The sequence below is a fragment of the Cucumis melo genome, chromosome 8, assembly GCF_025177605.1.
Source record: "Cucumis melo cultivar AY chromosome 8, USDA_Cmelo_AY_1.0, whole genome shotgun sequence".
Lineage (NCBI taxonomy): Eukaryota > Viridiplantae > Streptophyta > Magnoliopsida > Cucurbitales > Cucurbitaceae > Cucumis > Cucumis melo.
The window spans coordinates 11,562,189-11,634,277 of record NC_066864.1 but is presented as its reverse complement, the minus strand read 5'-3'; the positions used below and the strand labels follow the sequence as shown (position 1 = coordinate 11,634,277).

General features: G+C 36.5%; 1 protein-coding gene and 1 long non-coding RNA gene across 4 annotated transcripts; one reads left to right on the top strand and one right to left on the bottom strand.

Moving 5' to 3' along the window:
- Nucleotides 1–51,101: 51,101 nt before the first annotated feature.
- LOC103495822 (uncharacterized) lies at nt 51,102–56,316 on the top strand. Its single transcript, XM_008457495.3, has 8 exons — nt 51,102–52,304; nt 52,617–52,749; nt 53,057–53,272; nt 53,477–53,632; nt 53,849–54,101; nt 54,641–55,041; nt 55,687–55,803; nt 55,908–56,316. The coding sequence occupies exons 1-8, from the start codon at nt 51,274–51,276 to the stop codon at nt 56,241–56,243; spliced, it is 2,643 nt and encodes an 880-aa protein (XP_008455717.1). The 5' UTR covers nt 51,102–51,273; the 3' UTR covers nt 56,244–56,316.
- On the bottom strand, nt 52,486–57,227 carry LOC103495823 (uncharacterized). Of its 3 annotated transcripts, none has more exons than XR_007823327.1 (4): nt 57,119–57,227; nt 55,522–56,219; nt 53,103–55,114; nt 52,486–52,791 (listed from the first exon to the last, which is right to left on the bottom strand). It is a non-coding gene; the product is annotated as an uncharacterized LOC103495823 (long non-coding RNA). The 3 variants fall into 3 exon arrangements; XR_001763451.2 differs by having other exon boundaries at nt 55,644–56,219; XR_007823326.1 differs by having other exon boundaries at nt 53,103–56,219.
- Nucleotides 57,228–72,089: the final 14,862 nt, after the last annotated feature.

The following is a 72,089-nucleotide window of genomic DNA, read 5'->3' as shown; positions in this document are numbered from 1 at the left end:
TTTTTCTTCTTCTTCTTCTTCTTCTTTATTTTCTTCACCTAATAGCTGACCACGCCACGCTTCTCTAACCTCCATTTCTCTTCATTTCGACACACAGTCACCTCTGTCTTCGTCTCTGTGGTAGTCTTTCCGTCTCTGTCGTCGTCCGCCTTGCAATGCCAATGTACAGCTGTTCACAGCCGCCCCATTTCTGATCCTCCTCTCTTTCTCACTCGACCAGTCGACTGCCGACCGTCTCTACCTTCAATCGCGCGTTCTTCTTCGGTCCAATCGCCACCTTTGCCAAGTTCCTTCTCCTCCGTACGCCACCTGACGCAGCCCAGAAGAACCGATTTGAAATGCTCGCTTTCGCCGCCGTACGTCCCTCTTTCGGTCGTCGTCGAGTGAAGCAGAGAAAATAGTCATCGCGTGCACGTCGGCTACAAATGATCGAGTCGAGTTGAGTAAAACAAGCCGAGCCGATCGAGCCGAGCCAAGCCATGGCTAAACCAAGCTGAGCCGTGAGTCGAGCCGAGCCGCGAGCTGAACCAAGCCGAGTCGCGAGCCGAGTCGAGCTGAGCCAAGTCGAGCCAAGCCGAGCCGAGCCGCCTTCCAAGCCAAGTCGATTTTCCAAGCCAATCTCTTGATCCATCGAGCCACTTAAGTCGTGTCCATTCGTGCCGAGTCTTGGTGAGTTTTGGTAAGGACAATGTAACGAATATCTCACAATCCATGAACCGAGACTGATTGGTTGCAAACTTGAACAAGAATTTAGCTACAGTTCAGGTAAGGGATTTCTTACTACTGGACCTCGGACCGAGACTGGAAACGAGTAACTCACATGGGAATTATACGATAGTAACTGTGTTGAATTGATTGACGCATGTTTGACTAGTACATATCACTTATATGCTCTTGACTGATTAAAGGTAATGTGATAATTGGTTGTATCCTACGTGCTTATATACGTTTATGAGTTGTTTCTGCGAATAGACACCGATGCCCAAATGTTCTGTGTATTATAGTTATGTTGATGGGCTATGTTGTGAACTGGAATAGTATGTCGATGGACTATGAAATCTTAATGTTATGTAAAGTTGAAGTCTGTTGTCGGAACACTGGTTATGGAGTTATGTCGTGGAGGGACTAAAAGTTCGGAAACCTCTTATGTAAGTTGTGTATACGCCGTTGATCTGTGTTGTGGCTTGGAATGCGACTGTTATGCATATTATGGATGTTAGGCATAACATAGATTACCTGTAGACGCGCTAGGGTTTGAACTGGGACGAAGTATTATCAGGTGATTTTACAAAGTGATGATTTGACTAGTTGGCTGGATTTAAAGAAATGTCACGATGATGTCTGAATTAGATATTCATATAGCAACTGAGGAGATTGTTTTTTAAACCTAAACTGTCTGACTGGCTAAGCTTATGACTGAACCGCTAACTTGAACGTTATTGTGATGTGATTGTCGTAGATGGTTTAGTATAGACTGTGGGGTAACGGTTAACTTTATCTATGGGGTAGTGTACCTTACAGGCACGATGTCCTTTGGGATTCCTCAACTGATATGTGTATCCTTCGGGATCACGAGGCTGATATGTGCATCCTTCGAGATCACTAGACTGATATGTGCATCCATCGGGATCACTAGACTGATATGTGCATCCTTCGAGATCATTAGACTGATATGTGCATCCTTTGGGATCACGAGACTGATGTGTGCGTTCTACAAAATCACTAGACTGTTTATGTAGGGTACCCCTTAATAGGAAGCTAACTGTTATTACCCTAGCGGGCCTAGTAATGGGTCCCTTACTGGGTATATTTTATACTCACCCTTTTTCTCTTTAACTTTTCAGGTAAGGGTATGGCGAGGGGAAGACCGGCGAGGGGTAAGAAGGATGCGTGAAGGCCATATGGACGCGTCTAGTTTTCTTTATGCTTTCGCTGATGTATTTTGTTACTTTTTATATTTCATTTGTCAGATGGAGTCATGGTTAAAACAGCGGTTTTACCATTTTATTTTGATGACTTTGTGAACCATATTTTGGAACTTTTGAGAAAGTGATTTAAAATCGGGCCCAAAACTGTTTGTGTTATTCTGAATGTTTTTAATGAATCGTAATAGGTCTTTTATGAGTTTGTGTGTTATACTGTCGTATCTTAGCAGTATGTAGTGACTTCAGCTTAGTCCGGAAAGTTGGATCGTTACAGTATTTTCGTAGCATCCATAAATCACTCTTCTTATAATGAGATGCCTTTACATATCATTTGCAACCTTCTTGCAGACATCTAAATTCAAGAGACCTCAAATTTGATACTGTAGTCCTAAATTGAAATTTGTTCTTCACTGCTATTATGTAAAAACACTCTGGAAGCACTTCTTTACTTTCAAATAAACTTTTTTCCTTCAAATCAGACTAATAAGATATGTCTCTTATAACTTCATCATTTGAAACAGAAGAAGAAAAACCTATATTCCGTGACATATCAACATTCTCTCATACATGACTAGATCGAGAAGACGTTTCCAAACAATTAACACTTACATGGACAACTAATAGATGTCTACTAGTTGCATCTTTAGCAAAACCTAAATACCAAGAAACATCATCATCCTTATTTATCGACACCACAATTTGAACATTACTTCTACCAAAATTAAGTAAAATAGATAATTCTACTGATTCATCCAATTCAAGTTGTTCACATGTCAAAGCAACCAAAGAATTAAAGCTGACTCGCATATCTACCAAAATTTCGGACACTGAGTAATTCTTATAAACATTGCAGCCATTCCATTGACCTCCATAAAAAACAACAATAGGAATAGACATTCTAATCTGGAAAAGAAGAAAATATAATTAAGTATTTAGATGTAATAAGAGAATACTAAACGATCGTTCAAAAAAGTTAATAAATACTAAACGATCTTTAACACCAATAGACGATCGTATATAATAAATTAAATTATCGTATAGAATAAGCTATAGATGATCGTTTAAATACACTGATCGTTTAAACCATCGTATTCAATTTGATACACTATCGTTTAAAGATACTGATCGTTTAGACCATCGTATTGAATTTGATACACGATCGTTTAAAGACATTGATCGTTTAAACAATCGGATTGAATTTGATACACGATCGTTTAAAGACGCTGATTGTTTAAACAATCGTATTAAATTTGATGCACGATCGCTTAAAGACGCTGATCATACAAAATATTAAAAATTTTTATGTTCATAAAGATGAACGATCTTGTTCATATAGAAAAACATTTATCTGTATATTGTTAAATGATCATGTTGATAGAGGTAAACGATCAAGTAATTCAATGAAAATTATCCTAAAAAACTTCAAACTATCGATCTTCATAATGAAATAAACAATTCTTACAATGATTCTTAAAAGTTCAAAACGAAAAAATAACCTTAAATTCTTACAAACAACAAAAAGCTCCAAACTACATTCATACTGAAATATAAATTCTTAAATCAACGTAAACAATAATAACAATCTTCAACGATCTTCATAACCAAATATAGGATGTCTTACAGTAATACCTACATATTCTAAACATTCTATCTTCACGCCGAAATATATAATTCTGAACGAAATTTTATAATCAACTAAATAGTTCAAAGAAAAAACAATATTTAGAATACTCACTGAAACGAAAATAACTGAGACGATATTAACAGAGCAATATACACGATCTTGATTGTCCAAGATGACAAGAAGAGAAACAATTTTATCGAAGATGATGGATATGAGAGCGAATGTTGTCAAAAATTACGAAAAGGACAAAGAATGATCAAACTGAAAGATATATAAAAGACGAGATGAATAACTCGAAAATGACGATCATGAAAAAAACGAGAAGAAGAAGAAAATTAGATTTGAAAGATCGTTATAAAAGATTGAGGGCAAATAAGAAATTCTGAAAAAATAATTTGCCTTAATGGGCTTGTTATACGGACCGTAAATAGTTTACAGTTTTGTTACATTTATGTAAGTTTTCCTTTTTTTTAATTAATATTCTAAATGAATACACAAATTGCGTATATTTAACAATTAATTTAAACCAATGACTGACAACATAATTTCATTTAAACGAAATGATATACGAAGAACAAAATAATTTCTAGGAAGGAAGTTATAAACTAAAGTCAATTACATGAAATACAATGCAGGAGCAAAAATTATTAATATTTTTTGAAATTCATATTCTGACTCAAATACACAAATTTCGTATATTTAATTTACCAAATCGTCCTAGTTTTTGTAAAACAATTTGTAGTAATTTCTTTAAATACATCCATTTTCAACCTTTTTTACGTAATTGTTACGTGCGATTAAATTATTAATTTTTTTAAAATTCATATTCTAAATCAAATACAAAAGTTTTGAATATTTAATTTATCAGATCATCCTACTTTTCGTAATGCAGAAGAAAAAAAAAGGGTCAAATGGTGTAATTACAATAAATTACATAATTTAAGAGTAAAAGAAAAAAAAGAAAAATTTAAATTCATGTAATTATACCAAATTCATAACTTTAAAACAAGCTATGTTTTTTAAATAAAAAGATTAAAATTAACAAAACTTATAAGTATAGAAATTATAAATGAGAAAAAAATTGATTAAATAGTATTTAAACTTAAATGGATTAATTATAAATAAGGAAGGGTTGAGAAAGAATTGAGGAAGGATTGGGGAAGGATTGAAGAAGGATTGAAAAAGAATTGAGGGGATTGAGGAAGGTTTTGATAACCTTTCTCCCAAACAAGGAAAGGATAACCATTTATTTCATAATCATTCCCCTCCCCCAAACACATAGGATTTTTGTTTTCAAATATAGCAAATCAACCAAAATATTACAATCCTATCTATGATGGACCGCAAAAAGGGAGTAGCATAGCTCCAATCGTTCTTGCTAGCATTTACTACAATTTGCGCGATGTTGCACCAGAAAAAGAGGGTCCAGGCCAGTGCAATATGGAATGCTAGAACCAAAATAGACTACTATCTGTGTCTATATGTATCATGATAGGCACAAATAGTAGTCTATCATGTCTATCACAAATACATTGCGATATTTTGCTATATTTATAAATATTTTGAGAAGTTTTGTCATTTAAATCAATTGCTTATATTTTAGTATTGCAAACCAAAACTAACAATAACATAAATTAAAATCTAAAACTTGTTTAAGCGAATCATTTTAAACTCTCTATTAGGATTTTATTTCAAAATGATTAATGCACAATTTTAACAGGTGTATAAACTTTTAAGTGTAAAAAATTAACTTGTATGAAAGAAATCCTCCAAAGACATCCTAGGTTTTCGTATTTTTTATGCTCTTTTTTAGCATAAGCATATACAAATTGGAGATCACAACTTAATATTACCTTGTTGGGAATTCAAACCATCTTTTGCAATCCTTTGATAGGGGTGGAAGCCTTTGATCAATCAAATAAATTTATAATACTAATCAATAGAATCTCTACCATTAAGTAGTATTTGTAGTAAGATAGATTGATTTGCAAGAGAGTGCAGAGGTAAGTTCGCACAAGTTAAATTTCTAGCTAAAGCAGTAAATGGAGGTTTTTGGTGTGCTTTAAGAATTAAGCACGTAGAAATAAAATGTGAAGCGGTAAAGTACAAGAAAAGTAAAAGTGATTTAGTCTTTGTTTAGATATCTGCAATTGCTTACTTCATTAGTGAACTCATACAGTTTAATTTCTATTTTAATTTATGCTTAATCAACTGGAATATCCCGAATTTGAGGTAATTTCATGTGAGGTATAGATTCAGAAAAGGGGACCCTGTTAAGAAGGAGCTGATGAAAGGAATGATTATTCTAAATAATACAATTTCAATTATGAAGAAGGTTGCATTTTGAGGAAAGGTGACGCAGGGAGAAGTGTTTGCGTCTAAGAGTTGTTGCGGTGAAGTAGGTGTTTTAGAGTTGAGCGTTCTGCGTAGTAACGCGAGAAAAAGTCAAGCGAAAAAGAGTTGAGCATCCCAAGAAGATAAGTTTAGCATGGTCTGATGAATGGTAAGTTTAAGTTGGTTGCATGGTTTGATGAGTGGTAAGTTAACTCGTGTAAAGTGTAAGCAGGATGTGGCAAGCTAAAAGAGGCTTAAGTTATGACTAATTAGATTTAAGGATTAGTATAAATAAGATTGAAAGGAACAAAGAAGAATTGATATTCTATTAAGCTGCTGAAGAAGAGCTAAGTGTTGAGCTGCTTACTAAGGGAAGAACCAGATAAGAAGAGGAAGTGAACTAGGCGTTATGAGAAGAAGGGAATCAAGTGTATTTGTGAGTGACATTTCATAAGTAAAATAAATATTTGTGAGTGACTTTCACAAAGAAAATATGTATTTGAAAGTGTTCTTTCTAAGTGTATAGTTATGCATAAAGTGTTCTATATATCTATATATTGTTGTTATTGATATTGATGTTGTTATTTGAAAGGAGAAAACTATTTTTTTCTATGCGATGATGGTGATGCTTGTGTGTGAGTAAACCATTAGTTTTATTCCTATCAAGTGAGCTAGCCATCATGTGGATTGAGGCAGGACAATGCATAAAAGGAGTGCATTGTGCCTTGTGACCTATGCAATGGTTGGTGTAATTATATCGCATGGGCTTACGCGATTGATGTGCGTAAATTAGATTAATTATCTTTAATGATCCTATCGCAAACCTCTCTTAGCAGAATCAATTAGTTCGTAGGTGTGTCATTAGGGTTCTAAATCTGCGACTACGCTAAGTAGTGAGTATAGTCATTGCATGCGAGATGCTCACTATATCTCTAGGTCAGGATTCTACAGTAAAAGGCACACACTTCTTTTCGTGTGTACTACTATATCTATGTTGAGTACAAGTTTTCCTATCACTTACCTAAGTGTAAGGAAAGTGATATTTCTTGGGTAAGCAAGGGTCGAACATAGAAAAATTCGATCAAATATTAGTTATATAGTCCACTTCTCATCTAGGTGGTATACAAAATCTATGCAGTATAAAGCAAATATGTATTTGTGTATTAAATCTACTATCTACACTAAAGATTTTGTAAAAGGTAACAAGAAGTAGTGAGAATATGGAGAGTGAACTAACTTGTGTTAAGAAAGTGCGAATGAATGTTTCAGTGTTGTTAGGCAATTAAGTCATGCGATAGTCTTTGATGCGATAGAGGTCAGTTAATCATTTTCTAATTAAGGCAAACACTTTCCAATGCATAAATGCCACAATTACTCGTCTTTCGGGAAGCAAATGATAAAGGTTAATTAAGTGACAACTATCTAGATTTCATTACTTATAAGAGTCACATTACCTATCTTTTAAGGATGACAACCTCTCAGCGCCAAATTACCACACTTGTTCTCCATTCTAGACACAACTTATGGAGATTTAATCACAGGATGGAGTTTGTTTCCAAACTCCTTCCTATGCGTGTTTAGTATTGTCCTTGCTACTTACCCTCTCGAGTGCGATAAACACTGGCCAAGCGATGGAAAGAAGCTCAGCTAAACGCGATGAGCCTTATAAATTAGATCTTTTATAAAGAACTTATCACAAACCTAACTACTTATAACATTTTAACAGGTGAACAATAAAAAAATGATAGATTGACAAGGGATAAAGTTGCAATATTTTAATAAATGTAGGACTTACGACTATGTACAATATGAATGTCAACATTACAATGAAAGTACAAAATGAAAAGTAAAGAGGGGAGTTGAGTCACAGAATGCATAAAAAACATTCCTTGGCTCTTTTACAAGTTAAGGGGAAGAGAATGATGGTTTCTCTCCCTAATTTTTCTCTAAGCTCTCACTTATAAGATCGATCGGAGAAGAGGTGGAAGAAGTTTTATAGAAGGCGAAAAGGCTAGTCCTTTCCACCGGCTTACATGGAGCTCCCTAGGTTTTGGTCCATTCATACCAGACAATATTACCTGGTAGAGAATGAAGCTTTATATAGACTACTTTAGGCAAAAAGCATCTATTCTTGTGCACATGCCAGCTCTGATTGCAATCTTGTCAAGTTACATCAACTCCAACTACCATTCTTGTCTTCTAGTGAATCTTCATCATGTAATGATGTGGTTCCTTGCCTAAGAATGTTAATCCCTAGACAATCTTCCTATCATAGAGCTTTTGCATTCACTCCTCTTGCAATTCACTATGTTTCTTCTTTTTTTTTTAATCCTACGATAAAACATTAAAAAGCATGGTAAAACAGGCATAGGGACTTATGCAAGTTATATTCTCTTATGATGATGAATTTGTGATATAAGCTACAAGTTTTGACACATTATCTTACGTTTTGGCTCCATTATTCTACCAAAAAGACTATAATAACTTGTATTTCTGCAAGTTATCATACAATGAGAAACGAACCAGGAAAATTCCCAGATACACAAGATTCCGATGAGAGTGAATCCCAGGTCTTGGCATAGGGAATGGTTCATGTTCTTGGTGGAAAGAAATAAGAGGAAGCTAATGTGTGATTTATATGATTTATAAAATGAGGCATTATGAGCCTGTGTTTATGAAATGAAAAGTGATTTATGTAATTGTATTGTATTTCCCAAAAGGTATTTCTAAAATCTCACTCACTAAATCTTTGACTTATGTTTTAAGTTTCTCTTCCCTAGATTATCAAGCGTTAAGATCAAGTAAAGAAGGATAAGACGAGTTGCTACGCGTTGAGGCGAGCAAGCTTGAGTTAAGGAAGTTGTGCTAAGCGCTGAAGTCCTAAAGTTTATGTTTCAAGTCTTGTTGTAAAGAAAGCATGAATTCTATTTGTATTTGTTGCAAAGTGCTAAGTTAATAAAGAGAATAAATTGTGCTTATTTCGCTGTATTGTTTGGTGCTTATCGCTTAATAACTAAAGTGTTGGGTTTTATATCCTAAAACTCGTAAATAGTAAATATAATCCACTGACCGTTATTAATAAAGTGTTTTATTATTATTTCAATAAATGTTATTGATTATATTATTAGTTTTGTCTTAATAACCTAAATCCAATAAACTAACATCCTAAGATGTTTAATGAGTCTTGAACAGTATGTAGAGACATACGAGGATCAATGTTTAAGATCAGCTTAAAGGGTCTATAGTATAGGGTTAAGGTTGGGTACCTTATCCTGTTAACACTATGGATACGGCTTATTTTGTATTTGATACAAACACATTGATTCAATGCGTTTATGTATACAACATGGGAGTGGGGGTATCCTATGCAATGAGTTTGCATAAGACCGGACCACGAAATATTAATCACTAGATGTAACTCCGTTAACTAGTTGGGTTTCTATTTCATTAGGATGACCTAGGTAACTTAGTCTTAATCCTGAGTGTATTATGAACTTCTGTTTGCGAGGGATTATCCTTTGATTTGTATGAGTGAGACTGGCCAGATTGCTGACTCAATATCCTTATCATTTTCTGGAGACAAGACCGAGTGGGGAGCTGAGAACATAATCACACAAGATGGAATTCACTCCTTCCCACCTTTAGGGTAAGTAGATAAGTGTTTCCTTAAATAGTGTCTCTAGGACTTGAACAAAGGGTCCTACCTTCTCTACGGCACAAAAGGGGTTTCTATTTAGTGGTTGGACCATAAACAGGTTGTTCATTAGAGGAGCACTGGTATTTAAGGACTAGAAGTAACCCATGGATAAAACGGTAATTTGACCCAACTAGTGTTACGAACACTTGTGAAGGACTAACTTACTGGTATTGGTCTATATCCGTGGACACAAAAATATATCTACAGTGAGAAGAATTCAGCTGTGAGTCTTTAGTGGAGTGTACACACAGTTAACGAATATTGATAAATGTAGTTAATGAGTTTAGTCAATTAATCTCATATCGTTGTAGCTTCTGATCTGTAGGTCCATTAGGTCCCCTTCCTAGCTCCTAAAGAGTAATGAGATTTATTTATATTAGTTATAATTTGAAATGTTTAAATTTACTTTGGGAATTAATATAATGTATGTTGATACATTACAATATAAAGTTTATATTTTAATTAGACTTTAATATATAAATTTAATTTTGGATATGATTCAAAATTAATTTATGAGAGAATAAAATATTTGAATAAGTTTAAATATTAATTTAAAGTGAATTAGATTCATACTAAAACTGTAGGTCAAAATTTAATGTGTATATGATACATATTAAAACTATAGATTGTGAGAGAAATTCATATTTAAATATGATTCAAATTTGGACTAAATTAAATATAAGATATTTAATTTAGAAATTAATTAATTGAAGAATTAATTAATAGTTTAATTTATTTAAATTAAATTAAATTAAATTAAATTAAATTAAATTAAATTAATTAAATTAAAACCGTAGGTTATGTGAGAGATATTAATTTAATATTTACTTATTAAGTTAATAGGAAACGTGGGTGGTTTTACCACGTTCCCACTCTTCTCTCAACTTCCAGAAGAGGAAGTTACTGGTACAATACACAGAAGCGAGTTCTGTGAATTTGTTCGTACATCGCATTCTCTCTAGAAAAGTTCTCTCTGGAAAAATTTCCTCAATCCAATTTGGTTTCCATAAACCTCTCAATTAGATAATAGGAAGGTTTCCAAGTAGAGGTACTCTAAATTGGTGTTTGGTAGATTCAGAGTCGTCAACGAGTGTAAGTACTTCTTCTCTGTATTTTCTTAAAAGCATGCTTAGCCATAGAAATTAGTTTTGTAATTTCTTTTGCCAATGTATTGATATTTTTTATGTTCCAATTAAATTGAGTTATGGTATCTATTAATTCTTCCGCTGTGTAAAGGACTTTTATCCCTTCATAAAGAACTTAAGTGAAGCTAAACCGAAGAGAGTTAAGTTGATGGTTTAAGCCATTTGCTCTGCTTTGTGTTGTGAAAACCTTTGAGTTCAAAGTTAAGCGTTGAGTTGAGATGGATCTAAGAATTTATTTCGCTTACCAGGTATTCGACGCTTATCATGTGGTGTGGTACATGTTGAGTGTCTAGATGGCACGTCCCCATTAGGTCACATAAGGTGACATTTGAGACGAGATGTGACATTTCATCTTAGTTATCTTGAATTAATTAAGTGTCATTTTTGTTTTATTATAATTAATTTGATTGTGAATGTTAATTATTTTAATTTGGATTTAAAGGGGAAAATGTGGTTTATTAGATTTTGGATTAAGATATTAAATATATATTTAATTGAGAAAAATGGTCAATTGATGAGGAAAGAGAAATAATTAAATATATGTTGGTATATATATATTTATTTGGGAAAATATGGATATTAAATGAAAGGAGAGAAATAATAAAGACATTTGGTTATATGTTAATTTGGAAAGAAGTTTTTAAATTATATATATATATATATTTGAAATTTGAAAAAAGATTTAAGGGTTTAAAAGTTATTAAATAGCCTTCCTAGTGCATGCCAAATAAAAATAATAAAAAAAGGAAATTTATATTTCTCATCTGCTTCCTTAAGCGTCATCCACGACCCCCTTGAGTTTTTCCTTCCCAGCAGCTTTACACTCACCATTGTTGGTCGTTGATCACCACTCTATTGGTTTTTATGTCTTAAAACTTATAAATAGTAAATGTAATCCATTAATCGTTATTAATATTGTAATTAAGTGTTATTGATTATTTTATTAGTTTTGTCTTATTAACCTAAATCCATAAACTAACATTCTAGACTACTTTATGAGTCTTGAATTGCATGTGGAGATATACAGGGAACAATGTTTGAGATACATCTTAAAGATTCTATAATATAGGGATAAGACTCGGTACCTTATCTTGGTAACACTGTGGATACAACTCACTTTGTATTTGATACAGACACAATGATCAAATGTGTTCAAGTAGGTGGGATGCAAGTGAAGGTATCCTATGCAATGGGTTTACATAAGATTGGACAACCAAATAATAACCACTTGATGTAACTCCGTTTACGAATTAGGTTTCTATTTCAATAGGATAACCTAGACAATTTAGTCTTAATCCAAAGTGTATTATGAACTCCATTTGGCAAAAGATTGTCCTTTGATTTGTACGGGTGAGAATAACCAAATTGTCTACTCAATAAGTCTACCATTTTGGGGACAAGTTTAAGCGGGGAGTTGGGAACATAATCACACAATATGAAATTCATTTCTTTTCTACTTTACGGTAAGTAGATGGGTGTTCCCTTAAATGGTGTAACACTCCAAAATTAAGGTAATTTTCAATTTAATTATCTTAATTTTACTTTATGTTTGAGATTCTATTGGGTGTTATTTTATTTGAAATCGAAAATAATTGATTTGGTGGAATTGAAATTAATTTAGCACACGCACGTATGCACACGCATGCGTGCACACACAATGTATATTTAATTATATATAACGTATATTTAATTAAGAATGTAGATTTTGGTGGAAATATTATTGGTTATATATATGCATATATATATAATTTTTGGTGAAAAGAAAAGATAATAATTGTTGGAAAATAACTAATGAGGAGAGAGAGGGTTGATTTAATTGATGAGGAAAGTTGATGGATTCAATAAGGAAAGAGAAGGAAATGGAGAGATGTATATGTATTTATGTTTTGTAAAAGGAAAATGAAAAAAAAAATTATTTCTTCTTATTCTTAATGAAGTTGCACCTCTCTCCTTTTCATTGTGCATGCCGACAGCCGTACGTGCCTACGTCTACTACATTTCTGCCTAATCACCACTCGAATGCTAGCCGACAAGTAGCAATAAAAGCTGAGCCGAATCTCTGCCTGAGTTGTCTTCTGCACAAGTTGTCATCAACGCGAGCCGAGCCAACTCCGTTTCTGTGTCGCTTCTCCCAGCCACGCCACCACGAGATTGGGTCATTTACCATCGTCCTGTTCTCCCTCTGCTGCTACCGCTCATCGGCTTGTGGTTAGTTTGATTGGGTTTTGATGTGGGATTTAGAAATACTCATTAAAGGTTGACTAAGGTTCTAAATAAAGGTTTATTTTGGGAACTAGTTTGCTGTCTTTCTTTGAAGAACCAATTAGAGATATTAGTTTTTCTCAAGATTTGAATTGATTTCAATCCTCCTTTGGATAAGTTTATAGGAATTTGGTTTGGGCATAATTGATAACTTTATTAATGAAATTATTAATTATTTTCCTTGTGTTTAGGTTAGTTTGTGGTTTAATTTGCATCAAGAAATTTTACAAATGAATTTAATTTTTTTTTTTAGTTATGAGATTTCTACTACTAGACCTTCGATTTAAAATTAAAGTTGTACTGCATGGATTGGCTGATGGTTATGCATAGAATTAAAATGCATTAATAGGCTTATGTGAGGATTTGACTGAAATTGTGTTGATTTATTTATTTGACTGAATATGTAATTATGAAGTTTATTGGATGATGTTTTCATGTTATGTTTATGTCTATTATTGGACTAAGTTTGATTGCATTATGCTTATTTAAACTGATGGTAGTTGTTAGCTTTAGCTATTAGGCTAGTGTACCCTGCATGTATGGTGTCCCTTGGGATGATCACCACCTTTAGACTCATATTGATGACTGATTGATTGCTAAGTATATGCTTAGGTTCACTTTATGACTGATGTGTGTTCTTACGGGATTACAAGACAGATATGACTCAGGGTATCTCATAATAGGAAGTTAATAATTCACCTAGCAAGACCAATAGTGGGTTTCTTACTAGGTATTTTTATACTTACCCTTTTTTATGTTTAACTTTTCAGGAAAAGATAAAGGAAAAAGCAACCAGGTGAGCGACAAGAAGAACCTGTGATCTACCATATAGGGGACCTTATGTTCATGCTTATGTTATTTTCGTGATTGCCATGAATTGACTGTTGGATCTTTTTTTTTTCTAAAGAACCTTGTAAATACTTTACTTACTATTTTCTTTAAAACTAGATAGGGTCAAATTAAGTTTGTTTTCTTAGTAGTTTTTATTTGGTTTGACAAACTCTTGTTTTTATATTTGGTATAAACCTTAGCTTAGCTTTGAAAAGTTGGGTCTTTACAAATGGTGTCTCTAAGACTTGAACAAATGGCTTTACCCTTTCTATGGCACGTAAGGAATTTATTTTTATTGATTTGACCATAAATAGGTTGTTTATTAGAGGACTGGTGTGAGACCCTAAACACGTTTTGCTCTATGCAGTGGGATTTAGGCGAAAGGAATGAGTAATGCAATGAGAAGAGTAGTAAAGAAATAACTCGAATGTTGCAAAGGGGTTACACGATGAAGAAAGGATGTCGGGAAAAGGCAACGTGACAAATGATTGACGCGAGCCTACTCCACCTAGTAGTGATAGTGCAAATGTCATTTCCCTCCCCTAAAGTCGCTTCTCGCAACCTAGTAGAGCCGTGTCGCCTAGGCCCTCGACGTGTACCACACCTCGTGATAAAACATCGAACGCCTAATAGATGAAACAACTTCAATTTTACAACCTTACGCATAACTTTAAACACCAAGCTTTCTTAACATAATAGTGGATTACATCAACTTAAATTTCATTAACTTAGCCTTATCGCTTCCCCTTTAAATACTTAGCTTAACAATACATTTCAATGACTTATGCGACAGGCACAAGATAATGTAGTGAATTGAGTACAAAACTTTTCTTTATTAACGTAACACTTTTACAATATTCAATAGAACTTAGACTTTTCCTTACAACAAGACTTAAAAATAATTTTTAGGCCTCTTTTCGCCTAGCACAACTTTTCCAACTTGATATCTAGTTTACTCGTCTAATCGTGTAGCAATGCGTCTTGTTCTCTTTTAGACACCAAGGCGCAACTTTCCGCGTAGAGGTCTTTAGGGATCCAAAATCCCTTTCTTCAACTCCTTCCCCTTGAGTCATCAACATCCTAACCCAAGGGCAATTCTCAATAACCCTTTTCTCTCTACACTGTTAAACATTGCTTGTTGTAGTAGGTACCTAGAGGTATAAAGGCATAACTTGGTCCTTCGCCTCGATCGCCTAACCACCTCTCTTAGCGAACCGCGTTTAAAGCTATTCCTCCCTTGACTCAGCTCTCTGGCTTCCATGGCTTAGCCTTACCAACCTGGGTGTTGCTCTCACCTTCCTGCTAAGCTGGGTCATTTGCGCTAAGGAGCAATGTGCTTACCATCCAACTCCTTAGATGCAAGATAAGACGACATAGTTATCATGCTACATAAGGCTACAAAGTAACTCCACCTTACCTTCTTAACTAGGCTACAACACCTAAGACCTATCCTTCACATGGCTTCAATGCCTGACAACTTAGGGAGGAGAAACTTAAAACATAAGTCAAACGAACTTAGCAAACGGACTTAGTGAGTGATGGGTTTGAAAAAGCCTTTTATTACAACCTGCCTAGACCTAAGACTCTCTCCATGCTTAGACCTGGGATTCACACTCAACCAACGTTATGCGAGTTACCTGGGATTTACACTAGAGTCCTGCAATAGATCTCATCTCCTCTCGATAGATCACCATTATAAATAGTAATTAGAAACGCTTTTAGTTTACTTTCCTTACTCATTATTTCCATAGTGACAGTATCATACAATAAGAATCATGAAAGAACACCTTTATATGATTGTCAACAGAATACCTTCTTCCACGTATCAACTTTACAAACACAATTTTAATTATTTACGGAAGTCATTCAGAAGGTCTATCTTCCATTGATGGAAGACTCACAAATATTCTACTTGCGAGAGATATTAAAAAACAAACATTGTTATAAAGATACTTGTTCGTTTAGGACGAACGACTCGTAACATTCACAAACACAGAAAAGTATCAGCAATAAATTGCAGCTTAGTAATCATGTCAAATCTTGTTTTGTCACTCATGAATATACTTAGCCTTGACTCCTTCATTCTCTACTTTTGGATGCCTCTTCTCGCCAAGTGATTCCCTTGATCAGTTGTCTAGCATTTAGGATCTCCTTTTTTCATTTTCATCCAAAAATCTAACTCTTTCGAAAAACTTCCTTTTCCTCTTTGGCCTTTAGCCCTTTTTATAGTGACCTCCCACATCCAAAGGTCGTTTCAACACTTTACACTTGTCTCCTTACCGACTCAGCGTGCCATGCAACCAACCCAAACTCGACACATGGGCTATTCATCAACGGCGATTGAACTTTTTCTCGAGACACACACCTTATCTCTTTGGAAAGCCAAACTCTTTAATCGTCTAACCCTCCTATCTTCTTGGGAAGTAGTAGACATTTACTTCCTCTCAACGAGTGGTCAAGTCATATTGACAAGACATTTTCTCGCCTCCTTTCTTAGACGTAGGCACTTCTTCTCAATTACTATGCTAAACGCCTAACTCTTGGCATCCAACGCATGCCCTTTCCTTGCTAGTTTATTCTTGTCCCGTTGTTTGCCTTCTCATGATGGAACTCTGACTTAAGCATCCTTTTGGTGTCACCTTTCTCCCCTTTGCATATTCCTTCCTGGGATGTCTTATACACCTCTCCAAAATAGCTTCCCAGTAAGGATCCTCTCCACCAGACTTCCTTTCTTCAAGTCAAGGTCAGGGTCTCATGCATACTCCTTTCCTGAAATATATTCTACGATCAAGAATCTCTTCGTTCAGTATCCTTGTCGTAGGGTCTTTATCGCGTAGGTGGTATGTGATCAAGGTCTCATAACCAGTCCCTCCTTTTTAGAATTTCATCCTCGAAATTCTACTCCATTGTTTTCTTATCCTAGACTACGTGAGACTTTCTTAGCTTGTGAAGCTTGGCGAATAAAGAAAAAACTACTTTTGTTCGTGTGGTTACTTTACCAACTTGGTCTTTTCTTGATATATGTTACAACATAAGGAAAACCATATCTTTTATTCTCACTATAGGCTCCATCGCGACGTATGCCTCTAGCATAGGATCGTTCTGTAAATTCTATTATCTTCGTACTCCTTCTTGAGCTCAAGCATTTACCACACTCTTTTGCCAAGTTGTAGCCATGTGGAGTAGTCTCAACATAATTGGCAATTTCCATCAATTCCACTACACATAATGCGTCTTTCAATGCCAGATCACACAATAAGCAAAGAGCACCCCATACTAGATCACACAGCAAGCATGGAACATCCCATACTCATCACACAGCATGAGTAGGGCATCCTATTCAAGATCATACAACAGGAGTATGATATTCTATTCAAGATTACACAACATGAGTAGGTCATCCTATTCAAGATCACATAGTATGAATAGGGTATTGTATTCAAGATCACACAGCATGAATAAAGAATTTCATCCCAGATCGTACAACATGTGTAAGACATTCTATTTAGGTCACACAGCATGAATAGGACATCCTATTAAGATCACTCAACATGAATAAGTCATTCTATACAAGATTACATAGTATGAATAAAGCATCTCATCCCAGATCACACAGCAAGGATGAGGCATTATGTTGCACAGAGCATGAAAACTATTTTAATTCATGGCTATTAAGCTCCCCTACTTTCTCCAATTACATCATTCTAGTGTTCAGTATATTCTATTTGTTATAACTCATATGCAATTAGAGAATTGGGAGAAACACAAGGAAAATCATATAAGCCATAGTTTCTCTGGAATAACATTTTGAAGAGGATCGCCAGAGAAACCACTCACAACTGGCTCCTAAGACCCTTTTGGGAAACATTATACAATCACATAGTTCACTTTTTGTTCCTACAACTCGATCTCACAACGTTTCTTTTCACTAATTAATAGAAATCGCATATTAGTTCTTTTATGTCTTCCACCCAAGAATATTATTTGTCTCCTTCATTAAGACTACTTGGATTTATTCTTGTCAGTATCTTGTGTTAGTCTACTGCGAGGTTCGCTTCGTTTACAACATCCAAAAATTTTCCTTGATTCATTTCTTGCAACACCAAACGCCCATGCGACGTCTTCACATGTTATGTGCATACCATAACTTAAAAGGAACGCACTTAAAATATAACTTTCATTTATAAAATCGTTCACGAAATATTTGTTTTACCCATAAAGGTCATCTACTAAAATACTTGGTTACCTTCCTTTTAGGATGCCTAGCTTCTGCTTTTTCTCCTCGTATCGCATTTTATGGAGCGGGCATTTCTACTCATTGTGGTCTTGGTAGTAATTTGTGACTTATGGGTTAGGGGTCTACTCGTTGTCATGCCTCTTAATTTTCTATTCCTACAACTCTTTTTCCCTTGCCTACTGTACGTAGGGCCTTTCCGCAAGGATTGTTGAACTAAATGGGATGCCAGTTTTGTTTGCGTTGGTCCTTCGCCAACTCTGGTCTTTTTTTGGCATTCATTTTGATAATGTCCAACTTAACCACACTTAATCAAACAACCTTTTGTTTACAAACTCCTGTGTGTCTCTTTCCACACTCAACGCATTTCGATCTCCGATCGTCAGACTAATGAGATCCTTGGCTAGGGTAAGGCTTTGCCTGCTCGCTTACCTCTTTACCACTTCCCTTTTTCCTCTTCCTAACTTACTTTCGAATTTGTATTCTTTCTCTTTAAACTCTTTCCTTCTTCTTCGGCCAAACACTTCTCAGATCGTATAACTGTCTCGACCAACTTAGAAAAATCTAACCAATTCATACTCGATGTCACTAGAGTCCGAATTATTGTCCTTAATCCCTCCTTCCAAAACGTCTACACTTATCTTCTTCATCCATTACGAAAGCCATTACATAACTTGCGAGTTTAGTGGATTTTTCCCCATACTTTGCGATAGTCATATCGCCTTGTTCCAGACTCGAGAGTTCCTTCTTCTTTTCCTCTACAAACGAATAGGGATAATGCTTCTCCCGAAATCCTTTCCTGAATCCTTAACAAAATTTATTCCTCCTTGTCTTACCTCATACAGGATCCACTGATCCTCAATGTTACCTTGCAACAGAAATGTTACCAACATCACTTCTCAATCTTTAGGGCAATCTTTTTACCTTCGAAGCATTTTCAACCAAGCTTAGCCACTTCCCCACATCAAATAGATTCGTAGTTCCTTAAAAAATCGTGGCTCCTACGCCTTCCATCTCTCAATATCTTATACTTTCAATTTCTTAACTGTTTATAAATTAGAATAACTCGAACTTATTATGAATCGGAACGATATGATGAAATAATGAAGAACGAATTAAGTTAATAAGTTTTAAAGGAAATAATCTTTTGTACCCCAATTCGATGAGAATACCTTATCCTTGTTGTGTGATCGCTCTATTCATGTTGTGTGATCTTAAGTAGGATGCCGCATACTTGCTGTGTGATCTAGTATGTGATGTCCATTGCTTGCTGTGTGATTTGGCATTGCAAGACGTGTTATGTGTAGTGGAATTGATGGAACTTGCTAAATGCCTTAAGGTTTCTCGATGTAGCTGCAACATAATGAGGAAAGGGTAATGTATTATTTGAGCTGAGGAAATGGTATAAAGATATAAGTAAATATGCAGAATGATTCTATGATATAATTATGTAGTATGCGTAACACCTACGTTGTGATTCAAATTACGATGAAAAAAACAAGAAGAAATAATTTCCTTACAATAAAATTTCTTGTAGTCTATGAAAATGATTGTTTAAGTTAATAGGAATCACTTAAACTAATTATGTTACAAACCAAATGCCTTATTATAACTGTCATGTATTATTTTGGTAAAATGAACGTAATGCATTGAGACCAACTTTAATGAATCAAAAGGTTTGAGAAAGATCCCACTCACTAGACATTTTTGTCTAACCTTTCAATGTTTGCTCTATTCCTTCCCCTCCTTCCAAGTAGCGAAGGACATTCTACATTAAACTTACAACAATGATTGTCTGCTGTGCCCTTGTAATCGCATCATTGGTAGTAGGCATTGTTATCTCTCATAGCATGTAAAAGCTAGGCGAGAAGAGTTAAGTTGCTGTTTTGAGTATGTACTTAGTTCCATCGGGACTTGTCTACTAAGAACCAAATGTACCGTATACGATTTGTTTATTAATGAAGTTTCCTTACCTTTATTTAGGTTTACATTTTGCATTTAAATTTGTTGGTTTCATTTCTTTCCACTTACTAGGCATTCAACGTCTTATCGCATGGGAGTTATACGTTGAGTGTCTAAGTGGCACATCTCCACTTAGTCGCATAAAGTGACTGTTGGGGCGAGGTGTGACAAGTGGTATTGGAGCATAAGTTCTTGAGAAAAGTCTTAAGTGGAGTCATGGATATAGAATTGCACGGTAGTCTTGCTTATTTGTTTATGCGTTATATTTTTACAAGTATTATGCTTGTAGATTTAACATGAGAGGTTCTAAGTAAACGACTATTAGGCGACTAACTAAGTGATAAAAGATGAACTTCTATTAATGTGTTGCTAAACTGCTAAAGATAAAAGTTATTGCGCATGTTTTCCTCTCTATTGCCGAAGTATAAACGAAGAGAGGTTTCCTGGTAAGTCCAGAGTCGAACACAAGGAATTTAAGTTCCTAATTTATCTTATCGCACACTAAATCATGCGGTATAAGCTATATACAGTATAATTATGAACAGTATGCTAATTAGCCTAACTATTTACACTATTGTGCTTGGCGGCGCAAGGTGAGCATGGCAAGATGGAATTATGGGATATGAACTCATTATAAACATGGCGAGGAAGGAAAGGTTTAATTGTCTAAACGCAATAATTTGTGCTTTAATACTTCAAGGCGATACAAAGCATGTATTAACTCAAAATTAGGGTATATGTAGTGTTGTACATTGTTGTGCCTTCCAAAGAAGAACTTCAATATATAAATTAATGATTATTTAATATTATCTGAAAATATGTCAGTATCTTTAAGTTTATTTCCCAAAGCAATTATGTGTAAGCATATTTATTTTGTAATTGCAGCATCTGCTCTTGTTTTTTTTATTCACATGCTACATCTATAATAAAGTTTAATGGACTCAATTCTTTTGATTGGTGCGAACAAATTCGATTCCATCTTAGAGTTTTGGATCTTGATTTAGCACTTTTAAGTGAGTAACCTGCTGCAATTACTTCTGCTAGAAGTGATGAGGATATATTTCTATAAAGCTTGGGAAAGATTAAATAGATTGAGCTTAATGTTTATGTGGATGACTGCAGCAAACAATATTAAGTCCACAATTAAGAAAACTAAAGATGCTAAGGAATTTATGAAATATGTGGAAAAATGTTCTCAATCAGAGTCGGCTCATGATAAGTCACTTGCTGGAACATTTATGAGTACTTTAACCAACATCAAGTTTGATGGTTCTCGTAATATACATGAGCATATCCTTGAAATGACGAACTTGGTAGCAAGATTAAAGACCATGGGAATGGAAGTTAATGAGAATTTTTTGGTAGCATTTATCGTTAATTCCTCACCTTCAAAGTATGGTCCATTTCACATGAACTATAATACTCTTAAAGATAAATGGAATGTGCATGAATTACAAAGTATGCTCATTTAGGAGGAAGCGAGGCTTAAGAAACCAGTAATTCACTCTGCTAATCTCATGGGTTACAAAGGAGCTGGAAAAGAAACTTGGGAAAAAGAATGGAAAGTGAAATCATGGACAATTAAAGGTGAAACAATCATCTGTTCCAATACATAAAAATGGACAAATTAAGGATAAATATCGTTTTTGCAACAAACCTGGGCACTATCAGAAAGATTGTCTAAAATATAAAACATGGTTCGAGAATAAAAGTAAGCATAATGCTTTAGTATGTTTCGGATCAAACTTAATTGAAGTTCCTTATAATACATGGTGGATTGATTCTGGTTGTACCATTCATGTTTCCAATACGATGTAAGGTTTCTTACGACCCGAACTACAAACCCAAATGAGATATTCATTTTTATGGGAAATAGAATCAAAGTTCAAGTTGAAGCTGTGGGAACCTATCGTTTATGTAAGGCCCCAAGTTAAGGTAATTTATTTTAATTATCTTAAGTTAATTTTAATTAGTGTTGGAATTAATTTGGGTGCTCATGAAATTTTGATTAAAGTTGTTTGTTTAATGAGATCTGTATTTGGGAGAAATTTGATTGATTATATGTGATTATGTAATTAATTAACTTTGAAGTGGAATAATTATATCATGTAGGTTATGTAAGGATATTTGTTTTAGGAGAAAGATATTTTGTGGAGAGAGAAAGAAATTTAAAATAATAATTATATAATGGAAAATATAATTATTATTTAGTAAAAGATAATTATGCTACTTTATTTGGAGAATTATTGATGTGATTGAGAGAGTGTGAAGATTTTGGGAAGGAGAAAAGAGAAAAATAAAAATAAAAGGAATTATTTTTATTAAATAGGGCATTGGGATGCGTGGGAGTCCATTCACCTTCTTCTTCCTCAAGAGAAAAAAACCCTAAAAGAAACCTTAACCTTAAAACCATTACGCCGCCGCCGCCTGCGTTGCCATTTTCTTCTGTAAGCCAACCGGTCGCCGACCTACACCTGCGCCACCCCTTTCCGTTCGTCAGCGCCTCTGTCCGTCTCTGCCTCCGCTGCTCGCGAAGCACTGTTGCTGTCGTCGGTCTGTCCATCAATCGTCAAATGGCAGCTGAGCCACGCAAGCCTTCGCGTTTGCCGGTCGTCGGCCATTCACCGTCCATTCGTCGCACACCCGGGTGATGCGTGTGCAAGCCCACCCGCGCAAGTTGTACTCGACCCGTAAGCCCCAAGCCGAGTCGTGCCTGCCTCTTTTAGTCGAGCAGCGTCTAGAGCCTACTCGAGCTGATTTCCTTCTTCAACCGAGTCGTGTCCCTGCTGACCTTGAGCCACCAAGCCTTTTTAAGCCATCTAGTTATTTTAGCCCTTTTCCACCTGTTTTTGGTAAGTTTTGATTGGGTTTTTGGCATACCTAACAAAGATTTAATTTTGGACCTTAAATAATTTAATTTTGGATTAAATTAAATTATTTTTCTTAAAGGGTCGTTTGTCGCTTAGAAGTGGAACTGAGGAATTCTCTCAGTTAAGGCTAAGTTGATCTCAACCTTGATTTTGGGTAAGTTACTTTGAATAGATTTTTGGACCTTTAATTCTTTGAGGGTTAAGTTACTAAATTTGGTGTTTTCTAACTACTTAGGACTTCGCTGCTTGGAAAGCGTGATTTCGCTGTTAAAATTCGATTAAGCTTATCTTCAGGTAAGAGACTCTACTACTAGACTTTTGACTGAAATTAAGAGATTGCATGTGTATATGGTTATGCATAGATGATAGCTAAATTGCATAACCCGATGTTACTGATAATGACTAACTTTGTAATGATAATTGACACTGATGACTGATGTATGATATGACTAGTGGTATATTGATGAGGACGATTGTGTTATATTTATGATTAAGATATTTGGATAAGTATTCTATGATTGTTATGTTATGCCATGTTTATGATAATGTTATGACACGTTGCATGCTATGGATAGGGTTACTGTTAGCTTATTCTATTAGAGTCGTACCCACATGGGTGTCCCTCGAGATCACCACCTTTTTATGACTGTGTAGTCTGATGGGATTACCACTCCATTATGATATTGACATTGACATAGACATGATTATGAGTGATTCAACGAGGTCACTCACAACCCGATTATCTTAGTGTTTCCATCGGGTACTCTACAGACCAGTTTGTTTTAGGTGTCCCTTTGGGTCACAGAAGACCAAATATGTTCCTACGGGATTACATATTGCACGTGTTTGGGAACGTGCCAGTTCAGGGGGTACCACTTTACAGGACTCTAATAGGAAGTTAACAGACACCTAGCGGGACTAGTAGTGGGTCCCTTACTGAGTATATTTTCATACTCACTCTTTTTTGTTTAATTTTTCAGGCAGGGGCAGAGGTAAGGGTAAAGGCAAGCTGGCGACTGACAAGAATTGACCTTGGCGAGTCATAAGGATCATTTTGCTTCCACTTTATGTCATTGTTCAGATTTCCAGTATTTACATTTTTATTTTATTCTTTTTATTGTTATTTTATTTCTTTAAACCTAGATAGGTCCCGAGTCAAGATTTTATTTTTAGACTTATTTTCATATACATTTATTTATGCTTTTAAATGAGAAATTCGAGGTTTTGTTTTATTATTCTATTTTAAATTTATAAATTTTATTTGTCTTTTAAAATAGTAATGACTTCGATTTAGTATAAGGAGTTGGGTCATTACAGTTTAGCTGTAGACACTAGACATCATTTAGACCTTTTTGATATCTTTTGTCCCTTCTATTTCTCGTAATTTGATTTTCTTATCAAAACTTGATACTTCAGGTTATTACTTTAAATTTAGGAATGAGTGTTTTAGTTTATTCAAATCAAACATTTTTATTGGTTCTGGTATTTTTTGTGATGTCTTATATAAATTAAAGCTTGATAATGTTTTTGCTGAGAGTTTGTTAACCCTATATCATAATGTTGGTACTAAACGTGGTTAAACTAATGAATCGTCAGCTTACTTTTGGCATAAACGTCTAGGTCACATATCTAAAGAAAGAATTAAAAGATTGATAAAGAATAAAATTCTTCCAAATTTGGATTTTACTGACCTTGGAATTTGTATGAATTGTATATTAAAAGAAAACAAACAAAACACACAGTTAATAAAGAAGCCACAAGAAGCTCATAGCTTCTTGAAATTATACACACTAATATTTGTGGGCTTTTTGATGTTCCATCTTGTGGTGGAGAAAAATATTTTATCACCTTTATTGATGATTTCTTACGTTATGGTTATATCTATTTATTGCATGAAAAATCTCAAACAATAGATGCCTTAAGGTATTTATAAACGAAATTGAAAGGCAATTAGATAGAAAGGTGAAAATCTTAAGATCTGATAGAGGTGGTGAGTATTATGGAAAATATGATGAGAATGGACAATGTTATATATAATGTTAAGGTTTTATCGTATAATCATAAAACTAAAGTTTACATGTACAGGCTCTTGTATAGCCATCTTAGCCCTATTAAGAAGATCACAAAAATATTTTTCTTGGGACAAAAAAATAGAATTAGCCTATCTGTTGACCTCAATATCAAAAGAGAACCAAGAGAGGGGACAAAGTGATCAATGAGTTTCAAGCTATTCCCAATGGAAAGTATATCATCAACAAAAACCACAATAACATCCAAGACTTCTTTTTATCGAAAAATAAAGAAAGAAGAATTTGGTTTTGATGAAAAAAAATTCCAATCCAGTAAATAGTTACTAAATTTCATAAACCAATCATAAGAACTTTGTTTCAAACCATATAAAGCCATTGTAACTTACATATATGAGTAGGTTTATCTTGATTAATAAAACCCAGAGGTTGAATAATTTAAGAAAGCATGGACATCAAGTTGACGAACATGCCAATTAAGTTGAATTGCAAGACTTAACACAAGATGAATCATAACTGGCTTCACAACATGACTAAAGGTCTCAAAATAGTCAATACCATATGCTTGATCATAATCTCGAGAAGTAAAATCTAGCCTTATATCTTTCAATATCACCATTAAACTTTAACTTTAATTTGTACACCCATTTACAACTAATAACTTTGGGCAAAGAAGGATTAGAAACTAGAACCCAAGTACCATTTTTCATCAAAGCATTGTACTCATGCTGCATTGCTTTTCTCCATTCAACACATTTAATAGAGACCTAAAGGAAATAGGCTCACTAGGACTGGTAAAAGAAATAGAGAATTGAGCATGCCATGCATTTTGGCTTAAAAATTTTACTTTAAACCTAGTCACCATGTGGTGGATATTTGAGGAAGATATAGGAGGGACATGTTGTGAGGAGTGTGCGATAGGTAAAGAAGATTGGATGGAATAAAGTATCCTTAGAGAAGGAAATGGTTTAAAAGATAAAGAGGAGGGCTAGGAATTGGAGGAGGGATAATAATTAATGGATTGAACGATAGGTTCACAAGGTGAAGGAGAATAGGATGGAAGAAGGGTAGGTGATGAACACGGGGAAATGTGTGAAAAGGGATAAAAGGCAACAAACAAGGGATAGTTAAAATCATGGTGAGTAAAAACGGGGGGAAAGAAGAAGTGGAAGAAGAAAAACCTACAAAATGAGAAGAATTCAAAGAAAGAGAAGAGTTGAAGGAATAACTCATATCAAACATAAAGAGGAGGGAAAGGAATGGTTTTTTGAGTTTTATGTCCTAAAACTCATAGATAGTAAATGTAATTCGTTGACCGTCATTAATAAAGTATTATTTTTGTAATTTTAATAAAGTGTTATTGATTATTAGTTTATCTTAATAACCTAAATCCAATAAACTAACATCCGAAGTTGTTTGATGAGTTTTGAACTGTATGTCTAACTATATGTAGAGATACAACTTAAAGGGTCTATAGTATAGGAAAAAAGCTAAGTACCTTATTTTAGTGACACTATTGATATGACTCACTTTGTATTTGATAAAAATGCAATAATCCAACGGATTTGTGTAGGTGACATATGAGTGAATGTATCCTATGCAAATAAGCTTGCATAAGATCAGACCACAAAATAGTAACCACTAGATGTAACTTTGTGAACTAGTTAGGTTTCTATTTCATTAGGATGTCCTAGGTAACTTCATCTTAATCCTAAATGTATTATGAACTCATGCTCGTGAGGGATTGTTCTTTGATTTGTACGGATGAGAGTGGTCTGTTTTTCAACTTAATATGCTTATCATTTTGGGGACAAGATCGAGTGGAGAACTAGGAACATAATCACACAAGATGAAATTTACTCATTTCCTAACTTTAGGGTAAGTAGATGAGTGTTCCCTTAAATGGTGTCTCCAGGACTTGAACAAAAGGTTCTACCCTCTTTATGACACGAGAGAGATTTCTGTTTATTGGTTAACAGGTTGTTCATAAGAAGAGCACTAGTATTTAGAGACTAGAAGTAACTTAGGGGTAAAGCGGTAAGTTGATCCAATTGGCGTTATAGACATTTGTGAAGGACTAACTTACTGTTATTGGTCTAAACTTATGGAAATAGAAATATATCTACAGTGAGAAGAGTTCAGTTGTGAGTCTTTAGTAGAGTGTACACACAATTAATGAATCTTGATTAACGTGGTTAATGAGTTTAGCCAATTACTTTTATATCATTATAGATTATGATCAATAGGTCCATTAGGTCATCTTCCTAACTTATAAAGGGTAATGAGGTTAATATATATTGATTGTAATTTGAAATGTTCAAATTTTCTTTGGGAATTAATATAGTGCATGGTGATACATTATAATATAAAGTTTATACTTCAATTAAACTTTATAATATAAATTTAATTTTTAGATATGATTCAAAATTAATTTATGAGAGAATAAAGTGTTTGAATGAATTCAAATATTAATTTAATGTGAATTAGATTCATATTAAAACTGTAGGTTAGAATTTAAAGAGCATATGATACACATTAAAACTCTAGGTTATGAGAGAAATTTATATAGGAATGTGATTTATATTTGGATTAAATTAATATAAAATATTAGTAATTAAGTAATTGTAGAATTAGTTAATAATTTTATTTAATTAAATTTGATTTAACTAAATTAATTAAATTAAAACTATAGTTATGTGAGAGATGTTCATTTAAATACGATTTAAATGAAATATTAATTAACTATGGTTTAGGTTAATTTTCATAAATATAACAAAATACTAAAATATTTACGGCCCGTGTAATAAAATCAAAAAGCCCATGAAGTCGGTAAAATTTTTTCATGAATTTCATATTTACCCTTGATATTAAGGACAATTCGTCACTTCTTTTTCTTATTCTTCTTTGAGATTTATTCTTCTCCTCTTCCAAATTTCTTCAGCTCTTTCTTTTTCTATTTTTATTTTTATTCTAGATTTCTTCGGTTCCTCCATTCATCTTCTTTTGGATAAAAAAAATAGAGATTTCTTCGAAGATTTTCTTTCTTATATTTTTATTCATTTATTTTTCTTTCTTTCTTTCATCATCTTCTCTTTTTTTCTTACAGATCATCTTTCAGAATATCAAAATCGTTTAAATATCACTTTGATATGATCTAAATGATTGTCTAAATTTGAAGCATTTCTTACATGATTGTGTACCATTTCCTACACGTTAGCGTATCATGATTTTTTAGAAGAAAAATTACATGAAACATTTTCCCATCGTTAAAAAGGACTATCGATTGTGTATAATTTCCTACACGATTGCGTATCATGATCGTTTAGAAAAAGAATTACACGAATCATTTTTTTATCGTTAAAAAGAACTAGACGATCGTGTATCATTTCCTACACAATCGGGTATCATGATCATTTAGAAAAAGAATTATACGAAGCTTTTTTTCCATCGTTAAAATTAGCTACACGATCGTGTATTATTTCCTACATGATCTCGTATCATCATCGTTTAGAAGAAGAATTACACATGTGTGTGTGGTCGATCAATCGCGTGTTGACTAGGGCATTTTTGGTATTTCCTATGTGGGCATGTGAGTTTTTTCCATTTTCAAAATTTTCTATATGGTGTAAATATTTTTCCGGTTTGTTATATTTTTTTTAAAAAATCCTCTATTATTTAATTAATTATTTATTTAACTTAATTTAATTTAATTTAATTTAATAATTCCCTAACGTAAGGGAGTTATTTAAGAGAATGTGGGATTATCCCAGATCTCTCTAACTCCATATTCTTCAGGAGAAAGAAAGGGGAAGGAGGGTATAAAAATACATATTACGGCTCCTCTCTAAAACTTTGAGGCGCTCTGCATAAAAACTCTCTATGAAAAAAATCTCTCTTTTTTCTAAAAATCTTCTTGGTTCCCACAAACCAAAACCTCAATACTTAGAGGATATGAAGGTTTTCAAGTGGTTGTAACCCCAATTTTTGGCGTTTAGTAAATACAGAGTCGACAATGAGAGTAAGTCCCTATTTTTATGTATTTCCAAATTTGTTTTGAAAGGATGCTTAGCTTTTAGGTTACAGTAATTTAGTTTCTGTAATTTTTTCAATTTACTGGTTTTTTAAATCCTAATTAAATTTGTGCTTAATGGTTCTGTTAAATTATTTCCATTGCAAAAAGGAAAATAGTCAAGTTTGAGGGTGGACAAAGAAAAGGAGAAGGAAGGTAGTGAAGAAGCAGATAAGCAAGCTAAGTCTAGCTTTATCCAAGGATTGCATTGGTTTGGCGATCAGAGAGGCCAAGATGTCAAGAGTGTGGGAAAAGGCACACAAGGGCTTGTAGACATAAGATCATTTACTTTAAGCGTGGGCGAGCTGGACATTACCAAGATGAATGCCTAAAAGGAACCAAAGTTGTGCGAGGAGGTCTCATGGCGAGTAAAGGAGAGGAGGTTCCAGAGTAGAATTTCAAGGACGAAATTCCAAAAAATAGGAGGTAGTTAGGAGGCCCAAATTTTAAAAAGGGAGTCCTGTTGAAGAAAAGAGGAACGGAGGAGTGGGATGATCCTTCTAAAATGAAAAGAATATTTATTCTAAAGATAAAGTTCAAAAGGAAAGAAGGAAGTCGCGTTTGAGAGAAGACAGTGGAGGGAGAGAGTTATTTCGGCAAAGGAGTACTATCGCAAGAAGAGTTATGTGATCTAGTGAAGTAACGCAAAACGAAGTGAAAAAAAATTGGGTAGTTGTGGTTTTTCACTAGAAAGAGAAGGCGGGAAAAAAGGGTTTAGTTTTTTAGAAGGAGAAGGTGAGGAAGAGTTTAGCTCCTCGAGAAGATAAGGTTAGCGTCTCAAAGGAATGTCTAACCTTGAGTTGACTGTTAGCTTATGTGTCGAGCTTGAATTTGGCTACATGGTACGGTAAGGAAGTAAGGCGACACTTGTAAAAAGTTGTAATTTGAAACTGATAAACAAAGAAAGTAACCGGTCCAAAGGATTAGTATAAATAAGGGTGAAGGCCTTAAGAGAAGTGTTATTATTTCAGTTTAGTCGAGAGGGTGCAAGAAGTTTAGTTGCTACTGAGAAAGTACTAGGCTGAAAGAGGTGTTCAGGGAAGAAGAGGATCAGGCATCTACGTGAATGACCTTCTTAGACTAAACACTCTTGCGTGAGTGACTTTCTTAAGCTAAACACTTACGCGTGAATGATTTGTATGTAACTAAACTATGTTTTGTAAATGTTTTATTAATAATTCTTTTTCAGTCTAAATTATGCATAATGCATTTTGTATCTCTTTGTGCTATTATTGTTGTTGTTGTTTTTTGGAAAGAGAAAACTATTGCTTTCTATATGCTGATTGTGATAAATGTGTACAAACCTTTAACCTTATTCCTATCAAGTGAGTAGTGATTATGTGATGTCTACATAATGTGAACGACGTCGTATCGACAGCCGGTGTAACAATACATGAATTAGAAAACTTCGCAGATGCTATGGATGGAGTGAACATCGCAGATGCTGTGAATGATTTAAAATTATTATGTTTAGAGATGGTTCCATCCCAGTTTTGTGTATGGGATAAATGTCATGTCCCACCCCAAATGTTACGCCTAGCGACTAAATGGAAGGTGTGCCGCCTAGGTTCTCAACGCACCTTCCCTCTTTGGGATGACACGCCAACCATCTAGTAAGCAAAACAACTGATTACTTAAAAATTTGTACGCAAAAAGTAAACTTTGAAGAAAGGGGAATACTTGCTCGCATAACCCCTACATGTTAAGTCCCTTCAAAAGAAATAAAATACAACTAACTCAACTTGCTCGCATAACCCCTACATGTTATACGAAAGGATAGTGGCCATTATCAAAATGATACGATTTTAAGGCATATAAAGCAATCACAACTGCAAGTTCAACGTTGGTTGTCCTTCTCTACCTGGGGAGGGGGGCGGAAGATAAAACAAAAATTTGAAAGGTTAGACCAAAATGTCTAGTGAGTAGGGTCTTTTATCTATTATCATCAACAAATCAAGCTGTCGAATGACCTCATAATCAAAATGAGAAAATTACTTATATCAAAAGTAACCTCATCATTTTGCAATTCTTCATATCGCATGTCTTAAGCATGCTGAATATTCATCTTATATAACCATTCTACTCATTTGGTTTACACACTTGTACGCATTTGGTTTCAAACCAATCTCCAACTTAGTTTTATCGTCTAACCTTCAACAATTAAACTCTTTAGCTACTAAGCGATAAGGACAATAGAGATACATAAACGCAACACAGCGAAAAGTAGAAAACACAACTCTTCTTTTATTACTTGATTTAATACTTTACAATTACATTTCTTTTCTCGCAAGGCACAAAAATAAAACCTAAGTTCTAAGCTCCCTGCCTTTTTTCATCCATTGGGATGCTACTCTCTGCATCAAGGTGTTCAGCAGTATAAGAATCTATTTCTTTTCCTTCTCCTTGATCGCTTAGCAATCCATCTCAAAGAAAATGCTCATTGTAAGGCCTTGATTGCATGTAGCCAATGCGACGAAAAGCCTTGCAATAAGAATGATATGTGAGGAGATTTCCTAATCGCAAAAGTGTTAAATACAACTAAATCATGGTAAGAACCCTGTCGCCAGAAAGATGCGTAGCGATTAGATGAGTAAAGTCAGTCTACTTCACCTAGGGACAGCAATGTGATGCAAAAGATAATAGGATGATTAACGAGACCCGACCACCCAACCTGAGTTTAGGATAAGGAGTGTCAGAGGCACATCGTATTTTTGGATTAGGCCACTTTCCGTCGTCGATTAGAGAAATTATTTCAGTATAGAGAAACCCGCCAGGAAAGATCTATAAATAGAAAGCACGAGTCATCTGAAAATACTTCTTACCAAAATCTTTTAAGAAAGAGAATTAGAAGGTACTTAAGGATTTGAGGCAGGGGCAAGCCCATTCCAATCAGGATTCTGGAACTGGCAAGGAAATCTTGGCTGAAAAAGCTAAACGGGCTGACCATAACAATAAGTAGCTTTCTTACTAAAAGTTTTAAGAAAAGAGTTTTCTCTTATTTAATGCTTTGCTAGCTCCTTTTGAGTTTTTGGACGATGTGAAATTTTTCGCATGTTTTTCCACCCCGTCATAAGTAAGCTTACCGATGAAAGGAATGTGTGACGAAATGCTCTGAATAACTTTATGTTAAAATGGGGTGGTTTAATGTTCTAAATATCGTATCGTCACATGTTGACTGTTTGGATATAATGTCGTGTGTTGAGGTAAGCTAACCTAGTACCCTTGATGACATGATGCCTTATCATTATCTGGGATAAGATGCCTTACCCTTGTGTGATTTGAAATAGAATTCCATATTCATGTTGTGTTATTTTGAATAGGATGTCCCCTACTTGTTGTGTGATCTTGTATGAGATGCCTTTTTGGTTGTTGTGTGATATGGCATTGGAAGACACGTAACACGTAATGAAATTGATGGGCATTGCTAATGCATCGAGTTTACTTCACATGATCGTAATTGCACAAAAAAATGTGGTAAATGCTCGAGTCGACGAAAAAGGATACAAGTGTGTAAACCCACTGCGTAGAATAATTATATAAGATGAATATTCAGCATGCTTAAGACATGCAATATGAAGAATTGCAAAATGATGAGGTTACTTTTGATATAACTGATTTTCTCATGTTTAATTATGAGGCCATTCAGCAGCTTGATTTGTTGATGATAATAGATAAACGACCCAACTCACTAAACATTTTTGTCTAACCTTTCAAACTTTTGTTTTATCTCCCCCCCCCCCCCCCTCTTCCCACCAAGTAACAAAGGACATCCAACGTTAACTTGCAGTCGTGATCGCCTTCTGTGTCCTGAAATCGTATCATTTTGGTAGTGGCCACTATCCTTTCGCAAAACATGTAAGGATTATGCGAGCAAGTTGAGTTAATTGTATTTTATTTCTTTTCAAGGGACTTAAGTGCCCATTGTCACGAGTACCATTATAACTACATTAATGAAGTATTCCTTTTTATTCAAAGTTTACCTTTCGCGTACAAATTTTTAAGTAATGAGTTATTCAGTTTACTAAACGGTTGGTGCGTCCTCCTAAAGAGGGAAGATTCGTTAAGCGCCTAGGCCGCACACCCTCCATTTGGTCGCGGGGCACAGAATTTGGGGTGGGACGTGACACTCATCTCATACACAAAACTGTGCAACCCATCTCTAAACATAATAACTTTAAATCATTCGCACCATATGCGATGTTCACTCCATCCGCAACATCTATGAAGTTTTCTAATCCATGTCTTGTTGCATCGGCCGTCCACATGACGCCATTCACATTATGTGTACACCACATAATCATTGCTCACTTGAGAGGAATAAGGTTAATGGTTTGCACACATTCATCACAATCAACATATAGAAAGCAGTTGTAACGACCCAACTTTCTGGACTAAGCTGAGGTCACTACTCAGTACTAAGACTCGACCACAAAACACACAAACTCATAAAGGACCGGTTACGATTCATTAAAAACGTTTAGAAATATTACAAAAAAAAATTCGGGCCCTATTTTAAATCACAATCACGAGAGTTCCAAAATACAATACTCAACTCATCAACAACAAAACCACAAACCAAATATTCTAAACATGACTCGATCCAACAATGAAAATAACGAGTAACAAAATACATCAGCAGAAGCATAAAGAAAACCAGACGTGTCCATATGGCCTTCACGCATCCTTCTTGCCCCTCGTCGGTCTGCCCCTCGCTGTACCTTTACCTGAAAAGTTAAAGAGGAAAAAGGGTGAGTATAAAATATACCCAGTAAGGGACCCACTACTGGGCCCGTTAGGGAACAACAGTTAACTTCCTATTCAAGGGTACCCTACATAAACAGTCTAGTGGTTCCGTAGAACGCACACATCAGTCTCGTAATCCCGAAGGATGCACGTATCAGTCTAGTGACCCCGAAGAATACACCTATCAGTCTAGTGATCCCGAAGGATACACATATCAGTCTAATGATCCCGAAGGATGCACGTATCAGTCTATAGATCCCGAAGGATACACATATCAGTAAGGTACACTACCCCATAGATGAAGCTAACCGTTATCCCTCAGTCCATACTAAACCGTCTACAACAGTCACACTCCGACAACGTTCATATTGCAATTTCGTCATAGACTTCGCCAGTTAGATAGTATAGGTTTAAACGACCATATCCTCAGTTGCTATATGCGTATCCAATTCACACATCATTGTCCTTCCACGACGTAACTCCATAACCAATTATCCAGACAATAGACTACCACCTACCTAACCTTAAGACTTTAAAGTCCATTGACATACAATTCCAGTTCACAACATAGCCCATTAACATAACTACAATACACAGAACATCCAGGCATCAATGTCTATCCGTAAACAACTCATTACACACGATGGCACACAAGCTACAACTAGTGGTCACGTTACCTTTAATCAGACAAGAGCATAAAAGCGATATTTAATAGTCAAACATGCGTCAATTCATTCAATACAGTTACTAACGTATAATCTCTTGTGGATTACTACGTTTCCAGCCTCGATCCGAGGTCCAGTAGTAGGAAATCCCTTACCTGAAACTTGGTTATGCCCCTTGATCGAGTCCACGCTCAACGAATCCACCTAAACGAAATGACAAGGGTTTAAACGATTACACTAGTAAAAGTCATTTTTAAATGGTCCTAAGAAACATCCGTTGACTTATCCGAGTAAAGGAGAGCTATCTCCAACTAAGCCTGTCGCGGAACCCGAGAACTTGAAAGTCAACTCCCTAATACCTTCAAGGAACGAAAGGTAGGACCATGTCTTACTCAAAATCTAAACTCGTATCGATTATAGCAACAAATAGGAAGCTCACCAAAATAATCCTTACCGAAGACTCACCGTGACCCGAAGTGGAAAGAAAATGTCTTAGGTGGCTCCGCTCGGCTCGGCTCAACCCTCGGCTCGCGGCTCGCAGCTCAGCTCAGCTAAACTCTCGGCTCGCCTCAGTTCGCGGCTCGCCTCAGTCTTCGGTTCGTGGCTTCGTGGCGCAGCTTGGCTCAGTTCTCGGCTTTACTCGGCTCGCGGCTCGACTCAGTCTTCTGCTCGCGGCTCGGCTCAGCTTAGCTTCACGAATCAGATTGATAAAGGATGGCTCGGGTCGGGTCAGTTGGTTGGCTCGATTCAAATCTCTTGAAGATGGGGCAACCACGGTCAATTGGTTTTCCGGCGAACAACGGCGGTGGCGTTTTGCGGACGATGCACGGAGAAGTTCAACGATCGGCTCTGCTTCAACACGGCGGACGGCCAACAGAGGGGACGCACGACTGGTTGTGTAAGACCGAAAGGAGATCGGAAATAGAGGTGGCCGCGACGGCTATTCGATTAGAGACGAAGGCGACGACGGAGACGGGGACGGAGGCGGGACGCGCGCTGAAGAGAAATGGATGGAGAGACGGCTGTGCGGTCGGAAGGCAGGCGGAGCTGCGTCGGGCGGCTGTCGGGCGAGGAAGGAAGAAGAAGAGGAAGACGAAGCGGCAGGGGGGGTCGTCGCGCGCGGGTTAGGGTTTGATTTTAAAAAAATTATTATATATATATAATAATAATAATAATAATAATAATAATAATATAATTAATAATAATAATATATAATTATAATAATAATAATATTATTATTAAATAATAATAATAATGATAATATTAAATAATAATAATAATATAATTAATGTTATATTATTATTATATTAATTTACACAAAATTAAATTTAAAGAAATTCATATCCCTAAATTTCTTTTTCTTCCCTCTTCAAAACCAACCAAGAATTTACACCAAAATTTTAAATTTCCGAAAATTTACATAAAATGATAAAAATTACATCGAGAAATTTGGGGCGTAACATTCTTCCCTCCTTAAGGAACTTTCGTCCTCGAAAGTTTTATTCCTCGAACAATTCGGGATAACGGGACCTCATGTCATCTTCTCGCTCTCATGTAGCCTCTTCGACCCGATGATTCTGCCATAAGACTTTAACTAAAGGAATTTCTCTATTCCTCAACATTTTCACCTCCCTAGCCAGCACCTCAACGAGTTGTTCTGTATAGCTCAAGTTTCATCAATCTCTAGTGGCTCGTAATCCACTACATGGGATGGATCTGGCACGTACTTCCTCAACATAGAAACATGGAACACATCATGAATTGCCGAGAGTGATGGTGGCAACGTCAAGCGATACGCTACAGGGCCAATCCGCTCCAGAATCTCAAACGGCCCAACAAAACGGGGACTCAGCTTTCCTCTCCTTTCAAATCGTAAGACACCTTTCATAGGTGCTACCTTCAAGAACACCTTGTCTCCCACATCAAACTCAAGATCCTTCCATCTCACATCCGCATAACTCTTCAGCCTACTCTGTGCGGTATGCATACGTGATCTAATTTTTTGTATCGCTTCGTTAGTAGACTGAACTAACTCAGGACTCATCAATCTCTGCTCCCCCACCTCACCCCATCAAACAGGGGATCTACAACATTTTCCGTACAAGGCCTCAAATGGTGCCATGCCAATACTAGCCTGAAAACTGTTATTATAAGCAAATTCCATCAAATGCAAGTGGGAGTCCCAGCTACCTAGAAATTCCAATGCACACGCTCGCAACATATTCTCTAAAACTTGGTTCAGACGCTCAGTCTGACCGTTAGTCTGTGGATTGAAAGCTATACTAAAGTCTAACCTCGTGCCCGTAGCAGTCTACAAACCCTTCTAGAATTTGAAAGTGAAACGGTCATCTCTATCAGAAACAATCGACACTGGCACTCCATGTAGTCTCACTATCTCAGACATGTACAGCTGTGCCCACTTACTAGCGGTATAGGTGGATTTACCCGGAACGAAGTGTGCTGATTTGGTAAGCTTGTCAACCACAACCCAAATCACTGTAAAACCCCTCAGAGTTCTTGGCAATCCTGTAATGAAATCCATGGACACGTTTTCCCACTTCCATTCCGGTACGCTCAAGGGTTGTAATAAACCCGTTGGTTTCTGCCTTGGTGCCTTAACCTGCTGACACACCAAGCATTTACTAATAAATTCTGCCACCTCTCTCTTCATATTACGCCGCCAATAAACTCGCTTCAGGTCCTGATACATCTTCGTACTACCCGGGTGCATGGAAAATGGAGAACTATGAGCCTCAGATAATAATTCTGTTTTAACCGCACTATCTGATGGCATACAGAGGCGCCTCTCAAACAAAAGTCCACCATCAGAGGATATGGAGAACTCAACAGCTTGCCCTGCCTCTGCTAGGCCACGCTTCTCAACCAAATAAGAATCGTTACTCTGAGCATCAATGATCTTTTGCCTCAAAGTCGGTTGTACCGTGAACTGGGCTAACTGCATAGTGACTGCCCCCACTAACACTGCAATCTCAACCCTCTTAAGATCTCGATGCAATGGGGCCTATCGGGTAATAAGTGCTGCTGAATGTGATACCTTTCTACTAAGAGCATCAGCTACCACATTTACCTTGCCTGGATGATACAATATCTCACAATCGTAATCCTTCACTAACTCGAGCCATCTTCACTGTCTCATATTCAATTCCTTCTGAGTAAAGAAGTATTTCAAGCTCTTATGATCCGTGAAGATATGTATCTTTTCACCATACAAGTAATGCCTCCATATCTTCAATGCAAAAACCACTACTGCCAACTCTAAATCGTGTGTAGGGTAATTCTGCTCATGACTCTTCAACTGACGAGAAGCATAAGCGACTACCTTACCTTGCTGCATCAATACAAAACCCAAACCCTTCTTAGAAGCATCACTCTAAATCACAAAACTGCCTGAACCATCAGGTACAGTAAGAACCGGTGTAGTAACTAGCTTCTGTTTAAGGTTCTGGAAACTGTCCTCACATGCCTTGCTCCAAACAAAAGCAGCTCCCTTCTTGGTCAACTGAGTAAGAGGAGTAGCTATACGGGAAAAGTTCTCCACAAACCGTCGATAATAACCTGCTAAACTCAGAAAGCTACGAACCTAACTGACTGTGGAAGGTCGGGGCCAACTGGTGACTGCCTCTATCTTAGCTAGATCCACAGAAACTCCAGCCTTAGAAACCACATTGCCTAGAAAGGACACCTGCTTCAGCCAAAACGCACATTTCGAGAACTTTGCATACAATTTATTATCCCGAAGGGTTTGTAGAACCATACATAGATGCTCCTCATGCTCGTCCTCCGTCTTGGAATATATCAAGATATCATCAATAAACACGATCACAAAAGTGTCTAGGAACTCCCTAAACACTTTGTTCATCAAGTCCATAAACACTGCCGGAGCATTCGTCAAACCAAAAGACATCACAATAAACTCATAGTATCCGTATCTGGAATGAAAGGTCGTCTTCGGTACATCACCATCCTTAATCCTCAGCTGATGATATCCCGATCGAAGATCAATCTTAGAGAACACTGTAGCTTCCTGTAACTGGTCAAACAGATCGTCGATCCTGGGCAAGGGATATCTGTTCTTAACGGTTACCTTATTCAACTCCCTATAGTCAATGCATAGTCGCATCGATCCATCCTTCTTCTTAACAAATAAAACTAGCGCACCCCAAGGTGACACACTCGATCGAATGAAGCCCTTATCATGCAATTTCTGTAACTGCACTTTCAGTTCTTTCAACTCTGCTGGGGTCATTTTGTATGGGGCTCTGGATATAGGAACCGTGCCCGGCTCCAACTCTATGGCAAACTCAATCTCTCTGTGAGGAGGTAACCCTGGAAGTTCTTCAGGAAAGACATCCGGATAGTCCCTTACCACTGGTTCCGATGACAGGGATACATCAACCTCTCTAGTATCCACCACACTCGCCAAGATACTCCAAGTACCTTGACTGAGCAATTTGCTGGCCCTCATGGCTAAGATTACCTGAGGTAACGACCTTGACCCTTCTCCCTTAAATTTAAAACTGGCCATCGAGGGAGGGTTAAATGCTACCTCCTTACCGGAACAATCTATGCTGGCATGGTTAGCGGCTAACCAATCTATACCCAGAATTACATCAAAGTCGAGCATGCCCAGGACTAACAACGTTACTTCAATCACATGGCCTGCTATCTCAATTTGGCATGCTTTCACCTTTTCTTTCGACAACATACACTCCCCAGAAGGAGTAGATACTGAAAAAACATGGTGTAGGGGCTCTACCTCTAAGCGGGCGTGCAACTCAAATGCAAAAGAGATAAAGGAATGTGACGAACCCGAATCAAACAAAACTAAGGCGTAATGCCCCAATACTGGAAGCGTACATGTCACCACCGTGCCTGCCCTCTCAGCCTCGATCTTGTTGGTAGCAAAGACTTTACCCTGATGTGGAGCACCTGCTTCCTGATTCTGTGCATTCCCGGTAAGCCTCATCGAGCATCTGTCAGCTGTGTGCCCCTCTTGCCTACACTTGAAGCAAGTCCTGGTCCCAAATAAACAACGGCCCAGATGGTGCTTCCCACAAGTGGTACACAACGGCTTCCCTTTGGCAGCTTCCCCTGCCTCAAAAGGTTTCTGCTGGAAGCGGCGAAACTCACTACCTGATCTGAAGTTCCGCTGTGGCACTGAAATAGGCTGCTGCTCAACCTTCCTTTTCTGCCCTGAGGTCGAACCTCTACCTGCAACCTTGGACGAGTTAGCCCTCTCCTGTAAACTGAGATCCACTGCCAGGCGCAGTGCATCGGCATGAGTGGCGAGTCGGGAGGCTCGAACCAAACCCTGGATGTCTAGCCTGAGGCCTCTAACAAACTTATCAGCTCTGGCCGCCTCAGTCACTATCATCTCGGGAGCGAAGCGGGATAACATGTAAGACTCCGCATCATACTGCTCTACCGTCATGTCGTCCTGCTCTAAGTTCAGGAACTCCTGCCGCTTGGCATTTCTCAAACTAGCAGAAAAGAATTTCGCATAGAAACTCTCCTTGAATTGTTGCCAAGTGATCTGACCCACGTCACCCCCTAGCATTCTCTCTGTCGTCTCCCACCATGCAGTACCTTGTCTATCAACATGAAAACAGCGCACTGAACTTTCTGATCCTCAGGGAATTTCATATACCGAAATATGGTCTCCAAAGAAGATAACCACAGCTGAGCCCTGGTGGGTTCCTTCAAAGACCCATCGAATGTTGTGGGATTATACTTCTTAAAATCCCTCAAGTGCTTGGCCTCTGCCGACAACTGATCCGATACGACCTGGGGCACAACTGGAACTGGAGCAGGAGCTGGCAGGTTAGGCTGCTGCTGCTCCCGCATCTGCATAATCAAATCCCTGAACCTCTGCTCCATAGCAGTGAGGTCCGCATGAGTAACTGGCGCAGCCGGGTCGGTGGCTTGGGCTACAGGTTGCACCTCAGGTTGAACACGTTTTGCTCCCCTTCCTCGGCCTCCTCAGCCACTCCTACGTGCACCTCTCCTTGGCGGCATTTCCCTAACAACCACCAATGATCCCTTTAGTCACATGTTAAAAGTTAAAGAGGAAAAAGGGTGAGTATAAAATATACCCAGTAAGGGACACACTACTGGGCCCGTTAGGGAACAACAGTTAACTTCCTATTCAGGGGTACCCCACTTAAACAGTCTAGTGGTTTCGTACAACGCACACATCAGTCTCGTGATCCCGAAGGATGCACATATCAGTCTAGTGACCCCGAAGGATACACCTATCAGTCTAGTGATCCCGAAGGATGCACATATCAGTCTAGTGATCCCGAAGGATGCACATATCAGTCTAGTGATCCTGAAGGATACACATATCAGTCTAATGATCCCGAAGGATGCACATATCAGTCTAGTGATCCCGAAGGATACACATATCAGTAAGGTACACTACCCCATAGATGAAGCTAACCGTTATCCCTCAGTCCATACTAAACCGTCTACAACAGTCACACTCCGACAACGTTCATATTGCAATTTCGTCATAGACTTCGCCAGTCAGATAGTATAGGTTTAAACAACCATATCCTCAGTTGCTATATGTGTATCCAATTCACACATCATTGTGATATTCTTTAGATCCAGTAAACTAGTCAAATCAGAATCGGACTCATAGTCCTTCCACGACGTAACTCCATAATCAATATCCAGACAATAGACTACCACCTACCTAACCTTAAGACTTTAAAGTCCATTGACATACAATTCACGTTCACAACATAGCCCATTAGCATAACTACAATACACAGAACATCCGGACATCGGTGTCTATCTGTAAACAACTCATTACACACGATGGCACACAAGCTACAACTAGCGGTCACGTTACCTTTAATCAGACAAGAGCATAAAAGCGATATATTAATAGTCAAACATGAGTCAATTCATTCAGTACAGTTACTAACGTATAATCCCCTGTGGATTACTACGTTTCCAGCCTCGATCCGAGGTCCAGTAGTAGGAAATCCCTTACCTGAAACTTGGTTATGCCCCTTGATCGAGTCCACGCTCAACGAATCCACCTAAACGAAATCACAAGGGTTTAAACGATGACACTAGTAAAAGTCATTTTTAAATGGTCCTAAGCAACATCCGTTGACTTACCCGAGTAAAGGAGAGCTATCTCCAATTAAGCCTGCCGCGAAACCCGAGAACTTGAACGTCAACTCCCTAATACCTTCAAGGAACGAAAGATAGGACCATGTCTTACTCCAAAATCTAAACTCGTATCGATTATAGCAACAAATAGGAAGCTCACCAAAATAATCCTTACCGAAGACTCACCGTGACCCAAAGTGGAAAGAAAATGGCTTAGGTGGCTCAGCTCGGCTCGGCTCAACCCTCGGCTCGCGGCTCGCAGCTCGCGGCTCAGCTCAGCTTGACTCTCGGCTTGCGGCTCGCGGCTCATGGCTCAGCTCAGCTCGCCTATCTCGCGGCTCGACTCAGTCTTCGGCTCGCGGCTCGACTCGTGGCACGGCTCGGCTCAGTTCTCGGCTTTGGCTCGCTGCTCGGCTCAGTCTTCGGCTCGCGGCTCGGCTCGCCTCAGCTCACGGCTCGCCTCAGCTTAGCTTCGTAGATCAGATTGATAAAGGATGGCTCGGGTCGGGTCAGTTGGTTGGCTCGGTTCGAATCGCTTGAAGACGGGGCAACCACGGTCGATTGGTTTTCCGGCGAACAACGACGGTTGCATTTTGCGGACGATGCACAGAGAAGTTCAACGATCGACTCTGCTTCAACGCGGCGAACGGCCAACGGAGGGGACGCACGACGGCGACTTGTTGCGTGAGACCGAAAGGAGATCGGAAATGGGGGCGACCGCGATGGCTATTCGATGCAGAGACGAAGGCGACGATGGAGACGGGGACGGAGGCGGGAGGCGCGCTAAAGAGAAATGGATGGAGAGACGGTTGTGCGGTCGGAAGGCAAGCGGAGCTGCGTTGGGCGGCTGTCGGGCGAGGAAGGAAGAAGAAGAAGAAGACGAAGCGACCGGGGGGGGGTGTCGTTGCGCGCGGGCTAGGGTTTGATTTTTAAAAAATTTATTATATATATATATAATAGTAATAATAATAATAATAATAATAATAATAATAATAATAATAATATAATTAATAATAATAATATATAATAATAATAATATTATTATTAAATAATAAAAATAATAATAATAATAAATAATAATATTATTATTAAATAATAATAATAATAATAATATAATTAATGTTATATTATTATTATATTAATTTACACAAAATTAAATTTAAAGAAATTCATATCCCTAAATTTCTTTTTCTTCCCTCTTCAAAACCAACCAAGAATTTACACCAAAATTTTAAATTTCCGAAAATTTACATAAAATGATAAAAATTACCTCGAGAAATTTGGGGCGTTACAGCAGTAGTTTTCTCTTTTCAAAAAACAACAACAATAATAATAACACAAAGAGATACAAAACGCGTTATACATAGCTTAGACTTGAAAGAATCTATCAAGAAAACATTTAGTTACGTACAAATCACTTACGCAGAAGTGTTTAGCTTAAGAAAGTCACTCACGTAGGATTGTTTAGTCTAAGAAGGTCACTCACGTAGATGTCTGATCCTCTTCTTCCTCAAACGCCTCTCTTAGCCTAGTACTTCCTCAATAGCAACTCAACTTCTTGCACCCTCTCGACTAAACCTCCAAATAATAGCAGTTCTCTTAAGGCCTTCACCTCTATTTATACTAATCCTTTAGACGGTTACTTTTTTTACCCGTTAGTTTTGAATTACAACTTTTTACACGTGTCGCCTTACCGCTTTACTATACCATGCAACCAAATCTGAGCCCGGCACGCATGTAAGCCAATGGTCAACTCAAGATTAGACATTCCCTCAAGACGCTAACCTTATCTTCTCGGGAAGCTAAACTCTTCATCGCCTTCTTTTTCTCATGAAACTAAACTTTTTTCCTACTTTCTTTTTCCTCGCCTTCTCTTTCTCGCTACAAACCACAACCGCCCACTTCTTTTCTCACTTCGCTTCACGTTACTTCACCAGATCGCCTAATTCTTCTTGTGGTAGAACTCATTCACCACGACAACTCTCCCTCTAATGTTTGCGTTGGGAGATGCCATTTCTTACTATATTTCCTAACGTTCTAATGTTTGTGTTGGGAGATGCCATTTCTCCTAACGATGTCAAGCTGCATCAAGAGATCTACAATTTCTTGTAGTGCATGAAGATTTTTCAATTCATTGAGAAGAGAAGACTAGGTCTAAGACTAATAGAGAAAATACAAGCCACGTGTAGCAGAAAGAGAGAGTGAGAAAATAACATGAAATATAACAATTAACCAAAACCAAATAAAAGCCCAAAAACTAATAGAAAAAATAACCACAAATATAATCATTCACCTTACAACACAAGCATTGCATTGATGTAGCTATCAAACATTCAACCTTTTTTAAATAAGCTCATATTAAAAAGTATATTATATCTAGAAAAACTTACATATATGTAACAAAATACTAAACTATTTACAGCCCCTGTAACAAAACCCATAAAGTTAGCCATTTTTTAAATATTTCAGGTTTATCTTTCCAGTTTTTTCTCTTCCTCGCGATGAAATTGTCTTCTTCCTCTTGCGATTTCTTTCATATTCTTCCTCCTAGTGTAACGCCCCAGCAGATTAGAGTTTCATTTGTTCATCTCAAGAGTATTTTTTTTAAAATTCAAATTGTTATGGAATTGGATTATTGTTGACCTTATACTTAATTAAGGTTAAAGAGCCACTTTGGTTGAGTATGTAATTATTTAAGTTTAAGGATAAAATAAAAGCTTTGTTTGGGAAGGTAACAAAATTAATTGTGTTTATTTAAAGGTGGGTTGGTTGAATTTTGGTGAGATTTGGAGAGAGAGAATGTGGTTGGTTTGATTTTAATTAATGGGAAAGGAAAGAGAATTTTTTTTATTATAAAAGAGCCTTGGTCTCGTGCAAAAGGAAGGAAAAAAAATAAAAAAAACAATCAAAGAAAGAAAGAGGGGGAAAAGAAAAGAAAAAAAAAAGAGAAAACAAACCCTAGCCGCCGCCGCCGCGCACCCGAGCCGACGCAGCCCCTCCGTCGCCTGAAGCCCGTTCTGCCGCGTCGCCGAGCAGCTCAGCCGCGTCGTTCGCAGCCGCCAGCCGTCGCGTGAAGTCGCTCCCTGCCGCGTCGCCGAGCAGCCCAGCCGGATCGTGCGCAGCCGCCAGCCGTCGCGTGAGCCGCGTCCTACCGAGTCGCCGAGCAGCCCAGTCGGATCGTGCGCAGCCGTCGCGTGAGCCGCGTCCTGCCGAGTCGCCGAGCAGCAGCAGTCGACGGTAGTCAGCGTGCGCCTCCAGCAGTCGAAGCCGAACCCACGTTTCGGCCGACCCGCGCCCGCTCGCCCGAACCTGGAACCGCTTCACAGCTGCTCGCCCGAACCCGAACCCGCGTCCGTGCCCGTACGTGCCCAACCCTCTCCGCGTGCAAGTCGCGCCTCCTTTCTGTCGCAAGCCGAGCCGCACGCGCAAGATCCCTGCGCCAAGCCGAGCCGAGCCGGTCCCTGTTCTTTTTCCAGCCGAGCCGCTAAGCCTAGTTTGGCTCCTTCCATCCAAAATTTGGTAAATTAATTAATTATTTTGGCATTACCCAGTAATACTCAATGTTTTTGGACACTAAGTAATTTAATTCGGAATTAAATTAAATTATCTTCCTTAAGGGACGTCTTGGACCAAGTAACTGCTGCAGCGTGGGATTTCTTCAGTAGGGGCTCAAGCATTGCAACCTCTTTCTAGGGTAAGCCATTTCAACTGAGTTTTGAACCGTTAGTCGTTGGTGATTTAATTACGAATTTTGGCGTATTAAACAGTTAGGACCTCGTTGCTTGGAAAGCACACTTGTCTCGCGGTTAGGACTCGCCAAGTAAATCTCCAGGTAAGAGATTTCTACTACTAGCTCCATGTTTAGAATTATGAAGTCACGTATACCTTCAGTTGTGCATGTTGAGGACTAGACTGTGTGATGCATGAAATTGATGATAGCACGATGCGATTGATGATATGGTTATATTATAGCATGATGTTGTGATGACGAGAACTGTTATGGCTGTATGACGGATGTTGAGATGGAGAGTGATATGATGATTAATCTGTTATGATTATATGATGATGCCATGTGTATGTATGCTGTGGTTAGGGTACCTGTTAGCTTAGCCTATTAGAGTCGTACCTGCATGGGTGTCCTTCGGGATCACCACCTATTTAGGACTGTGCGGTCCGACGGGACACCAGTCTAGTATGGATATAGATATGACTCGAGTGACTCGACGGGGTCCTCGCATCCCGATTGTCCTAGGTGTTCCCCGGGATACCGAAGACCAGATTTACGTTCCTACGGGAGCGCATGTTGCACGTGTTCGGGAACGTGCCAGAGATTGGGTACCAGTTACAGGACTCTGATAGGAAGCTAACAGGCACCTAGTGGGACTAGTAGTGGGTCCCTTACTGAGTATTTTATACTCACTCTCTTCATGTCATGTTTTTCAGGTAGAGGACGAGGTAAGGGCAAAGGCAAGCTGGCGAGCGACCAGAAGTGACCGTGGCGAGCCATAGGGATTTCTGCTTCCGCTTATTCTTGTTTTTGACGTTAGTACCTGAGTTTTAGTATTCTTCACTATTTACCATTTTTTTTTAAAGTAGATAGGGCCCGAGTAGGACTTTAGAACGAAATTTCATTTTTGCATATTACCTTATTTGGATTTTCATAAATAAATTTCTCAAACTTTATGCGTTTTTACTAAATTTTACGACTTAAACCACTTGTTCTACATTTGGTAATGACTTCGACTCAGTATAAGGAGTTGGGTCGTTACACCTAGGATTTCTTTCATCGTCTTTCTTCTTTTCCTCTCCTTTTTTTTTGCGATTTCTTTCCATAATCTTTCTTATTCTTCAATTCTTTTTTTACATCGTTAAATCTTTCCATCGTCTTTCTTCGTTTCTTCTTTTTTTCGCTGCGATTTCTTTCCATCGTCTTTCTTCTTGTTTGATTTTGTGATTTCTTTCAATGTCTTTTCTTCTTTTTTGATTATTTTTTACATCGTTTAATATTTTCGTTGTTTTTCTTCTTTTCTGATTCTTTTTTATTTCGCTTAATCTTTCCATCGTTTTTCTTCTTTTCTTTTTTTTTGTTTTTGCTGTGATTTCTTTTTATTATCTTTCTTCTTTTCTTCTTCTTTTTTTACGTCATTTGAATTTGGATAACCAAATCTAAACGACCGTGTACAAAAGAATAGCAAATCTAAAAAAAATCGTGTATAAATTTGTTTAAAAAAAATCATTCAAATTGGAGTAGCCAAATTTAAACGACCGTGTAAAAAAAATAAATCATCGGTAGACAAATCTAAACGGTTGTGTACCAAAAGAATTAAAAAAATCATTTAGCCAAATCTAAATGATCGTATAGACAAATTTAAACAGTCGTATACAAAAATAAATGATCGTATAGCAAAAGAATTTTAAAAAATCGTTTAGCCAAATCTAAACGATCGTGTAGACAAATCTAAACGATCGTATAAAAAAAAATGATCGTATAATAAAAGAATTTTAAAAAAATTGTTTAGCCAAATCTAAATAATCGTGTGTACCAAGTTTTGAAAAAAAAAATCGTTTAGATTTGAGTCCCTAAATTTAAAAGATTAAATCTAAACGATCGTGTAACCAAATTTAAACGTAACCAAATTAAACGATCGTGTAAGAAAATTAAACGATAGAATTGAAAAAAAATAAATTGTAGACATATCTAAACGATTGTGTACCAAATAATAACCAAATTCAAATCTAAACGATCAAATCTAAACGATCGTGTAACCAAATTTAAACGTAGCTAAATTAAACGATCGTGTAACAAAATTAAACAATAGAATTGAAAAATAAATTGTGGTCATATCTAAACGATCGTGTACTAAACAATAACAAAATCTAAACGATCGCAAATATCCACACGCGTTGTTGACGGCATAGTTGACGGGGTATTTTTGGTATTTTACACGGTGGGCCTATGAACTTTTTCTATTTTCGAAATTGTTCTATACAATGTAAATATTTTGCCTTTTTTTATATTTTTTAAAAAACCCCTTATATCTATCTTATACAAAACAATATATGTTGATGTCCAGAATACCATCACATGTTACATTATTCTGCTAATGCATAGTGAACAAAACTTTATATCAAAGAAAATAAACTTGTTAGCTAACTCATCCATATATATACTTTCCAACTATTTGGGGTTCTATTGAAATGTAAAAGGCAAAATTTGCATCCAACCCCAATACATACCATTAGTGGGAAAGAAGTGTGTTACTGTAAGATAAGATATTATATTAAATTGGGTTTTAGTATTATGTTATATATTCTCTCCGATTAATATTCACTTAGATCTATTTATTGAATTCGTATTTTGAACTTACGAAGGAATGATAATGTTATATATTATAAATCAAAATTTATTTTTACTCGTTAACTTAAGGTTTTTTTTTTTGAAATAATCGAAGATTTAAGAGTTATTTGAATATGACATGAAAAAAAGTCAAATACATTGATGCAATGCATCTGTCCAGTTTAAACATTCAAATTCCAAAGTGAAAGAGTTTTATGTGAATATTTCCAAACTAAATGAACAAAAAGCTTATATTAATGAATTTGTGCACTAAAAATGTTATGGTTCATGAATGAACCTTGGCCAACTATCTGACCAAATTCATCTGAAGAAACATACATTTCTTTCTTCTTTTTCTTCTCGAAAGAAAACATATACTCGTGTTTTATTGGTAAGGTCAATTTTTGTTTTCATAAACAAATTGGTCCTTCAATTTTTTTAAACTTGTGATTAATTATATATGTTTTACACGCAAATTAAACAATCATCTTTCACAAATTTTTAATAAATTATTGATTTTTAAAATTAGACCTCATTTAGAATTGAGATGTTAAATAAATTATGTTTCGATTTTATCATTTATCTTATAGGGTTCGTTGTTTTCAAAGATAGTAAAATAAACTAAAATATTGATCATAGAAAAAATAATAATAGGTACTAAGTTATCACCTCTATCAACTTAAACGACAATCAATAAAAATATGTCACGTAAGATATTTTTTAATAAAACAGATTAAATTATTTTTAATTTTATCTTTATGCATAGAAAAGGGATGCATGCAATTAAATTGCCCTTTTTTTAGAAACTAAAAATTAGCAAAATATAAGACAAGCTAGGTAAAGTACTTATCAACTTAAAAAAGAATTATTCAGCAATGGTGAGTTTAGAACTAAATCGATTTCAAATGATGTGTTTGAGCCATGTTCCAAGACATCATGAGAGGGATGGTACCCAATAAAGCTCCACACGCAACTCTTATATCAAAAAACGTATAAGGATTAGCTACTCATTCCTATATGGAGGAAAGTGATTTTTTCGTTTTTACTTTTTTTTTTTTTTAAATTTTTGTTAATCAGTCAATGGAAATTTGTGCAAATTGAAAATACAAATTGTTGTTTAAGTATCTAACAAAACTAGATTGCTTAATCCAAATTTGATGGAACCTCTAATTAATCTAAGTGTTGATTTGTTTAGATTTTAAAACCATTGTTATCACAGTAACAAAGGTGTCTTACAATGAGCTATTTCATTATATATGTATATATGAAAAAGTTATTTTTCTTAATAATTATATAGGAAGACATTCAATATATATATATCTGTATATATATATATTAAACAAAATTATGTTGTAATAAATAACGTGGTTTTGACAAACATAAACTACTTGTGAGGTTTAATTTAAAAAAGGGAAATTACATTGAATGAAAAAAAAATTAAGAAAAACAAGTCCACAGCTCCTTTTCTTTTTTTTTTCTTTTTTTTTTATATATATTGTAAATATGATAAATAATTAAATATATCAGATGATTATCAAAAGGATATTAAAAGACTATCCGTTTTTAAATTTACTACTTTTACAATTTAGAAAATATAGTGACATGGATATTATTATCGTAAAATTTTTTTGTTATTTTTGCAAACGTTCATTTAAAAAAGGGAACAAGGTAATTGTCTTTTCTTGTCATAGTTTAATTTCAACTATAGTGGAAATGAAAAGAATATTACAATAATTTATTACGTAAAAGTTGATGTTAATAGAAAAAAGAATGTTTCTAATACAACTAAATGGATCGAAATATTTATACATATATCAAAATTTAGGGATAGTAGTTTATTTTTTAGTAATTTTATCATTTAAAACAATTTTTTTTTTTAAAAAAAAAAAAAGGACATCCTGTCCCAATTTTATGGGAATTTAATAAATTGCATGCATGTTTTTTTTTTTTTTTTTTTTTTAAAAAAAATTGTTGACAAACCAAAAAATAGAGTGAAGGAATTCATCACTCCATATTGTTTATTTGATCTATTTTAAAGTATCCATTTGACGACCATTCAAATTCAACAAAATGAGGCTCAATTTTTTTAACAATTTCTTTTTTTTTCAAACTAAAACTAATTCATTTTTAATTTTCTAGAGAGGTCTAAAACTTTGTCTTATATATTCTGTTTGTCTTTTATATTTTCTAAACCATCTTTAAATTTCTTGAAATTTAATACGAATAATAAAAAGATGAGCTTGTGTATGTCCTCGTTTTTATATTTATTATAACTAAAGAAAATAGCTTATATAAATAAATATTAGTAGTCAAAATATTGAGCCTCATTTTCTATGTATAAGAGTTAAAAGCAGAAAAAAATATAGGCAAAAGAGAACCCCAAGATTGTGTCACTAGTTATCCTGTCTTGAAGCAAACTCAAAAGATTAATCGAATTGAGTTATCACTATTATTTTTTGTACTACCATATCTGTATTACCATAAAACAGTCGATTGAGTAAAAATGAGTGGATGGTTAGAGATGACCTCCCCAATCCGACAAAGGCTTATCCTTAATGCAATTATTTGGGTTTGGGTAACGTTCCACTTTTCAGGCTTTTCTATTTAGCTTTGTCTTGCGTTAGAGATGACCTCAATCAAAATTGGATTGAGTTTGTTTACTTTACAACTATTTAACTGATAATCAAAATTGGAGCTATCACAATGGATTTCCAAAGTTGTATTAATGATAATGGTCCTCAATCACAAACGTAATTGAACTACTTTTGATCATATTTTACTTGGGCATTTTGTAAACAAAACTTCATTACAATTGTTTACTTCGCACTTATTTGGTATTGTTGTCGTCTTAACTGTTACCATTTACGATCAATCGGTAACGGTAACAATACATATAAGAAGTTCTATAATCATAATATTGTAATAATAACAATATATGCAACAATAACGGTAACAATATATAAGGGAAACAAATGAAGAAATCATTTAAAAAGCGTAGTAGATGTTACATAATTTTCAATTGCAATAAAAGTGATCACCCATAGACCAACAATCAAATTCAAATTACATTTTGTGGCTACATATTTATATGCGCGTCTCCCATTTCATTATTAATATAGAACACATGTAAACAAGAAATGTAAATTAGATGGAACCAACTTTTCAGATAAATAAACAAAACCCAAATTGAAAATAAAAACGACTGAGGACAATTCTGGTATATGCAGTCATAATATTACATCTCCTAAAGTTGGAAGCAATAAAGAATCGTTCACATTATACCTACCATCTCAAAAATGGAAGCAATCAACGACCTTTCTTTCAAAAACCTTCCACTACCTATATGAACTTTCGGACCTTCCCACGGTCTTCTCCTCTTTGTTCCTCCACCACAACAGGACCATGACAAACCTCAAAATCACCAAAAAACATCACATACACCTCAATAATCCTTTCCCTTCACCCCCAACTTCATTTCCTTTACTTCAGGGGGAACTCTCTGCAAATTTTCAAGTACTTTCTTCTTACAAATTCTTCTCAATCGGAAAGGATTTTCAGCTTCTATGGAGGTCCGATAATGGTGGCTCTCTCTCAATTTATCATCTCTCTGACCCCACTAGATCAATCTGGTCAACAATCTCAGGTCAAGCTTTTGTATCTGCAGCAATGGTGGAAACTGAGGTGGAAGAAAGTCGAGGATCGTTTGCCGTGAAAGATGGGGCTGTTCATTTGATTTGTAATCATCAAACAATTGATGATATCAAGGAGATCAATGGCTGTGATCATGAGTTGGAGGTTAAAGAACATCATTTTCCATCTGGGTATTTGGGACTGGACCTGAAAAACTATGAGAAAGAAGATGCTCGGTTTCCTATGTTGCTGATTAGTGGAAGAATATTCAATACTGAGAGGAAGAAGATGATGAAGAAGAAGAACAAGCTTCAAGAAACTAGTTTCAATGGTGATGTAAAATGTAACTCGAAAGTTCTTTCTGCTTCTGCAAGGTATTGGCTATTGTTTGAACAGAAAAGCAGCAGCCAAATTGGATTTCAAGTGATGCTTGGCCAACCTAGCTATGAATATCGCCAAATAGCTCATTCAAGAGGGGGTTTCAACCGGCTTAAGTTTCGATGGCATCGGTTGAGGAAAAGAAAATTTGAATGGCGTTGGTCTTTGACAAAACTGAAAGGGTTTGTTAGAGTTTGTTCTTCAGAAGAGGAAATGGAAGTTTTGAGAGCAGCTGAGGAATTTGAAGCATTCAACAGAGCATGTTTGACCTATTCAAGTGAAGAGAAGGAAAGATTCTTTGGTTTTGGAGAGCAATTCTCTCATATGGACTTCAAGGGAAAAAGAGTACCAATCTTTGTTCAAGAACAGGGGATTGGTAGAGGAGATCAACCTATAACTTTTGCAGCCAATCTAGTTAGTTACAGGTAAGTTCAGTCCATCTTTAACAATGATTTTGAAACTATTAAAAATATTTTTGTCTATGTTTAAAATAACTCCACAGACCACACCACACATTTGATAATCCAAAATCAATTCAATATTTAATTCAACATTTTAAACGCATATTTCATACTATTAATACGGATGTTGAATGATCAAGAGCAATTTTGGTGTAAAATAACAAAAGTGATTTTAACCATTTTGAATCACTTCAAAACATGTTATTAACAAACAAAAGGTACACGTATCGATCTTCTTAATTCTAAAACTAAGTTTGGGAGTTTCTTTCACTTCAGGGCTGGAGGTGATTGGAGTACTACATATGCTCCTTCTCCATTTTACATGACATCCAAAATGAGGTCTCTGTACCTTGAAGGATATGAGTACTCTATATTTGATCTGACAAAGAATGATAGAGTTCAGATTCAGGTACACTTTTAATAACTATTCTCTTCACTGCTTTTCACCAACCTAAAAAGTCATAAAGTGTTTGAATAGAGATTTAGTTTAGACTAAAGGAAAACGTACAAAAGAAATATAACAATACCAAAAAACTAAAAATAGAGCAGGTGAGGAATAATAACGATAATGAGTTTTGGTTTAGTTTAACAAAAAATTAGAGAGTGAAGAAACAAGATCTGAACTCTTCATCTTAGGATACCCATGTCCAGGTAAGACGCTCATATACAAACTTTTAACTTACAGTATTCCCACTTCTGTGAACTGGAGATTGCAGATTCATGGAAATTCAATTCAAGGAAGGATATTGCATGGGAACTCACCTTCAGAGCTTATCGAATGTTTCACTGAGACCATTGGGAGGCCTCCAGAGCTTCCTGGATGGATAATATCAGGTGCGGTTGTAGGGATGCAAGGTGGGACCAATATCGTAAGAAAAATCTGGGATGAGCTAAAAGCTCATGAAGTTCCCATTTCTGCATTTTGGTTGCAGGTAATACAAGTTTTTTATTTCCAAAAGTTAGTAATACATTTCTGGATCAAATTAAGCATCTTGTACTGTAGATCAAACCAAATCCAAAAACTGATGCACAGATATATAGTATTTATTACATGCTTTCATAATAATATAATTTTTCTAAAGTGTATACACATTCTTTTAGATTTATTCCTTATCTAAAAGATGAATATTATATAGGATTGGGTAGGGCAGAGAGAAACAGTAATTGGATCACAGTTGTGGTGGAACTGGGAAGTTGACGCAACAAGATACTCTGGATGGAAACAATTAATTAAAGATCTTGGAGCTCGGCATATAAAAGTAATGACATACTGCAATCCCTGCCTAGCACCGGTATTTTCTTCTTCCACTCTCTCAATCCTTCTGCAATCCCCAAATCAGAAATATCGACTACGCTTGCATGTTAAAAGCATGGCATCTTTGTTTACTTTTCTTTCTTTTCCTCTTTTCCACCTAGACATATACACTGCCTTCTTAATGGCTAACTAAATGAACAGAGATAAAAGAGGGAAGACTGATCATTTCTGTTTCAAATTTGTACGACTTCAGACTGATGAGAAGCAGAACAGAAGGAGAAATCTTTATGAGGAAGCAAAGGCGTTGGGGATCTTGGTAAAGAAGAAAAATGGAGAACCCTACATGGTTCCCAACACAGCTTTTGATGTGGGAATGTTGGATCTTACGCACCCAAATACTTCCAGTTGGTTCAAGGAAATTCTACAAGAAATGGTGGATGATGGTGTGAGAGGATGGATGGCTGATTTCGGCGAAGGCTTGCCTGTAGATGCCACCCTCTATTCAGGTTATACTAAGAAAATATTTACAGTTCAATGTCATCATTTGTACTCAATTTCAAAATAACTACCTAAGTAGTATAATATCTTATACTTAAAGGGGGACTTGTTACATTGATTTTCTCAAAATCAATTGTTGAAGAGTCTTTTTTTCTTAAAAAAATTTATCACTAAAAATTTCAACTGCTTCATAGAAATCAAGAATTTGTTTTCTTGGTAAGAGATGGGCGGAAAAGGAAGGAGTGATATGCATTGTGATCAATCTTAAATGCTTCTTTGAACATATCTCCAAGTCGAGATGGACTTGAAATTTTTGTAATTCCCAAAAGCAAAAATGAGTTCCAGACTCTCTAGTTTTTTTTTTTTTTCTTTTTTTTTTTTTCAATATACTCGTGTCTACATCCTGAACAAGAAGCTGATACAGATCTGGTGTAAATGGATGTAATTGATATTCACTAAAATACTTTAAATTTACTTTAATCAGAATTGCATACTTTTCTTCTGTGGGATATTAATATTACTCACAGATTAAGAACCATAATTTCAGGTGAAGATCCTATTACTGCGCATAATAGATATCCAGAAATATGGGCGCAGATTAACAGAGAATTTGTAGATGAATGGAAAAGTAAGCTTGTTGGTAAGGAGAAAGAAGACCCACAAGAGGCCTTAGTTTTCTTCATGAGAGCTGGTTTCAGAAACAGTCCCAAATGGGGGATGCTATTTTGGGAAGGTGACCAAATGGTAAGTTGGCAAGCCAATGATGGGATAAAGAGTGCTGTTACTGGCCTTTTGAGCAGTGGACTTTCGGGCTATGCTTTTAATCACAGTGATATAGGAGGGTACTGCGCAGTAAATTTACCGTTCATCAAATACCGAAGAAGTGAGGAGCTGCTTCTACGATGGATGGAGTTAAATGCCTTTACCACTGTTTTCAGAACCCATGAAGTAAGTTAGAAACCAACCTTAATTTTTTCCTTCTTCTGTTTTCTCTGTCCCTTTCTCTGACTAGAACCAAAACCTGAAAAAGAAGTAAACAAACACTATTGAAGGTGCATATTTATTAAGTTCATTTTCTTATTATACTTTCACATCTACCAAGAAACTTCAACTTTCCATCTCTACTTTTTACATTTATAGAGAAATTCATCATTCCTTCTTAATCTTTTTTTCACATTTATGAAATCCATTTTAGAACTCTACACCCCAAATTTAAACTTACTAATTCCGACATATTAGCCTCATTTTACAACTCTACACCCAACTCCAACATATTAACCCAGACTTATTAACTCCATTTACGGGGCCAAACGCTCCCTATGTTTGACATCAAATTTTCAGTTGACACATGAAACCCTAAATGCATAAGAAGCAAGGTGTCAAGATTTTTATCCTCAGTAAAATTCACCAAACATATAGAAGCTTAACCTGCACCAAGCATTATGTACAAATCAGCTTCATTTTGGGAAGACTGAATTATCGTATATACGTCTATAACCATATAAAGCTTGCATCAGAGTATTATTATCCTCTACAAATTTTCAACATACTCAGTCTTGTTAAAGCACTATTTTCAACTGTCTCTGTATATAGGGAAACAAACCATCCTGCAACAGCCAATTCTACTCAAACAATCGAACATTGTCGCAGTTTGCTCGCTTTGCTAAGGTCTATAGTGCTTGGAAGTTTTATAGAATCCAACTTGTGAAGGTAAATATGCAACCTTTTATATTCTATCTGCAACTTCCATAGTTTCAAATTCCACACAGATCTGGTGATCTTTTTCCTCTGTTCTGGGTCACGAAACAATACAGGAAGCCGCTCAAAGAGGCCTACCTGTATGCCGCCACCTATTTGTTCACTACCCAGAAGATGAGTACGTGCTTACATTAGGTCACCAGCAGTTTTTAGTTGGTTCTGAGATCCTAGTTGTGCCAGTCCTTGACAAAGGCAAGAACTATGTCAAAGCCTACTTTCCTTTAGATGACAGTTCTTCATGGCAACATATATGGACAGGGGAGGTATATGCTAAACTCGGTTGCGAAATTAAGGTAGACGCTCCAGTTGGCTATCCAGCTGTGTTTATCAAGGTTGGCTCCATTGTAGGGGAAACCTTCATTAGAAACCTGAAAATGTTCAACATTCTTTAAGAAAGCGGCCCTTAAAACTGGGGGTAGCTCACTATTCATTGAATTTTAATCTAGGTTACATTTTTCCCCTAAACTTCACTACTTTTGATGTTTTAGTTCATCAATAGTCCAAGTAAATGAAAACTAAAAACTGGGTATGCATCTAAATGACAAGTTGATATGAATTCCCAGAGCTAAAATGAGAATATAATAAGGATGTGATCCTATGAAACATCAAGATCAAGTGAATAAAAGCATAGGAATGTACATAAAGGTGAAAGTAGAACGAAAACTAATGTGCTTATTTCAATGAAAGTTGGGTGCAGCCTGCAGGGGATAAGTGTACTTTCGATTATAACCTAGGGACTAAATTACTTCACTATGTTGTAAAATCATATCATATACAAACAGATAACTTCTGCTACATACTTGTTGAACAATATAATATACAAGCAGATAACTTCTGCTACATATCATATACAAACAGATAACTTCTGCTACATACTTGTTGAACAAAATCATAAGAAGTCTTTTATCGTCCAAGGATCAAACCACCCCCTACCATTTTTCATAAACATTCGAAAAAACTAAACCTTACTATCATCCCTTGCATCAGATAATATCTCCGGTCAATCACATTGCACAAACTAAAATAACAGAATAAAAAATACATCAAACATAAGTTCAATGCATGCTTGATTGCGAATACAAAGCCTCGCAGCAATGGAGATTGGAATGCTAACAAAACCTAATAGAATTAAAATCATGCATTGGAAGTGGAAAACTAACAGAGTATGGGGTTGCATACAACATTAATCTAAGCGAGTAGAGTGTAGAGAGAGTAGCAGTAAGTGGGGAGGAGAGGATCATTGCAAAGTTTTAAAGACGAAACTCACTTGGTGACAATTGATGAGCGATTCTTCTTGGATCGGCTATGGGAAATTTGGGTGCGGGGAGTTGAGATTAGGTGTTGCATTTGCATGCAGTTACCTTCAATTGGGTGAAATTTATAGATTCGTATACTTTAAATGGATATTCCATTTGGGGGAATATATTCCATCATATCCAAACATTATTATTCTTTTCACTTACCTTTTTGGACTAAAAAAATCAAGAATTTATGAAGTCGAAGACTTATTAACCGTTCAATTTTGGAATCTATAAACTAATTGATACCAATTCTTCACTTTAAAATTCATAACAATTTATTTGAAATACACTACATATATAATTCATTCATTCAAACAAACTACTAAGTTGTTACGTGGGAAACTTACATAAACCTAACAAAACTGGAAACTATTTACGGCCTCTATAATAAGCCCATTAAAGCAAATTATTTTTTCAGAATTCCTTATTTGCCCTTAATCTTTTATAATGATCTTTCAAATCTGATTTTCTTCTTCTTCCCAATTTTTTCACAATCGTCGTTTCCGAGTTATTCATCTCGTCTTTTATATATCTTTCATCTTGATCATTCATTGCATTTTTCGTAATTTTTCAACAACATTCGCTCTCATATCCATCATCTTCGATAACATCGTTTCTCTTCTTGTCATCTTGGACAATCAAGATCGTGTATATTGCTCTGTTAATATCGTCTCAGTGATTTTGGTTTCAGTGAGTATTCTAAATATTGTTTTTTCTTTGAACTATTTAGTTGATTATAAAATTTCATTCAGAATTATATATTTCGACGTGAAGATAGAATGTTTAGAATATGTAGGTATTAAAGACATCCTTGTAACGACCCAAACTTTTAAATTAAGTTAAGGTCTTTACTCAAAAGGTAAACATCAAAAAACACCCTTGTGTGTTTTTTTTTTTTTTTTTTTGAAAGGTGGCTAACTAAAATCCTTATAAAATTAATATCTAGATGTTCACAAAAATATAAGGTTAACAAAATTAAAAAAAAATAATTTGAAAACATGACTCGCGGGTTCTAACAATTTTAAAGAACTAAAAACAAATAAATATGATAAAATCTTTAAGTAAAATGGTCAAAATTTAAAAATACTGAAAGTCATATAAATGTGTGCGGAAGCTGAACTGTGTCCCCATATGGCATGTCATGGATCCCTCGCTGTCGCTCACCAGCTTCTTAAGTTCTTTACCTTAGCCTGAAATATTAAACATAAGAAAGAGTGAGTATATAAATATACTCAGTAAGAGACCCGTTACTAGTCCCACTAGGTGATCTGTTAACTTTTCATTAGAAACATAAACGTAGCATCGTGTGTCCAATGGAGCACACCTGAGTGAGTGAGACCGTACAAGAACCTCTAAATCGTGCGAGTGATCCCATGGGGACACTCCTAGTCGTGCAAGTGATCGCAGGTACACACTTCATAATATATATGTAATACGTAGGTACGCCCCTAATCGTACGAGTGGTCCCGTCGGAACACCCCTAGTCGTGCAAGTGACCTCGTATACATAATATAACTGCCCCCTAACCATGCACGTAATCCGTAGGTACACCTCTAATCGTGCGAGTGGTCCTGTAGAAACACCCTTAGTCGTGCGAATGATCCCATAGATAGGATCACGATACAGATGGGGTAAGAAACTTATCATATAAAGTTAACAGACGCACCATAAACCAAAAGCATGTGACATCATCATAAACATCATAACATAACACGAATATTAATCGTAACGTCCTTAAGCATGTGATTAGCATATCATGTATCATAATAATCATAAACATAACAGTCATCATTAATTACATATCATCAGTCATCGCCATCAACTTAACCTCAATCATAATCTATAGCATCACATTTTGCATCTTAGCCACCATTAATTGCATAATCGTAAATACATGCAGTCTCTTAAATTTAATTCGAAGATCTAGTAGTAGAGTCTCTTACCTCGAGATTTGTTAAACGTTTATTCCCTATTTAGCACAGTTGAAGCTTTCCAATGACAAAACCCAAAGTTGAGGTTGAAAACTTATTAGGAGAATTCCACATATTATTTTTCCAAGGTATTATCTAACCGAACATTAAAGGAAAAAATCTAAATTAAATCCAAATTAAATTAATTAGAGTCCAAAATTTTCATTTAATGGGTATTACCAAAAACCCATTAAGACTTACCAAAATAGGTCCAAATAGGTGGAAAAAGGACAAAAATCTAGTTTGGCGGCTTACGCATGCGGCTCGGCTGACAAGATGGCTAACGGCTCATGAAGGAATGGCTCGGGTAGAATTCGGCTAAGGTGAAAGACTTGGCTTCGGCTGATGACTGAGGAAGACGCAGCTTACACACACGACTCGTCTCGGACAACTTGGTTAGAAACAGCTTGGGTATACGACGGTGGAACAATGACTAAACGAACGACTCATCAATGGCTCGACGTCGCTTGCGACGGTGAGACGAAAATGATCGACTGACGAAGAAGCGGCGACGTCGACGCACGCAACTAACCCGTGACGAATAGAGAAACCCAACGAAAATGACGTGGCGAAAGACGACTCGCGTTAAGGGAACTAGACGTTTGCAGCTGAAAACTCGCAGCGGTGATCGGAGAGGGTGATGGCGCGACATGAGTGAGGGGCTAGGGTTTTTCTCTTAGGTTTGTAAAGAGGATGAAGGCACGCAGAACGATGAGTTTATTTATAATAATAATGATATAATAATAATGATAATAATAATATCATTATTATTATTATTTCTCTCTCCTTTGGCAAACACAAACAAATCTTATCTCCCTTCATTTAAAACTCCCATCTAATCTCTCCCCTCTTAATTATCTCTTATTAAATAATAATTAATACTTTAAACTTCTTTTTCTCTCTCACCAACATCTTTCTCCAAAATATTACTCTTCAAATAAATCTCTTTATTGTTTTTCAACAATACAATATATTTCCTAAAATAATTATATCTCAACAATTATCTTAATCTTCTTCTTTCCAAAATGCCATATCTTTTCCTTAATAAATTATATTTTAACAAATATAATTATCCTTTCCATTTTCCATAATAGTTATATGTATACAAATTCATATATACATAAAATTTCCATATCTCAAAAAACCACTTCCCAAATTTAGCTAAATAAGCACCCAAGATTATTTAATTAAACTCCAATTTCTAACAATTAATTAATAAATCGTTAAAGCAACGTCCATTCTTTTGAACCTAATTACACAAAATTAAGATAATAATTTCTAAAAATTATCTAAATTTTCGAGGTGTTACAATCCTGTATTTGGTTATGAAGATTGTTGAAGAATTTGATTACTGTTTACGTCAATTTAAGAAGTTATATTTCATTATGAATGTCGTTTTTGTTTTTTTGTTGTTTGTAAAAATTTAAAGTTTTTTTTTTCGTTTGGAACTTTTAATAATCACTATAAGAATTGTGTATTTCATAACGAAGATCGTGAGTTTTTCAGGATAATTTTCATTGAATTACTTGATCGTTTACCTCTATCAACATCATCCTTTAACAATATACAGACGATTGTTTTGCTATATGAACACGATCGTTCATCTTTATGAACACGAAAATTTTCAATATTTTGTATGATCAGCATCTTTAAACGATCGTGTATCAAAATCAATACGATTGTTTAAACGATCATGTATCAAATTCAATACGATGGTTTAAACGATCAGCATCTTTAAACGATCATGTATCAAATTCAATACGATGGTTTAAACGATCAATATCTTTAAATAATAGTGTATCAAATACAATACGATGGTTTAAACGATCAGTGTCTTTAAACGATCATCTATAGCTTATTCTATACGATGATTTAATTTATTATATACGATCGTCTATTGGTGTTAAACGATCGTTTAGTATTTATTAACTTATTTGCACGATCGTTTAGTATTCTCTTATTACATATAAATACTTAATTATATTTTCTTCTTTTCCAGATTAGAATGTCTATTCTTATTTTTGTTTTTTATGAAGGTCAATGGAATGGATGCAATGTTTATGAGAATTACTCATTGTCCGAAATTTTGGTATATATGCGAGTCAGCTTTAATTCTTTGGTTGCTTTGACATGTGAACAACTTAAATTGGATGAATCAGTTGAATTATTTGTTTTACTTGATTTTGGTAAAAAGTAATGTTCAAACTATGGTGCCAATAAAGAAGGACAATGATGTTGCTTGATATTTAGCTTTTGCTAAAGATGCAACTAGTAGACATCCATTAGTTGCTGATGTAAGTGTTAATTGTTTGGGAATGTCTTCTTCATCTAGTAGTGTACGGGATAATGTTGATATGTCACTGAATATAGGTGTTGAATAAGAAATTTTGGAACCAATTACATAAGAATTACTCATTGTCCGATATTTTGGTATATATGCAAGTCAACTTTAATTCTTTGGTTGCTTTGACATGTGAACAACTTGAATTGGATGAATCAGTTGAATTATCTGTTTTACTTGATTTTGGTAAAAAGTAATGTTCAAACTATGGTGCCAATAAAGAAGGACAATGATGTTGCTTGGTATTTAGCTTTTGCTAAAGATGCAACTAGTAGACATCCATTAGTTGCTGATGTAAGTGTTAATTGTTTGGGAATGTCTTCTTCATCTAGTAGTGTACGAGAGAATGTTGATATGTCACTGAATATAGGTGTTGAATAAGAAATTTTGGAACCAATTACAAATTGCCACATCATTTACTAAAATAATTGTATTTGGGATTAACTAAAAATCGGCATGTGTCCCAAATTAAATTTAAAGATAAATTAGACAATTCTAATGATGTCACATGTCTTTATCATGACAATTGGATCAAATTAATTATTTTAGTTCAATTAAATATTATTTACTTGGGCTAAAATCCAATTGAACCCAAAAATGCCCAAAATTAAATATAACCCAAATCCATGTGATGGAGCCCATGGGTATGGTCCATGGACCAGACTAGGCCCAGTCCATAAAAATCCACCAGGGAACTTTATAAATATAGGAGTTCTCTTCATTTGTGGGGAGGAAAAATTTTTTGGACTCTAGAAGGTCTAAAGATAATTCTCCCAAGAGCTAGAAGACTCCCCAACTCCTGAAGTCGACCACTCTTGAAGATTGAAGCTCCTTTAAATATCCAAACTTTCTTCCAAGACTCCAACTTCAAGAACATCAACATAAATACAACATCAACACAAGTTCAACTCCATGAACCAAATTTCTCCGAAAATCTCTTTTGAACAAATTGGCACGTCCAGTGGGACCTCTCTACCTCTCATCTCTCTCTCGTCATCCAAATCTACAAGAAAACCAATGGCATCAAAAAAGACTACATCCAAATCTTCTATTGCAAGCGATGCTTACACAGGACCCACACCCGCAGTCGTTCTAAGGGAATCATTCAAGAGCAAGATTAAGGTTCTGTCGTCGCTTAGAGCATTCTTAAGCAATTGATGGAGTCTCCTAAAGTTGAGATTGTCCTCAAATAAATATTTTGTATGATAATTCTGATTCTGCCTCTAGCAAGTCAAAGAAGGAAGCACACCTTGACGTGATGTCTATCATGATGGCAGATATAATGATTGAGGCTGCCATAACAGAGATGGAGAGAAAAGTTAATTTTCTGATGAAGGTTGTGGAGGAACGAGACCATGAAATCATAGCTTTGAGAGAGCAGATGCAGACTCGTGAAACTGTTGAGTCAAATCAAACTCATGTTGTCAAAGCTACTGATAAAGAGAAGAATGTGGTGCAGGAAAACCAACCCCAACAACAATCAGTCTTTGTTGCTTCTCTCTCTGTTCAACAGCTACAGGATATGATCGCAAATTCCATTTTAGCTCAGTATGGAGGACTGCCGCAAACTTCCTTCATATACTCTAAGCCGTACACCAAGAGAATCGACAACTTGAGAATGCCACTTGGGTACCAACCTCCAAATTTCCTACAATTCGATGGAAAGGACAACTCAAAGCAGCATATCGCTCACTTCGTCGAAACATGTGAGAATACAGGATCAAGAGGAGACCAGCTTGTCAAGCAGCTCGTTCGAAGTTTGAAAGAAAATGCTTTTGAGTGGTACACTAATCTACAGCCAGAAGTCATTGACAGTTGGGAACAGTTAGAAAAGAAGTTCCCCAACCGTTTCTATAGCACCAGACATACCGTGAGCATGATGGAGCTTACAAACACCAAACAGCGGAAGGGAGAGCCAGTCAACAATTACATAAATCAATGGAGAGCTCTAAGTCTTGACTGCAGAGATCGACTCACCGAACTGTCGGCTGTAGAAATGAGCACCCAAGGCATGCATTGGGGACTCCTTTACATTCTACAAGGAATAAAGCCACGCACATTTGAAGAGTTAGCAACTCGCACTCCTTATATGGAATTAAGCATCACCAGCATAGGAACTAAGGATTTTCCTGTTCCTGAAGTAAGAAAAGATAAAAAGGAGACGAAGGGTGCTAAAAAGGTAGTGAAGAGCACCGTGAAGGAATCTATGGTCGTAAACGCGACTCCACTAAAGTTCTCTAAAAGAAAGGAAGGGAAAGCTAAAAAGAAGGATGATGGAAGCGAGAGAGGATGTGTGACTTTAAAAGAAAGACAAGAAAAAGTTTACCCATTTCTCGATTCAGATATTGCTGACATGCTAGAGCAACTACTAGAGAAGCAGCTGATCCAGCTGCTGGAATGTAAGCGACCTGAGCAAGCAGAAAAGATGGATGATTCCAACTACTGCAAGTATCATTGGGTCATCGGTCACCCAGTAGAGAAATGTTTTGTATTGAAAGAGCTAATTCTAAGGTTAGCTCGTGAGAAAAAGATTGAGTTAGACCTGGAGGAGGTAGCTCAAACAAACCATGCTGCAGTAACGATAATGTCAGAGGCTCTTTCTCCAAGATTGATTCTTTAGCAAAGGGAATGTTTGGTCCAGTTTGGGACCTTCGAGCCTATAGTGGTCCAATTACATTAGAAAGTTGCACCCAAGAATTGTCAAGAAAAAGAAACCTCAATCGAAGAAGACGATGAATGGTGGATCGTTGTGATCCGTCGAAAGAAAAGAAAGTCAATTCTGACCCCAAAAGAGTCTCGCTTCTACAGAAATTATAGAAGAGGGAATAAGGCTTAAAAGAATAAGAAAAAAAAGACTTGAAAGCCTAAGCTCGTGCACGAAGAAGACAAGGATTTCCCTCGACCTTAGCACTTAGTAACCTTGGTAGACTTCTTTCCAACAAGATTCCTCTGTGATCATCAGGATGAAAATCCAAGAGTTGTTACATGTCATGCTATTAATGCAACGGAGGAAGAAAGCATCCCGTCAAGATTACTAAAGGAGGAGGGAGTGTCAAAAGACCTATCGAGGTTCAATGTCGATGATTTGTTATCACTTCCTCAAGAAACCAAAACCATCCTTATTAATGATTTGTTGTCAACAACATCAAGTTCGAGTGCTCCAACTACGACATACGAGAGTACTCCTTATTGCATGTCTATAGACTTCTTCGATGAGGATTTACTGTTGGGATCTAAACTTCATAATAGACCCTTATATGTTTCTGGATGTGTTCGAGAACAGAGAGTCGACCGAATTCTCATCGATAATGGATCAGCTGTCAACATAATGCCAAAGTCGACTATGAGGCCATTAGGCATCTTAGTGGATGAACTCTCAAATAGTAAACTGGTAATTCAAGGTTTCAACCAGGGCAGCCAAAGAGTAATAGGTATGGTACGCTTAGAACTCATAATTGGTGACCTAAAGGCTAGTGCATTGTTTCATGTTATAGACTCGAGGACCACTTATAAGTTGTTACTCGGTCGTTCTTGGATTCATAGAAATGGAGTAGTAACTTCGACACTGCATCAGTGCTTTAAATTTTATCAAGACGATGTAAAGAACGTTGAGATCGACTCTAACCCATTCTCAGAGGTTAAGTCTCACTTTGCAGATGCAAAGTTCTATTTGAAGAATGGCAATAGCCTAGAAGCCGTGCCTGCAAAAATTCCTTTTGTAAACAGAGAAGATAATTTATAGCTGAAATCACTTGCAAGTAGGGAACCACATAAAAGTACAGGAACCTTTAACTCTTGAAAGGGTGAGGCATCCATGAGCACCACAAAAAGTATGATCTTGATGGATGAAAAGACTTCAAATCCATTGATTTTGTGTTATGTCCCCTTGTCGAGATGCAAGAAAGGTGAATCGCCATTTGTAGATTTCCCACAAGGCTTGAAAGTTGGTAATATTAAAGTCCTAAAAGAAAGGTTCACTACACTGATTACCAAAATAACTAAGCAAGAAATAAATATAGACCTGACAGAAGCAAGCTTGCCTCAAAAGCGAACGAAAGACAGGTTCGACCCTAAGGCTTACAAGTTGATGGCGAAAGGAGGTTATGACTTCATAACTCACACCGAGTTTAAAAGCTTGAAAATTCACGAACAACCTGAGTTCTCCTCAATCCAAAAGAAGCTGTTACAGAAAGGACATGATATACCCGTCAAGAAAAGGACTCGGATACAAGTTGCCAGAGCCAATCTGTATAACTAGAAAGGGAAAGGAAAAAGTGGTTGACAACAATCATATAACTGTAGAGGAGGTTGATAATATGGAAGAAAAAAAGGCGGCAGTTAGAGAACCTCAACATTTGATCGAATTAGACCGCATGTTGCACGCGCTCTCGTATTTGAAAGACTAAGCATGATAGAGACAGAAAGAAAAGGTTACCAGTCAACATCTAGCCTTAACCAACGATAGACCCTTTAAAGGCTAACTATGACATTTAAAAAAGAGAAAGGCACATGTCAGGCCTTGACGGCTACAAGACCATCAGCCTTTGAAAGGCTAAGCATGGCTTAAAAAGAAAAATGTACAAACACCCTGTGCTCCAATTTTAATCGTATTGGGGATGGAGACCCACATGTCAAGACTAGTTCTAGCATAGATACAAAGAAGAAGGAACTAACATCTCGAGTGTCAGTTTGGCGTCGAATTAAGCATACAGACGTTGAGAATTACCATGGCAAGGCGTTTCCTTGTGAGGTAAAGGGAGAGAGAAATTCGTAGCAATGTTCCTTTCCGAAAGAAAAGAAAAACTTTTGTTACTCTCAATACAAGTCAAGGTTCCTTGAAGGTGAAAAGACATGATGTTATACTAACTAATCCTGAAAAGGAAGACTCAGAACAAGGAGAAGGTGAAACCTCATGTCATCACATCACCATTCTTGAGAAATTAAAGATTGAAACCTCTGAAGAAGACGCGGAAGATGCTCTACAGAGTTTAGAGGATGGTGGCCAATCTACCGTAGATGAGTTGAAAGAGGTAAACCTTGGCACAATAGAGGAACCGCGCCCAACTTTTATTAGTGCATCTCTCTCTAGTGTAGATGAGGGTAAGTACATGAGTTTGCTCAAAGAGTATAAATACATTTTTGCTTGGTCATACAAGGAGATGCTAGGACTTGATCTAAAAGTAGCAGTCCACCATCTCACAATTAAAGCAGGATTGAGGTTGAGGTCAATAAGTTGATTGAAGCAGGATTCATTTGTGAAGTCAAATATCCAACATGGATAGCAAACATTGTCCCTATTAGGAAAAAGAACGGGTAGCTTCGCGTTTGTGAAGACTTTCGTGACCTGAATAATGCATGCCCTAAAGATAATTTTTCTTTACTCATCACAGAAATCATGGTTGATGCAACTATTGGACAAGAGGTGTAATCCTTTATGGATGGGTCATCCGGATATAACCAAATACAAATGGCTCTTTCAGATAAAGAAATGACAGCTTTCAGAACTTCAAAGGGAATATATTGTTACAAGGTGATGCTCTTTGGATTGAAAAATGTTGGCGTCACTTATCAACGTGCTATGCAAAAAGTGTTTGACGATATGCTACATAAGTACGTCGAGTGCTATGTTGATGACCTCGTGGTCAAATGCAAGAGACGACAAGACCATTTAAAGGATCTAAAAGTTGTGTTCGACCGCTTGCAAAAATATCAGCTAAGGATGAACCCTCTCAAATGCGTGTTTGGTGTGACTTGAGGAAAGTTTCTTGGCTTCATTGTAAGGCACCGAGGGGTTAAGATAGGCCAGTCCAAGATTGATGCCATTCAGAAGATGCCAAGGCCAAAGAGTTTGCATGACCTAAGAAGTTTTCAGGGACGATTAGCTTACATTCGAAGGTTCATCTCCAACCTGGCCGATCGATGTTAACCTTTTCAAAAGTTGATGAGAAAAGGAGAAAATTTTGTGTGGGATGAGGCTTGTCAGAATGCTTTTGATAGTATAAAGAAATACTTGCTTAATACCCTAGTATAAGGAGCTCCAATATCTGGCAAGCCAGTAATTTTGTACATTACTGCACAGGAAATGTCTCTAGGCGTATTGTTGGCGCAAGAGGAGGAGAAGGAAAAGGAACGTGCTCTCTACTATCTAAGTAGAACCTTAGTTGGGGCCGAATTAACTATTCTCCCATGAGAAAATGTGTATTGCACTTTTCTTTGCTATGGATAAGTTGAGGCATTATATGCAGGCATTCACAGTTCATCTAGTAGCAAAGGTAGACCCTATAAAGTATGTTCTGTCTAGGCCAATTATCTCTGGACGCTTAGCCAAATGGGTGGTTCTACTCCAGCAATATGACATTGTCTATATTCCTCAAAAGGCGATAAAAGGACAAGCACTGGCAGACTTTCTAGCAGACCACCCAATTCCTTCAGATTGGAAGTTATGTGAAGACTTGTCAGACGATGAAATTTTCTTCATGGAAGTTATGGAACCTTGGACTATATATTTTGATGGCGTAGTGCGAAGAAGTGGCGCGAGGGCAGGCATCGTCCTCATTTCTCATGAGAAACATATGTTGCCTTATAGCTTTGCGATTGCTGAACTATGCTCAAACAATGTAGCTGAATATCAGGCCTTGATAATTGGCCTTCAAATGGCATTAGAGATCGGAGTATCATTCATAGAAATTTATGGTGATTCAAAGTTGATAATCAATTAGCTCTCGCTTCAGTATGATGTGAAACGTGAAGACTTGAAGTCATACTTCACTTATGCTCAACAATTGATGGAAAGGTTTGACAGTGTGATGCTGGAGCATATCCCTACATAGAAAACAAGAGAGCAGACGCATTGGCAAATTTGGCCACTACCTTAACGATGTCGGATGACGTAACTCTGAATATAACACTTTGTCAACGATGGATTATGCCTTCAATTTTGTCTGAATGTCAAGAAACGAACGTAACAACATCCTATTTGATTGACGAAGAAGATTAGCGTCAACCTATCATAGAGTATCTTGAACATGGAATGCTTCCAAAAGATTCTCATCATAAAACTGAGGTACGAAGAAGGGCTGCACACTTCATTTATTACAAGGGAACCTTATATCGTCGTTCTCTTGAAGGAATCTTCCTTCGATGTCTTGGAAAGAAAGAGTCGATAAAAGCTCTAAAGGAAGCGAATGCAGGCGTCTGTGGAGCACATCAATCAGGACCAAAGCTTTAATTTCAGTTGAGAAGAATGAGCTATTATTGGCCTAAGATGGTTCAAGACTCAATGGACTATGCAAAAAAGTGTGATGCTTGTCAATACCATGCAAACATCATACATCAACCTCTAGAGCCGCTACATCCAATTGTGACTTCTTGGTCGTTCGAGGTTTGGGGACTTGATCTGGTTGACCCTATTACACCATATTCGCTTGTTTACGGTGTAGATGTTGTCCTTCCCCTCCAAAGAGAAATTCCATCGTTAAGAATGGCAGTGCAAGAGGGGTGGACTACTGAAAATAATGTCAAGTTACGTCTTCAAGAGTTAGAAGCACTTGATGAAAAGCGATTAGAAGCTCAACAAACATTGGAATGTTACCAATCGAGAATGTCTAAAGCTTTTGATAAGCACGTTAAACCTCGCTCCTTTCAGGTTGGTGATCTAGTACTTGTTGTAAGAAGATCGATCATCATAACGAGGAATACAGAAAATAAGTTCACACCTAAATGGGATGGACCTTACATTGTCAAAGAAGTTTACACAAATGGCGCATACAAGATTGTTGATCGAGGTGGATTAAAAATTGGACCAATCAACGGCAAGTTTCTCAAGAAATTTTATGCTTAACGTCATTGTCCAATATAAAAAAATCAATTGAACTACATTATGACTTGATCCCTATATTATAAAGGGTACATAGGCAACTTAAGGGAAACTTTAAGTTTAGTCACACGTAAAAAAAAAATCTCATGTTTCATTCTCATCTCATATGTAAGAATTTCAAAATAAATGTAAATGTAGCCACACTAGAATTAAAAAAAAAAAAACAAAATTCTCTTTTGCATTATCATTCAACAAATTTTTTTTTACATTTACAAGGATTGCAACAAAAGAAAATGGGGTACAGGGTGCATAAATCAAAGCTTCAACTTGAAGTTCTTAAATTCTTCTTGTGCAGTTTCCATGCTCCTGCAAACTGTAGCCAGAGCCTCAATTTCTTCTTCAGTAATAGTAGAGGTGCTTTCAAGGGTGTTAACTTCATCCTTGAGCTTGACAACTTCTAGTTCTTGTTGGTTTATGGCCTCTGCTTTCTCATAAGATAAGATCGACAGTTGTTCAGATTCAGTATTTATGCTCTGAAGTCTCCTCTCCAGTTCCTTCTTTTCTAAAGATAATTGCATGGCTCTTTCCTAAATAACTTTGGCATCCCCTCGTAGTTGTTCCATCAAAGTTAAAGTTTCCTTGATGACAGAGGTCTTCTCATCTAATTGGCAAGCTTTATCTATTGACAACAACTGTGCAAAATATGAAGATTGCACATCGTTTAAATTGTCTACCCTCTTAAGATAACTATTTAGATACTCTTCAAGAGGAGTCAACCCATCTGCATGGATCTTTTTAATCTTCAACAGAATCGTTGCTATTTCTGGCCTAAGTCTTAGGATATATTCAAAAGGAGTTCGCATTATCTTATCTTGTATATCCTCCTATATACATAAGGCTGTTTTCTTGAAGAAGTTTGAAACCACCTTTTCACCAACCCACTGAGAAGGGTCAGGATTTCTCGTAGTCTGTCTATTAGAAGTGTCTACATGCGATTCAGAACACTTAAGGGGAGCATGTGTCGAGCTGACCTTCTGTAAGGTTTCTTTAGGGTAGGCATCTTCTTTGGATGGAGGACTCCCAATGTTTTTTCTTCCTACTGTCATCTTGCCTCGACGAATCTCCTCGAGAAGAGCAGATGAATGTAAGGACTGTTCGGTTGGTTTAGAGACAGGAGTCTTTGAGGTACCAACTTCCTCCATGGCCGAATCAATTGCATGAGGTCTCGTTAAAGATTCATCGCTGCCTAGCTCTATAAGGCCTTCAAGATGAGCATTCAAAGGTGACCGTAGAAGTAAACAATTAATAAGTCATTTGTGAAGAAGATGAACAAAAAATATTAAGAAAGGAAAATGTGCAAACTAATGGTGGAACATTGGGGTCTCCCAAAGCACTTGAACCCCTTCCGTTGGGATCATTACCTGGTACATTCGCTTTCTTCAAAGGTCTCTTCCAATGACAATCACTTTTTCTGCTATCGCTTTCATCTTTATGCTCATTTATCTCCTCCTCGAGAGTAGCAACCATCGCCTCAACCAAGCGAATTTCATTACCACCCAGGTTGCTCCCTCGGTTCTTGGGTAGTTTGGGCTGTAAAGGGAGATGAATGGCACTACTCATCAAATGATGTATGTTATCATCAAAATAGGTCTCGTGCCTTGTGGCCCACCAGTCTGTAAATCGTTGCGTCACATGCTTGCAAGGCTCTAACAAACGAGCGGACAAGTATAACTTAGATAAAGTGTTATGCCTCGTACATATTCTCCAGTGATATAATATATTATCCAGTGTGATCGTAGGTGACATACCCCTTATATCATTAGGGATATCTTGGTAAAAGTCAAATTATCATCCAAATCAATACGGACTGTATGATGTTATGATCCAGGCATTTCCACAGCAAAAGGACAAGTAGAAGGAATGCATGCTCACGAAATAAGCGAAGTCTGTAAAAATGATGAATCATGGGTATCAACCATGCATTCATGTTTATACTTGTTTTAGAGGTTAGCGTGCCACTAAATTCTTGCACCATTATGGATCAGTTCTCGCGCCTCATATTCGCCAAAATAAATAGACCCATCTTCGCCGAAAAAGTTAGTCATCTTGGGGCCTCGAACTTCTGTGGGAAGTGGATAATGCGTGCCAAAATAATGGGCTGACTAGCCATGGACGTAATGCATGAAAAAGTGAAAGTCCATGCGTCTTATCAGATTGGAGGCTTTGGTTATCAAACCTAGACCATGACATATGTTCGCCAAAACTGGAACTGCAAGACTATAAATAGTGCCAGCAGCCATTAAGTTTGCAGCGCCCTAAATACTTCGAGATGAAGAAATGATCCTTTCTGTGGAAATACGAAAAGGCACAACCAGCAAGTTAGGAAGGCAGCTAAATACGTTTCATTCTTAAGATCGTCCCTAATTCCAAGTTCTGCAAATAACATGTTCTCTCTAGAGGACCATTCACAAGTCCGGATCTTTGAACCCTCAGGGTTCTGAGAAGATTTAGAGCGCGACACCTTCTTTTGTTTCCTTGTGGTTGGTTTATCATAGTTTCTAGACCTAAGGTACCAAAAAGAAATCTAGGAGCTAATAGTCACTTAGGATTCATTCTTAGAGGATGTCGCGGGATCCTTTCTCTTTATACAAACTATTGAATAATACGCCTAGAAAAGATATTGATAGGTCATCGAAAGATCTCGCAAGAAGGTTAATTCCTTAAAAAAAAAGATCCTTTCTTCGTAGAAATCTCCCTTAATGGGAAAACCCCCAAAGGACCATAGGTCCCACAAAGAAATGGATAACTTG

Bases quoted from the DNA above. Each gene is read 5' to 3' on its own strand.
- LOC103495822 (XM_008457495.3), top strand. From the start codon at position 51,274: ATGACAAACCTCAAAATCACCAAAAAACATCACATACACCTCAATAAT. The intron at 52,750-53,056 runs GTACACTTTTAA...TGGAGATTGCAG, and splicing joins ATGATAGAGTTCAGATTCAG to ATTCATGGAAATTCAATTCA. The intron at 54,102-54,640 runs GTTATACTAAGA...CCATAATTTCAG, and splicing joins AGATGCCACCCTCTATTCAG to GTGAAGATCCTATTACTGCG.